At 37.9% G+C, this 60,948-nt stretch overlaps 1 protein-coding gene across 1 annotated transcript; it reads right to left on the bottom strand.

The window, feature by feature from the left end:
* Positions 1 to 52,267: 52,267 nt before the first annotated feature.
* Positions 52,268 to 60,263, bottom strand: LOC106666863. The gene is made up of 4 exons (XM_014394347.2): positions 59,933 to 60,263; positions 53,057 to 53,158; positions 52,806 to 52,984; positions 52,268 to 52,725 (listed from the first exon to the last, which is right to left on the bottom strand). Exons 1-4 carry the CDS (start codon positions 60,092 to 60,094, stop codon positions 52,377 to 52,379), a joined length of 792 nt encoding a protein of 263 aa, XP_014249833.1. The 5' UTR covers positions 60,095 to 60,263; the 3' UTR covers positions 52,268 to 52,376.
* Positions 60,264 to 60,948: the final 685 nt, after the last annotated feature.

Genomic DNA, 60,948 nt, shown 5'->3' on the forward strand with positions numbered 1-60,948 from the left:
AACTTTCCTCGACCAATTTATTATCGACCATATCGTTTCCAGTCCGAAGTGGTACTCATGGTACTCAAATAAGTGTAATTAATGGTCTTGTTTCCAATGTCCGACAGAAACTTAATGCAACCCTAAACGGCTCTGGACTTTACTACCGACGAGCCAGTTGTCTTTTGTACCAAGCTGTATGAGTGATTGGCTATTTATTTGCTGTTAACCGCCTACAGCCTCTTCAGCTTACACTAATCTTGGTTTTACCCTTCACAGTCAAGCTCTTTTATCAGGCCCTGGTTAGCCTATTTGGAAGGTTCCAGTTTTTCGTGCTTATGATATGAAGAGTCTTGAAAGAGTACAAGGCAAGTGAATGAAATACTAAATATTCAAGTCTGACTATCATCAAGAGCAGTGGCTCAGTGGTTAGGGTGACTGACTCATTCTTGCTAAGCGGTCCTGGGCTCTAATCCCGGCACAGCCCGTGGAATTTTAATTGAAAATAATATGAAAAACATCTAAATAAAACACATTTAACATTGTTTAAACGTTAATTATGACGTTTTTTAACAACTAGAAATTTAACAACACNAGCGGCGTATCTAGCCGAAGGTCGTGGGTTCGAATCCCTCTCGTGCCATTAGCTTTTTTTCATCTCAACTAAAAACCTTAATTAATTGTAATGTATTAATTGGTCAAGCGGACCACGAAATTAGGGAATTAAATTTAAATGTTTAAATTTTCCTGAGGATTTGTAGTGTTGAATCAAAATTATCGCTTTTTTGTAATTTTTATTACATTACGTGATTCCATGGAAATAATCTGGTGCCGACAAGGCCAGCGCAATATTGAGCATTTTGCCTGTTCTTGCACCTTCGATTGTTTTTTTGGCAAGACGACGTTCAGTGTGAATATGGTAATATAAAACAAAAAATTCATTGTAAAACCTTCTAAATGGAAATTTTTAACCAGCGCCTACTTGATGTTCCATGATAGAAGCAAAAAAAACCATGTAACGACCTCAAAAAGTTTAGAAATGAGTATTTGCACAATATTCGCTTTCACGGTGGTTCTGGATAGAGTAGATAGAGAGATGAGAAGCAATTCATTCGGCTACAATTGTTAGTTTTTTGTTGTTGTGCGGGTGTTTTGCGAGCGCGTATGATTCCCGTTGAAACGGATAGTTTCACGTTTATTAACTAAATTTTCAATTGTGACTTTCAATAATGAGATTTAGCCCAATGACTAAGCAACCTTCACTAATTGTGGTGGATATGCTTGGTTAGCTTTATAGTCTTTATTCGTTTAGTTGAGTAAATTAATGGAAGCCAGGCATCCTTTTCAATCTAACCATTCAACCTCCAACATCCAAGAACACCTTGTGTTTTATGAACAAAATTAAATCGAAAAACCTACCCATTGTACAGATACATTGTAAACAGTCTTGCCCTCCGTTGAACATCAACATAAAGGAACTACTGATCTCGGCTCGTCAGATACCTTGAAAGCGGACTACTGTGAATCCCTTCATTTAAAAGAAACTTACCATAAGACCTGGACAACTAGAAATTTTGATTAATTTAAATGCACCCTAGGGGGACCGCGGTAGCCGAGTGGTTAGCATGAGAGACTCTCACGCCGCGGTCGTGGGTTCGATTCCCACCGTCGCCTCTGGCCCTTTTTTCCCGATAACCCCCAATTTGAACAATATATTTAAGAATTCGTCATGGCTAGTATGCAAAGATCATAAGGCAAAAAAAAATGCACCCTACCCATCGTTTATTACTGTATCATTCAATCTTATTGAACTGGCCGCTGACACACAGTGAGATGCGGCAAGAAAAAGTTGAATATCAGACTAATACACTCCAGCGTCTCACAAGGGAGCATTCTTGGTCCCATCCTGATGACCATTTATACTGCACACTTTCCTACTCATCCCAACACCAGATGATAGCGAAATTCTGCCTTCCAACCTGAATCCTATCCAAGCAAGCTCAAAGCCAAAAAGTGGTTGTCTGTTTCCCTGGACACATAGGTTTCGGGGGAAAGGACGAGATGTTTTCGAAGTTAAAGTTCGATTCGCGTATGTGTGTAAAAATTGTGTTGACGGTCGAATGAAAAATACCGCTATTTAATTCAATACGAAGAATTAAACGAGGATGTAGGGGTGATTAAAGTAAATTCCTAGAAGTGGTTAAGAAACAAAGATATACAGATAAAGATATAGTGGCCTTTTTTCACTCCTCGATATGCCTGATAACCATCGATTAAATAATTTGACAGGCCGACTCATTTCAAACCTAAATGCCTCTCGGGACAATAATTGCTTTCTACTGTCGTTTTTTGTAACTTTTCCTTTGTTGCTCCGTCGGCTTATTCCATTAAGGTCTCTAGATTTAACTTTATCTGGCGATCAAAAAAATTTGTTTTATATTCCAAGAGTTTTATTCAAATAAGCAACCTTATAAATAATCGCAGCGCACGATTTAGTATTTCCAAATCGTTCTTTTGTACTTCACCCTTCATACAGCTGAAATTTTTTTCCTCTAGAATAAACAAAAACTACGATCATAAAATTTTAACAAAGGGAACCACAAAATAGTTCTTGACGTTGACTGTTTTCTACAGTGATAATGTCCAAAATTAAGTTAAGAAGGTTTATTCTGTTGAAGTTAGATTTAGTATTTTTTTTTTTTTTTATAATGGAGGACTTCATGCATCCGAATATCAAATAATGATAAAATCAGAGTGTGATAAAGGTAGTTTCCGATGTTTAGATGAGGTGATTTTTCTCCTTGAAGATAAACAGGGAGGAAGGCAGACAACGGCCAACATGAAAGCTTTAAAGCTCAATTCGACTTAACACAGACAAGTGTAGCTTTCCCTTTTACAAAACTTGATTATAAGAGATTGGAAAACCGCTCTTTTTAAGGATCGGGTCAAAACCGTTCGCCCAGTGAGCCTTTGGCAGGTTTTTCGAATTTACGTGTGCCAACCGTAAAGGTTGATTGCCTGAATTGCGGGGTTGTTATATGAAATAAATGACGACCTGTTTAACCGTTTATATTATTGCTAATAATACATTTCAATAAAAAATGAAGAATTAAACGAAAAAGTTGAAAAGTTCATCTTTTTCACATAACAATTGATAACCCAGTAATTTTATTACGTTTTTCTTATGAACGAGTGATTAAAACAAAAATCAAAAGTACAAATAATAACAAATAAACTTTGATTCTAAGCTTAGATGGCAACCGCATATTGACAGTTCGGTAGCGACAGCGCGGCCCCCGAAGCAGGACCTTAATGTAATGAAGTTCTTAAACAACTTCAAACTGGGGACATAGAGACTGCTGAGACTACTGTTTTAGGTGTTAAAGTTACGGATATATGGTATATTCCTCAACAAGAAAAACCAAACTAAGAATATTGGATAATGTATATGTCGCAGGAATGAGATAGACCACAGGAACCCACCGGACTAGCCCAATAAGTAATATATGCGCAGAATTCTTAAAGTAAAAGAAATTAAGGAATCAAAGAAGGAACTGTGATTGCTCTCCTTGTTTTCCATACAGGTCGATATGGCGGACTTGAAGAAATTCGACCCCCTCGCATATATACAATGTAAATTGTCCTTCAAAGAAGAATAAAATAATGCAACATTTATATATACAGATGGTCACCCATGTGAGAAGAGTATCTGAGAATGATCAGCTTTAATCCGAGGTGTGTGCCGGGCGGTCACACTTCCTCGGATTTGTCCCTCGAGATGAATGGTCGGGATGGCGGTCGATTCGTACGGCGCTTGAACGGCCATCTCATCTATTCTATCCATCCATAGGAGACATACCCTATTAAATGTGGGACTACGGTGACAATGGGTGGTACAGTGTGGCCAAGGCGGGGGGGGGGATTGCACCCTGAAAAGTTGAGCCTCGTTTCCTTGGTCACGACCCTTTCTCAATCCGGATTACTTCTCTCTTCCTTGCGACCTCTCCCAGCCCTTGGTTACAAGTGGGGTTTCCAGGCGCAAAATAATGCTGCAGCCTTGAGGGCGTGGCAACCTCTCTAAAGCACAAGCTGAACTCGTGTCGGTCTCTGGGTCGGCAGGGGGCGGCGGGTTCTTTATCGGAGGCATCGACGGGGGAGGGTGCATAACCATCTGTACTACGCGGTAGCAGAAATGTTCCAAAGTCCAGCCCCTGCTACATTGGGAATGGATTCGTAGTGGTTCGTGGCGCGCCTCTGGCGGGAACTTAGAGAAAGGGCAGTTCTTCTATCTGTGACCTTCGCTCGAGCATTTGCGTATGACCATCGTTATAAACACGGCCTCACGGGATACGAAGGATCGGACCATCGAAGCGTATAGCGTTGAGGACGCTCAGACTACGCTGACGGAGTTCCCCGAATACGTGAGAAGTGACGGATGGGAATGGATGGTGGTCGGTTGCGCCTATTCGAAGTATGTAATGTACACGAATCCTTTACGGAAGGCAGTGGGTTAGCAATTCCACTTTAAACAAAACCGCGGTCGGAGCGGATCCGGAAGTTCCTACGCTAGGAGAGCCCCAATACTCTGGGAGATAGAGTGGGCTTCTCTATCTAGGGAGTGCGCGGGAAACCAGTATTTCGGCCTAGGTAGCCCTTTGCGCGCGGCATACGGTTCGATGCTCAATGCGGACCCAACCAATCGGAATGGGCAAGCGGGGAGCGCAGTCCGTTTGGCCCCTCGGGGCTGGGACGACTTCTACACCAACTGGGGCTGTAACACCCGTCAGTCATATGCGGGAGTGCGCCAGCTCTCATATTGAGAATCAAAACGATAAGGCCTAATCGACCAGGTGCGGACGATAAAGATCCTCATTGTCCTTTTAAGAAGAAGACCGAAGAATTATGATGGAAAACTACAACATCAACCTTGAAAGACCAAACTTACAAGAACTTCCATTTATTACAGACAAACTGTTTGAAGAAATTGAAAAACTCAGCAACATAGTCCGACACCCTCGCCAAGTGTATCAATACATTGGAAAATACTATTCAACAAATACAGAACTCAGCTCTATAGAATAGCGTAACTCAAAACAAGCCAGATTTTTCCACAACCACCAAAACGATGACCAAAATTCCGTCTAATACAAACCCAAATCCTAGTAACACAACTCGAATAACAAACCAACGAAACAGACCGTCATCTCAATGTTCTAAATTGAGAGGACATCCTTCAACTCCTCAAGAAATACAACCAAAAACAATCCTTAGAACAAAACAAAAACACTAAAAACTAGAAACCTACAAATTCTTCAACAGAAACCAGATAATACCAAAAAAGTAATAATAACAAAAATTAATAAATAAATAAAAAGCCAAATAAATCAACACATAGTGACAAAATTCATTAACAAAACCTAAGCCAGAAACACACTTACCCGATACTACGCCATGCGACTCTACCCGACGCCTTGCCACGTTTTGGTGGGGTGTGCAGATCTATCCGACGCAAGCACACGTCGCGTACAGTCCACAGCGTTTATCACAATAATCACTATCACAATCGCAACGCATCTTTTGTTCTTAATGCACTATTTTGGGCAAAACCTTGTAATAAATTGTTAGTTAAATTTTATGAGCACAACCATCTAATAAATTGTTTGTTAAACTTAATTGTTTGTTAAACTTAATTGTTTTAAATGAAGTTACTCCTAACCATCTAAGTAAACAATGTTTATAAAAACTTATGCATTTTTTATCTCGTTTAATTTGGTTTACATTAAAATAACATGTTGTAATTAATATAACGACAAAATTACATGTACTTAGTTTGAAATAAACTACAAAAAAAATGAGTGTCCTTTTCTGATGCTACCCGACATTAGTACATGGTGTAATTTTGCGAGCAAAACTATGAAATAAATTGTTAATTAAATTTTATCAGCAAAACCGTGTAATAAATTGTTCCAATTTTAGTATATGTACCGCCGAAGCGAGTACAATAAATTGTTAGTTAAATTCATTATATCAAAAAATCGTATTCCGGTGTTTTGATTAATTTTCTACCAAACCTTTAAAATTAATTTTTTAAATAAAAACTAATTAATTTTTAATCACAGTTAATTAAATAAGTATGTTGTAATTAATATGACGACAATAATACACGTAGTTTGAATAAAAATATGAGTGTCCGGTTCTTTTGTCTTCGACTGTACTCGATGCGACCCGACGAAAATCTGGACAAAGCGCCGGGTAGGTTAGCGTGGCATAGCATCGGGTAGATGTGCGCGGGGTAATTCAACCTTATCGGTTATTTTATGCAACCCGGAAAATCGGAGTTTGGATTTGCGTCGGGTAGCATCGGGTAGCGTCGCATGGCGTAGCATCGGGTAAGTGTGTTTCTGGCTTAATGCATCCTTGCTAAAAATAATTTTTAAACTTTTTCACTTCAGGATATCGATTTTTACACAAGCGTTCAATGTATTAATTAATGTTACCTTTAAATTTAATTTAAACAAATAGCAAAAACGGGTAAAATTTTATTTTTAAAAAAGATAAATAATATGACTATGAAAATATTACAATGGAATATTAATAGAACTATTTTTCAGTGTACTGAAATAGAATAACTTTTGAAAGAATACATTGTGGCATTATCTATTTACAAGAAACTAATCTGAAACCAAATTGGGTTAACTTTATACTTTAATTTTAGACTGTTTAAAACTATTCGAAAAGATTACTTGGAAGGTCGCATTGCATGTGGAGGAGTATGCATTGTAAGCAAAGAAAACATTCCATGTAATAAAATCACAATAAACTCGAATATTACAGTCGTAACCGTTCAGTCCTCTCCGCCATAAAAATAACGCTGTCAACTCATCAACTACCCCAGTCAGTACTAATAATCGGGTATTTCAAAAACACAACCCAATCTGGGGATGGAGCAACATAAACCTCAGAAGAAAAACAATAGAAACCTTCATCAACGAATACGAACTGAATATGATGAATGACCACTCTCAAACTCATGTATGCATACGTTCAAACTATTCCTGCATAGATCTAAGCCTAATAAGTCCCGTATTTCACCCTCTTTCACATAGCACTGCTTCACTGTCCCACTCGGAAGCCAACACTTTCCATTCTTAATTGAATGCCCATTAACTTCATCAATGATCGAAAACATAGTCAATAGAAAACGAAAGAAGCTAATTGGCCAGCTTTTCAGATTAAAGTAGATGTATAAGGCTTTGATCTGACAGAGCGAAGAACCTGATGCAAACGAAACTTGATGCTATCTGGACAGGAGTCTTATGCACTTAAAATGATATGCCATAAGTAGTAAAAACTGTCTGTTGTACTAAGAATGGTTCCGTGTCAGAAAATATAAAATACCCAACACGTAACGAATAGGTGACACTTTATTTTCACAAAAAGCTGATAACGTAACTGTACAAAAAGTTCTTGCTCGAATGTTATAGTTTTTTTCTTTCTTCGCAGGAAGCTCTGTTCATATTAGTCCGACTTGTATGTGAAAAATTTGAAATTATTAAACATTTCGAATATTACAATTGAATTTAGAGCCGTGAATCGTTATTTTCTTCATAAGGAGAAGAATATACTACGTCCGTTGCAGTACACCGAATGGAAAATAACTTTTTTCCTTAGACGGTTCCTTGCTAATTGGGGGATAAGGTAGACTTGGAAGAAATCAAGTTTGGCTCAACTTTCCTTTAACTTCACAATAATTGAATCTAAAGCTGTCTTGGACATGATAACTTTTTCACCTAGGGGTTATTTGTTAAAGAGATCTCTGCCAAAAGTTTTCGCCTACATGTCATCCCTCTGTCGAATTGTTTTCTTGTATTTAAGAAGTGATCCACAATATAACAATTTAACGAAGTAACGAGGTACTTGGATTTTCTATTGACAAAACGAAAGTCGAAATACATAGGTTCAATCTCGTCACTGACTGAAAAAAATTATTTACCTAATTTGCGCATTTAAAAAAAATGTTTTAATCCCTTTCTTGAATCTAGGGTAAGAAAATTTAATGCAGAGCATATTAAATGAGTGTGTAGAGATTAGTGACCGTTAATCGATAATTATTCAGATATCGTGAGATGCAGTCTGGTGTGGTGTAGGTTTCAGAAAAACATTTTCTTTATCGTGCCAACGTTTCGATCTTTATTGAGATCATCGTCAGGACTCAAAGTGTTTGTCTTCCGTGTAATTGTGCCATTCTTGTGTGTCGTGTTGAGAGAAATGAGGTTACATTTATATAAAAAGTTACCAAAACAGAAAGACTGCTAGTAAAATCTAGATAGTATCTCGTAATAAGCACAAAGTATTTTTTTTAAATTAAAACTGGCCAAATGAGGCGATCGATTAATTTTACAACTGCTAATTCAGTAATAAATTCACTTTAGTCCAGCCATTAGTGTCACAGTTTATCTAGTTAAGGTAAGCTCGTAACTTTTTTGCAGTACTAACTCAAATGGCTTTGTCTTCTTCAATCGACATACAATGTGCACGGTGCTCGGATGGTTAAGAAGACCTTGCGTTCTCAGTGTTGAGGGTGGAATATTCATGCTATTGCGAACATATCAAGCAGCATCTCATGTGTTCAGTAGAACTTTATTACCTTTATTGTATTATGATTGTATTTCTTCTTTTGGCACACCCCCAAAGCTGTATACCATACATCCATGTGATTATAAATCTTTATTTTATTTTCTATTCCTTCCCAGCAACCAAGAAAGTTGGCGGGATTTGAAACCAAGTGCTTTTCATTGTGATATGTGCTTTCCAATTTAATTTTTTCGTCTCTTGCCGAGCGTGAATATTTAACTGAATTCTGGAATGAACAACTTTACCATTGAAGACGGTTTGTCTACTTTCTTTTTTTGTGAAATTTACATTTCTGGTCATTTATTTTGACCTTCAATGCATCTGTCCAGTCATGGATGCTGTTGACCGCCATTTGTAGTCGGTTCTTAGATGCATGGATATAGTTTTCGACTGAGTGGGCAGCTGTATCATCGGCAAATGTTGTGACGGTCATCAGTGGTTACTTGTACACTGCAAGTACAGCACGGGTCTTAGGATGCTACCTTGTGACATGCCAGCCTTGATTTCCCCCCAAGACCCTGATAATAGAGCTTATCGACCTTTCTCAGGCGTTTTTCGGGCCGAGGAATAAGCCATACATCCATAAAAGATCCTCGAACAAAGCAGCGAGTCAAAATTTTTTAACAGAATCTCCCTGTCCGCTCACCACCTAAAGTGACCAACAAATCTAACAGTGAGAGGGTTTTCTTGATCTGGACCTCGACGGCGTCGATGTGTGCCTGCCATCTCAGCTTCTCATCAAACAGAAGGCCGAGGAACCGCACCCTCTCCACATACCTCACAGGTGTGCCCCTCAGGCAGAGTTGAGGGGGCTATGGGCCCTCCCCAATCTGCAAAAGAGAACACACACCGTTTTCGAAGTGCAGAAGGTAAACCCGGTTTTCTCGGCTATGGCAGCCACATCATTTATCGCCGACTGCATCCTACCGCCGACCTCCGCCGGATCCTTACACGAATGGCTGAAGCAGAGATCGTCGACAAGAAGCATTTTCTTTATCTGCGGGGGGACGCCGTCAGCGATACCGTTCACCGACACCAAGAAAAGCGCAACGCTCATCACCGAACTCTGAGGGATACCGTTCTCCTGAACATGCTCCCTAGAGAGCACAGTTCCCAGCTTGACTCGGAGGAAACCCTGGAGGAACCGTGGCAATTTGCCTCTAAGACCAAAATCGTAACATTTCCGTAGTATCGCGTATCTCGATTCGAGGTCGAAAAACAAGGCCAGAGCGTGGTCTCTGTTCAAGAACGTGTCCTGAAGGTCGCTCTCGAGAGGACATGCATGATCCACCGCAGAGCGATTCCTACGGAATCCCGCCTGATACTGGCTGTAAAATCCTTTTGTCTCTAAGTGCCAGGTCAGGCGACCGTTCACCATAGACTCCAGGACTTTGCTCAAGCAGGTTGTCAACGAAATCGGTCTGTAATTCGTAGCCAGGCCTGGGTTCCTACCCTCCTTAAAGATAGGTATGATAAGCGCTTCTCCCCAAAGATCGGGGTAGGAGCCCGAATCCCATATGTTGAACAAGTCCAACAAGCGGCGCTTCGCACCCTGGGGAGGTGGCGAAGTATCTCATATGGGATACCGTCATACCCGGGGCTTGAATTCTGGGCGCGCCCCAACGCGGACTCGAGCTCTCCCTTCGTCAGCGTCTTGTTGTACGCTTCACTGGTGCCGCCGCAGAAATCGATCGCAGTACGTTCCGTCTCTGTTTCCTTTTGTCGGAAGATATCGGAATATGCCTCGGAGCTGGACACGGCGGCGAAATGCCGCGCCAGTTCTTCGTCAACTTCCGGGGCTTCCGTCACACTCCCGCGCTCGGTGGTCAATATCGGTACCGACGGAGGTTTGGATCGGCGAGAGAGTTCTCTGACTCTGTCTCATACTTCTCTGGCGGAGGTGTGGCAAGTCATTTCAGAGAAATACTTCGCTAGGCTATTCTTTTTGGCTTGGGACAGGGTACACCTCTCTCTAGCCCTTTGTACTTTAAAATTTGCAAGGTTGTCCTCCGTCGGATGTCTTCTGAAGAGCCGGAATGCTCGCTTCTTCTCCGCTTGTGCACGGCCGCAGGCATCGCTCCACCAAGGAACCGGTGGCTTACAAGTAGGCCTCACCGGTTCTGGGGATGGATCTGCCCGCAGCGCGGTTGATCTCCCGCTCAAAGAGGAGGAGATCAGTGTCGACATCCCGTGTTAACTGAGGTGCCGACACCGTCGCAGAGGAAAGCTCCCAATCCGCACGCTTCAAGCTCCACTTCGTGGGAGTGTGATACACTCCTCTGGAGACGGAACTTGTCAACACTATCGGAAAGTGGTTACTCAGGTGGGGGTCCCCCAATGGAGCCCATTCTAGCCGGGTGGCTTGGGATGGTGAGGCTAACGACAGGTCGATCGCGCTAAATCGGCCTGTACTAAAATCAATGTGTGTAGCAGTGCCGGTGTTTAGGAGGACCAGGTCGGACTCGCCTATTAGGTCCCCCATCTCTCTGCCTCTAGTGTCTGTTCGCTTCGACCCCCACCATGTGTTGTGTGAATTAAAGACACCCAACACCAGAACTGGCGGGGGGAGCTGCTCGACGAGGGCAGTGACCTCATTGCTGTGCCACGATCCATCTGAAGAGAGATAGACGGAACACAGAATGAGGTTCATCGGCACCGCTATCCTCGCTGCGATCGCCTGAATTTCAGTGTTTATACTCACCACATGTACCGGTACGTTTTCTCTTATTAAAATAGCCACTCCTCCATACGCCCTACCGCCCGGATCCGGCTGCACCACTCTAGAGAAGGTTCGGGTCTCTTGTACGAGTGTCGCCATCGGTACATGTTCCCTGGCAATTAACTGCAGCGTTTGTCTCTTATTATTTATACCCCTGCAGTTCCATTGTAGAAAGGACTCCATTAGTCGCTTTCTGTCGGTTTCTTTTTTCTCAAGTTCGGTCTTGGTCGACCTTTCTGCCACCCTTTTTCCTCCGGACAGGAGGATCAGGGTCAGCCGATGAGGTTTCCGACCCAGACGTCGCTTCTATGTCCGACACCCAATCAAGGCGTGACGGACCTTCTGAAATTGAAGCTACCGCCAAGGGGGGCGGCAGCTTTGGTGGGGCCATGTTCGCCCCCGGCTTGTCAGGTTGCCTCTCATGGGCAGCCGCGACTCCCCGTGTCGGGGACGTTTGGGAAGATGTTACCATCCTCTTCTGTGGAAGGGTGGCAACAGCAGGTGCAGGGTTCATGGACACTCAAGAAGATCGGGAGATCGCTACCTCCAGATGAGAATTGTGTGTTGTTGGTGTGGTGTGATGTGCACGGTGATTTGGGTTCGTTATCTTCGGGTTCCGAGGCCCTAGGCCACGTGCATCGGCCTGTGTCTTGGTGGTGGCATGCTGACGGATGACCGAACACCGTCCAAGTCTCCCGCCCTCACTCCACCTAGTGTTAGGTGTGGCGGAGTTATGTCCGTACTGGGTCGCCAATCCCAGGACGTGAGACTGAGTTCGTCTCAAGAACTTTCCTAGGGACGGTAGCTCTAGGGTGTTTATAGTGTTAATGTACTTGTGTCAGTGTAGGTGTATGGGTGTGTTATGTATGTGGACGCAGTTTACCCTCACGCCCGGGAGGTTTAACGTTATTATATACCAATCAGATCAGTTAGATATATAAAAAGTTACAAAAACGAAAAGATGCTTGCAATAAATAAAAGTAGGCCAAAAAATCGTTTTAAGCATAATTTAAAGCCCTCAAATACCAATTTTATAGCAAACAAAACATATATATTTTTATGCTGAATGTAACCAATTTTTTTAACCGATGACCATTAAAAAATGCTAACTCCTCTGGATTTTATAACAATTGAAGGTTATGACAACTGATACAAAGCTCGATTGATCTCTTTCACCCTATGAAGTTCTCCTAATTCTATAAGAATCACTCCAACAAATAAGAATTTTTATGGAAACAAAAAATAATCATTTTCAAGCTGGGTTCGCAGGGGGCAATTTTTCTTACTCTCCAGTGTACAGTGTTCCACATAAAAATTGATACCACCTCTAGATTTTATCAAAATTGATGGTTATGACAACTAGTGGCAAGCTGGGTTGTTCTACTTTCATCCTATATCATCAATTTTCAGATTTTATATCAGTGTGAGTTAGAAAAATAATAATTAAATCAAGAAAAACTCTCCTAACCTTTTATTGCATATCTCAGGTTCTGATTTATTTAAGGAGGCCAAGTTTATGCCATAACATGTAGTTTATAGGTATCTAAATTTCTGTAAAGACATTTAGAGTTTAGTAGAGTCATTTCAAGGTTATAACTCTGTTTGTTATTCCCAAAAATTTGTACTCAGTGTGGAAAATCAATATCACAAACCTAAAAACCCTTCCAGTAAAGTAAGTTTTGAGAAAAAACAATTCAGATTCGTTTTAAGCATCCTTTGATTAAAGTCCTCAAATACGGATTTTACAGCAAACAAAAAAAAAACTTTTTTGGCCTCGATGAAGGCAATGTTTTTTCTCGCCAATGTCCATGATTTCATTTAAAATTTCATAACTCCTTGGATTTCGTCCAAATTCTAAGTTATGACGAACAATGGAATGGTAGTTTTACTATCATCCTATGACATCAATGTCTAGATTTTATGTACAGATAAGATTTTTAAAATAAGAATAAAATGAAAAACTCTCCAAACGTTTTATTTTCTATTTTCCATTTTACTTGGTTAACGGTGATCATATTCATGTCATTACGTGCTGTTTATACTGTTCTAAACAGCTGTTAGGTGATCGGTTGAATTTGTATAAAAGTAATCACTATTTTTGAATCCAAAAAGTCTCTTCGTCGAGGCAAAAAGTTTGAGAGGATTTTATTCTCACAATCAATGGAATTCAGAGGTGTTTAACAGAACAGAAAACGAATAGCAACTTTGTTCCTTATTTAAAAAGTATTTCAGCGTCACTGATCTGTGTAAAAAGTATTTCGTGTTATTGCAAGGTAGATTAAAAAAATGTTTTTCAAAAAGGAGCAATGTTGATAATGTGTCGTGATTAGAAATGCTTTGATTGAATATATAAAAAATATATTTTGCATTGTATAAATTCACTTTTCCACATCCAAAATGTAATTGTTATATGTAAACAATGTTTGTAAATCCCAGGCCCTGAAGATGATCTCAATAAAGATCGAAACGTTGGCACGATAAAGGAAATGTTTTTCTGGAACCTACATCACACCAGACCGCATCTCACGATTTCTAAATAAATAAATGTTGATAATCGTTCTTCACACCCCAAAAATCAATTTAAAAAAATCACTTGTTTTTGTGTAAAATTCGAAAAATATAGAACTGTCGGATGTTGATCACCCTTACGTAGCCTCCAATTGTGATGAAAACTTTTGCTCCACTCTTTCAATAAATTTTAAATAACGCACCGATAAGCTTAAAAGATCACTATGCTGATCGCGCGGCAATAAACATATAATATTTCCAACAGTTGGGTCAAAATTGAACGATAAGGTTCGGACCAGGGCAGAAAAAGGCTGATGATGATTCCATTCGATTTTTCACAGACAATCCATCCATTTGTCTATTTGTCTAGAGGAAAACTATAAATTTGAAAACAGCTCTACGAGAACTCTTTCTTCTCTATGTAACATTTTTGACAATCACCGTTGACTATGTATGACATAAATAATTCTGGTTTCAAGTCTTCAATCGGATCGGCAGAATAGCAGCGACACGACTACAACCAGAATATAACAACGTTAACTAATTAACTGAAAAAACACAGCTTAGCTTGTGTTTATTTCGGCTTAGCGCTTTATTTTTATTTACATGAAAAAACGTCCCGTTGAATCTGTTGCATTTAAATAACGTTTAAAATTCCACTGTTTATTATATTTACTTTATCTCTGATTAATATTCGGCGTTTGGGAAGAGTACTGTTAATTTGCTGAATCGCTCGTTATGGCCACATCCGTCTAATTCCCCCGCCGAGAGGGGAAAATTGAGCCAGTTTAAATATTTCTCCCAGTCTTCTGACATTTTCCCTGGGCTCATTTATTGAGACCGAAATAAATATAATGCTCCACTAAGTGGTATTTGTTCTGCCTTAAAGTACCTTCCTTTGTCTTGCCCTTTGAATCACAGAGCAGTTTTCAAAATGTAAGCTCATTTACAATTTAAATCAACTCTATGTGTCGAGATTTTCTAAGAAAAGTACTCTCGGTTGTATAGATGGGAAAACCGCTCACTCAGTTTAATGAATCAGCTCTTCGTCGTGGCTTATTTGTTACAATCTATGTTACCCATAATTCCACAGATAAACTTTGGCGAGTTTCGAATTTCGGTGTGTTTTCTCGTTTCTTGTCATTGCCAATAATCGATTTCAATAAAAAAAAATGAAAAATTAAACGAAGAAGGTTGAACATGTCTTCATTTCGTTTACATAACAATTGATAGCCCAGTAATTTTATTACGTTTTTCTTGTAAACGAACATAAACCATTATATAAATTACAACAAATATTTTAGAATTGATGGTGGGTTTTGTTCTGCGAGTCGGGGTGAACTCATGTTGGAACCGGCACAGGGTCACTTACTGGGTCTGTCTATACTCGCAAGGTTTTTTTTTTTTTGAGTTATTCAAACGAGTTTAGGAATTGCGCCATCTTCAGTGAGGAAATGTCTGTCACTTTGTCTGAGTAGGGTTTATATATTGGATCCGTCGCTTGTCGCTGGGGGCGTTGCGGTAGTGGGCTTGGTCATATTGACGGTTCTTTCCGTTGTCAGTTATTATTTGTGAGTTGTTAGTGTTTTGTTTTTCTGGTGGTGGTTTCCATGGTTTATTCTTTTGAACGTTTTCGTTTTTTGTTATTGAGTGTTTTTAATGATGTGAAGGTAGTGTGTGAATGTGAGTTTGTTTGCGAGTTTATGAATTTTCCGTCTTTAGCGTTATTTGTTTGTATCTTTCAAAATCCTCCAGTATAATTAATTAAGGTTTTATGTTGAGATGAAAAAAAGTCAATGACACGAGCGGGATTCGAACCCACGATCTTCGGCTAGATACGCCGCTGCTCTACCACTTGATTACCACTTGACCAATTAAATCATTAAAATTAATAAAGTTTTTAGTTGAGATAGGAAGGAGGGAAAACTCATAAGGTGGGGTTGACATGGGAAGTTGATGTCTGAGTGGATCGAGGTCACGATAGCTCAAGTGGTAGAGCAGCGGCGTATCTAGCCGAAGATCGTGGGTTCGAATCCCGCTCGTGCCATTGACTTTTTTTCATCTCAACTAAAAATTTTAATTAATTGTAATGATTTAATTGGTCAAGCGGATCACGAAATTAGTGAATTTAAAGAATCCTCCAGTATGCTGAGTTTTCGTCTTTTTTGTGCGTTGTGAATTATTGTCATCTTTGTTTCTATTGTGTTTGGTTCGTGGTTGATATGTATTAAGTGTGTGGCGTAATTTGATTCCCCGTCATTTGAAGGATCTAAGATATTCTTTGAATCGATCTCTTAATTTCCTAATCCTTAATGTTCTATGTCTCCGCATTGACATGTGATAACACCGTTATTGTCTCGCGGGTCAGTTGTGTCTATATTTCTGTTTAGCAGTTTACCTGTGTTTTTGTGGTCCTTAGTTCTGTTTTCAGACCGGGTTTGTTGAACAAGTTGATTGGTCTGTAGGTTCCATTTCCTGCGTATGTGAATGTTGTTGATTTCTGTTTCATTTTTCTTTTCTTTTTTCTTTTACAAGTTTCTCGATGGTGTTTTTGTATCAGTTTTTTGTTGCAATGTTCGTTACTGTTCGTAATTCTTTGTTGTAGTTTTCATTTTAGTCTGTGTTTTATGTGTCGTAGTGCTGAAAGTTTGTGTCGGAGTGGGTGGTTGGATTGTGCGTTTATGATGTTGTCGGGTGCAGTGGGTTTGCTGTATATTTGGAAGTCGATTTTACGGTTCGTTCTGGTGAGTGTTAAGTTTAAGAAGGTGATGCTGTTGTTCTTTTCAGTTTCTATGGTGAATGTGATGTGAGTTTTGTGTATTGTGTTAAGGTCCCTAAGTATGTTTTCTGGGGAGGAGTTTTCTGTTATGGCAAGTATACATACGTCGACGACGTATTCCTCGTGGATACGTACTTTTTAAGGATCGCATCAAAACCGCTCAATCAGTAAAAATTCGTAACCCTATTTATTGTACCTATAACTCTATTGAACGCGCCCCCTTCTTTAGTCGGAAGGATTGAAAAGGTATGGAATTTCTATTTAAACCTGATGATTAAATATTATCAAGACCCTAAATAAATCAATTTATTATAATTTTCACAATGACTGGATTGTAAAGGTTTTCCGAAAGTCGATGATTTGCATGACGAGTCTGCTTCGTGCACGTCGTCTAGCCACAAACAATTTCGAGAAGCTTAGCTTGTCTGACAGCACTGGCTGTCAATTCGGATCATTGTTATACACCGCTTTGGAGAAAATATCTCTCCTCGAATACAGAACAAACTAGTGTAAACGACAAACACTTTGAAAAGGATTGAATCCCATGCTGTTATGCCAAGGCAACAGAAATGTATTCGTTTCTGTCTCAATATTGATTCAGACGTCAATGTTCGACATTTTAGGATTTTTAATTCAATAATAATAATATCTAAGATAAGTGCACTTAGTGGCAAATTCAAAATACCACACGGTGATTAAGGTGGTCCAAAGGAACCTTTTGCCCGAGACCAACATTGGTCTTTATTCGGCAAACTTCATCATTGGCTACAGCGCTTCGTTACACTTGAGACTTTTTACTAGATACCAGGAAATATATGCTCAGGCTTGTTCTTGCTCCTCTGTACATATGACTTTGGAGTCAGCAGTGTTTAGTTATTTCATAAGGTCCTGCCTTATAATACAGTGTCATTGAACCGAGGACTTACTTCGAACTTGTCTCATGGATCTACATGTTTGGCAATTGGGTTTGCCGCAAACCTGTTCAGGGAAAATAACCGTCCTCGTCGAACCTTCCTTGGCTATATCGGCTTCCCTGCCTCGATTTTGATCGCAGAGGGAAAAGTAATTCTGAAGGCCTTGAGCTACATTATGTGCCTAGTAACTATTACTACTAAGTCACTATCCGACGTATATACTGGTTGGTTTTTGGCAATTTTGTATGGCAAGAAAGGGTTCAGGGCAAAGAGGAATCCTCAATTTTCCTTGGCCAGTTTATCGCCTCCTCGTTGACCTATTTTATCTGGTACCTAAATTTAATTATGCAATCCCATACTACTGAGGTCATTAATACCGATGAATCAGTTGCCGCCTGGCCGCCGGGCGCCACAGTTTCCGCTTGAGAGACCGTGACATATTGCTTAAGGATTATATGAATTCTGGTCTATGGTTTATTTTCATAGACACGACCCCTTGGCCCATACTCGGTCATAAAGTCATCTGTATACTATATATAACTCTTTTTAGAAGTCTATAACCGACTGCTCTATCGGGTATTGTAATTTGTTGGAGTCTGTCTATACTTTAGCTTGCAAATTGTGGCACTAGACTCTTCCTATGAAGATTTGTAGAGGTCATAAATTCAGGACTTCATGACAGCATTGGGAGTTCTCATTTGTCATATAATACCCAAACAAGGTAGTCGCTGAACAGTACTGAGGGTCCTACCTCAGCTGTAATGTCTTCGTCCACCAAACCACCAATCCTTAGAGTATCAAAACTCTAACGACCGTTGTGTAAACCGACTGTGCAGGCCGTCCAATTATCGAATCTCACAACCAGGCGTTCACCGTCCGGAACGATGACATAAACCATTAAAATGGAGTCCTGGAAGCTATCTATCTTTCCCGGGTCCATTTTGGCCCCAGGGTGATTGGTAGCTTCAACGCATCCAGGACCTCGCTGAAGGGTTGCTTCCTCTGCGTGGATCTGGGCTTTTTTTGCTTGGCATGCTTCTTTCAGAGGCAGGATCCAATTTCTAGAAGACAGTACCATATTACCCAAGTTTTGTATAAATTCTAGTCCTTGAAACTACACGAATTCTGCTCTAGCGAGTATTTTCGTTTGTGATGCCGTCTTTGCTTTTAGCCTTGGAATCGTGGCTGTAGCATCTCCATAGATAAAAGTAGGGGTGATGGTTTCAGGACTTTCAGGCAACAGTGGGTGTTCCGGTGCTCACGTAATGTCCAACAGGCTAGCTTGTCATGACCGACCTCAGTCATAATGCCTTTGTCCACCCCAACGACCGTTATAGTATGATAGTCTTACGACCAATATTTATAACCACAGTATATGCCCCGACCTTGCAGTCATCCAATACTGGTGACGATCAGTGCATCCTCGTCAAATTGGCGAACATTACCAGGGGTTCATCGTCCCGGATGCAGTCACAAGCCATTCAAATAGAGTCCTAGAGGTTACAGAGACTATCCTGGTCCATTTTGTCATCAGAATGTCCGGCAGTAACAAAGTTTACCAGGGGCTTTGATGAATGTAGTGGTGGTATGGGCGTGGGGTCTAATGAGCGCTGCTTATAACCGACTGTGCAAGCTTTAAGCTACGCGATCCCTTGCCAATCCTGGAGTACATTGCTCGTCCAGAGTACCTGGTCTCAGAATGTCCGGCTGTAATACAGTCTAGCCTGTCCTGCATTAGCATGTTCCTGGAAATTATCTACAGGAGTACAGCACCCACCCAGGGAACTAGCTTCACAATACTAGCACTGGTTATGTCTGCAAAGCTATCATCTCGTTTACTTTGCAAACCTCACCTGTGGTCCATCGTCCTCAAGTAACATAGATCCAGGACTTCCAGGGAGTTCTAATTGGTAAAGTAAGTAACCAGTAAGATAGTTTCTGAGTGGTACTGAGGTCTGCCCTTAAATAGAAGGTCTTCGTCTATCAAACCATCTATCCTTACGTTACAAGTCTAATCGATTGGATTTAGTGTCCAGCTTTTCGCACAGAAGCGTTGGCATCGACAAACAGCAATTCTCGCTGTAACACTGATTACGGTTGTAACAATAAACACAAAAAGGAAAAAAAAATTATATCTACATTGTATCATTGTGTTAGACGATGAATGAAAAAAATGGTAGACACTACGTTTCAACTGGTGGTCGACAAGGGATGAGAACACAAATTGAAAGAAAACCCCCCGCCTGTTCAAAATCATTGGAAAACACTCAGATATTAGATAGTAGCAGTAGTACTGAGATATTAGTAGTAGTATATTAGAGTAATATATACCCGAGAATATCAAAACAACCACACAATGATTGGAAGATAATATCTCGCTATATGTTCCACACAACTTCCTTTCGGAGACACTAATAAATCCTCTGGCCTTCTTCCAAGCTGCAATTTAGAAGTCCAGAGATCGTTGAGAAAACAAAGGTCAATCATAATGCAATTATACATTCGTGTTCAACGGAAAACCAAGTGTTTTCACCTCTATTGAAATCACGTCACCAAGGAAAAATTATTATTATTAAAAAATGAAATGGGTGTTCGTTATGGCTAAATAACTTCGCGACGTTTCGTGACATGTGGGAACAAAGCCAATTTGAATCATGCACATGGTAGAATGTATTACATTACACATGAAAACGCTCATTAAAATAAAAAGACATCGAAGGCCAAAAACTACAAATATCGAAACGTTACCATTTCGAAAGCTAAATTGCTGAACGTGAAATCGCAAAAATCCAAAATTGAACTGTGTTTTAACACGGCGTTCCTCTAAATTACGCAAAAAAAGGTGGCAGATTTCAATGATATTTGTTGTGATACTAGGTCAAAAAATATAGTTTATAAACTCCCAAACTCGATAGACACTTTCTAGCGTCCTCTTGGGAGTTCCAGCTCAAAATGTTTGGGGGATCTTTCCAAGATTTTGTAGGGTCCGTCATACGTAGGTCGTAATGGAGGTTTAATTGCATCTCTTCGCACAAAAGCGTGTAAAGCTTTACTTAAATCCGAGTGAATGTAAGGAACCTTCCTGCAATGTCGTTCAGTCGGCACAGGCTTTATTTGGTTCATATGATTTTTTATTTTTGTACAAGAAAGAAGGTACGTCTGGATCAGCTTTGTCCTCGTCAAAAAATTCGGAGGGCAATCTAATTGAAGCTCCGTATGTTAGTTCTGCCGGAGAAGCTCCTGCGCTGACTATAATAGAGGAACGTAGATCTAACAGAACCACTGGAAGCTTAGACACCCATTGATTTTCTAATGTCAGGTAGCATCAGAACAGGACACTCATATTTTTTGTAGTTATGCATGTAATTTTGTCGTTATATTAATTACAACATGTTATTTTAATGTAAACCAAATTAAACGAGATCAAAAATGCATAAGTTTTTATAAACATTGTTTAATTAGATGGTTAGGAGTAACTTTATTTAAAAAAATTAAGTTTAACAAACAGTTTATTAGATGGTTGTGCTCATAAAATTTAACTAACAATTTATTACAAGGTTTTGCCCAAAATAGTGCATTAAGAACAAAAGATGCGTTGCGATTGGGATAGTGATTATTGTGATAAACGCTGTGGACTGTACGCGACGTGTGCTTGCGTCGGATAGATCTGCACACCCCACCAAAACGTGCCAAGGCGTCTGGTAGCATCGGGTAGCGTCACATGGCGTAGCATCGGGTAAGCGTGTTCCTGGCTTAAGACTTTCAAATTTGTTTCGCCAAACTAAATCTACCTACATCCAATTGGCCTACAAGAACTCCATTAATGAGTACAAAAGTATTTGTGCAGCTAAAAAGAAGGATTTCCTTACTTCTACGGCAAGAATATTAGAGCAAATAAACGAGTCGAAAGAATTTTGGAAACAAGTGAACCACTTTAAAAGAAAAAAAATGGTCTGCGGATCCATTATTTTAATGGATCGGTGGGTGTACCTCTTTACTAGTCTGCTCAACCCTGAAATTAATGTAGTATCAACTTTGTATGCAGAACCATTTATTCAGGATCAATATTTAGATGCACCTTTTACTCAGGATGAGTTGACGGCAGTAATTTCCGGTTTAAAGAATGGCAAATCTCCTGGTTACGACAGGGTATGTTATGAGTTCTATAAATTTACACTCGCTATTTTTTAAGAAAAATTATTGCAATTTTTTAATTTCGATTATAACACAGGTGTTACCCCCGCTTCTTTCAGCCGGTCAGTTATTTTTCTTCTCTTGAAGCACGGTGATATCAACGAGGATGCCAACTATATGGGTATCTCTTGTATAGATACAATCGCTAAGATATTTTCTGGTCTATCACTGCTGCGTCTTGAAACTTACATATCTAATAATCATTTATTGTCTGAATTTTAAACAGGTTTTAGACGAACCTATTGTACTGTTGAAAATCTCTTTGTGTTGATAAATATTATTAAACTCCGTTTCCTTGAAAGAGGTAAAAAGATATTTTGTTTCTTTGTAGATTTTCGGGCAGCGTTTGACCGAATGAACAGAAAAGCGCTTGTTTTAAAACGTTTTAATATTGGTGTTTCAACCAAATTCATAAATGTTATAAGGTCTCTCTATATTCAGGTTCTCGGTCTGCAGTACGTAGAAAAGAAGGTATTTCGGAGTGGTTTCATGTTAACTCATGGGTAAGGCAAGGCTGTGTGCTGACTCCACTTCTGTTCTCATTATTTTTAGATGACTTGACAGCTATTTTAGATTCAAGTGTCAGAATCGGCCATACATTGATTAAAGTTCTAATGTACGCTGAGATTCATTGATCTCATCACCGACCACGCAGCCAGTTGCGAAGGAATATAAAACTTTTGGAATCCTACTGTCTTCAATGGAATTTATTAGTTAATCTAAGTAAATCGAAGATCACGGTATTTAGGAGGGGTGGAAGGCTGACTGCTAAAGATCGATGGTTTTTCGACAACAAAAAAATTGAAATTGTTAAGGAATATAAATATCTCGGTGTAACGCTATCCCCTCGTCTGTCTTTCAATTATCATATCAGTAATAAAGTAATCTACAACGAAACGGGCTCTGAACTGTATATGGCACGACTTAATTTCTCAAAATTTTATTTCTCTTTTAGTAAAATTCAAACTGTTCCACTCAGTTTGCCGCTCAATACTTTGTTACGCCTCACAAGTCTGGGTCTATGAAAAATTTGAACAGCTTGAAAAAATTCAACGTTTTTTTCATTGGAAAGTTTTTTGCCCTTCCCAAAACCACCCCGAATATAATGATTTATTTAGAGACTAAAATTGAGTTCGTTATTTTTATATCCTTCAAACTTCATTTTAACTACATCTTTAAACTCTTGAAACATCCTGATTACCGTCTTTCCAAAATGGTAGCCCTGGATGTCGATAGTCGTGGTGCATTGTGGTTTGAACGTTGGAGGAATAGTTTGTGTAGAGATCTTTCATGTGACTCCTCATTTTCTATAATAACGTGAATGAGTGGCCTTTGCTGTTTAAGGAAATTATAACAAAAATGTATGTGTCAATTTCAGTGAAGAATTTCGTGAACAAGTCAGATCAACTCGCGTTTTTTATTCTATAAGGAACTTTACCAATATGATTTTAAGATGTTTAACCTATCTAAGGACACGTCTAAAGGTTTGTCATTGGTCAGGTTAAGGTGGTTATTCAAAATCAGAGGAGATCTACTTTATCTCCACGGTGCNTTTACTTTAAATTATATGTTATGTAATGTTTATAACTTTTCTTTTTTGCGATAAAAGTATATTATTATTATTATTATAAAAAGGGCTATTATTAAAAAAAAAGTAATCGTCACAAAGGTATTCTATCAATAATTCATCCTTTCTAAAGAACTTAAGAACTGAAAAGAAGTAAACAAATAAATATGAGAGGGACAGGAAAAAGTTGGTGTTTGTCAGTTATATAAAGAATCTAAATTTAAAAAGAAAAATCTCTCGAGCTTGTATAAATAAAATAACAGACGTTTTCCGAGGGTGAACTTGTTAAAAACAGCTTTCCTTATAAGGGAAACCTAGAAACGTGAGATTACCGATTTTAATTCAGCTTTCTTCGGTGATATTAGGTCGTAAAATATTATACACGTGTCCGAGCGGGGCCAATGGGGCCTAAAAGTCGAAAAAATGGTTTCCTTTGTGGTTCATTAATTTCAAGGCTAGGTTAAATATATCTGTCCATTTGTTTGTTATTATTATCATGTTACAGGGAGCGCTACATTGCTGTCATAATGCTTAACTTTGCTCACAAAAGGAGGAGGAAATCGCAAGGCCATTGGCGCTTTAGGCGTTTTAGAGGGTTGTCAGAAAGGGTAAGGAGTGAAGGTGTTGGACTAGGGAGTTAGAATGAGGGCTTAGGGTTTTATGAAGGCCGGCTTCTTGCGGTGTCGAGGACAAATGGGATTTCAAACGCTAAGGTTGAATACGACGTAGGGAGCTTGAGCAATGGTTCGAAGGAAGGAAAATAGATTCTTTGGATGTTGGAACGTGTGGTTGAACTGCAAAATTCAATTCCAGTGCAGATTAGATGTAATAATGATGTTGAGTTGACTGTTAGGTTTCCAGGTAAGTCGTTTGTAGATATAAAGCCCCAAATAGAGGACGACTTTGGTAGAAGGATCTGGAACAGAGTTGTAAAGAGTGGGAGAGGTCTCGTTAGTCGTATCCTTCATTTCTTCAACCATTCTTCCAAACCTTAGAAATGGACCTGGAGGTTTCTGAAGGGCACAGCAAAACGGGCTCATTGGTAGAGACGGGCATGTTCAGACTCAGAGTGACGGCTATACACCGGTCGTTGTGTCTGGGAAAACACCTCCAAATCATGTGAATATTGTGTGACAACCTACAAATCTGGTCATCACAGAATGTACAAAAGTGGCTACGCAATGAGGAGGAAGAAACTGCCGCACATACTATCTTCAAATGCGAAGGAACTGCTCAATGAAGACATGACCTTGGGGAGTTCCTAGAAGCCGAAAAGTATTGCAGATATGATCCGCAGCTACTATAACATCGAGTCAATCGCGAAGAACTAACAGACTAGGAATTGAACTGAACCATATATAAATATTTTTCCCAAAATGAGTATGCAACGATAATATTGAACGTTGCATTAATTAGGCTACGTGGAATAATTGGGCTCGGATGTATATAAATAATATATACGACTGCGACGTAAATTAAAAGCAATTACCAACGATCTTCCTTAAGGGTACTCTGCTATGTTGATATTAAATTATTTATATGTGAAGTTTTTTTGAAAGAATTTCTACAACAAAAAATTAACATTGTTTAATTCTCATACTTGTACAAGAGTTATATTGGCTTTCATCGCTTAAGAAATTAACTTTAATATTAATTATTAATATTAATTAATCAACTCCATTAGGAGATAAGCTCATTCCTCATTAATGTAATATATGATAATCTAAACAACTCCCCGAGTTATGAAATCCCGTTCTTTGATTCGACTTTGATGAAAATTTGGATAAGAGTCAACCAGACCATCTAAATAATTTCTTCATTTTTCCCCCCACCAGTAAAGCCAACATTAATATACGGCTAATGCTTTAAAAACAGATTGTCGAGTAAGATAATTGAAATAATGCGTCAAACGGATTGAATAGTTTAATTCTAAAACGATGAGCCGAGATTAAATCTTGGGTGCCAAGGTTTGTTCTTGTATTCAAATCATCTTCGAGCTAATATCAAATTGTAAATCCCTATTATATATATTATTTATATATAATTTACNTATAAACGATGATGAAATATTTTAATGCATTTATTTTCTACTTGTTTTAAAGGTTATTAAATCACTTGGTAAAAAGGCCATATTGGTTTGGGTTTGCAGAATCAGCAGCGAAGTTAGCCAGGACGAAACCACACTGCTCTCCCTACGCTACACATCAGCTGAAACAAAAGAGTCAGTTGCCAATGGATCGAAATACATCGAAATTATTTAAAGTTAATTTAAAGTTTCCTTCGTTAGCTGGGTATAGATTAGAGATGGAAATAATCTTCTTTTTAAGGATCGGATCAAAACCGCTCCCTCAATGAAATGAATCCGCTCTTTTACATGGGTCAAAACAGATCAAAATCGCTCGCGCACACCAAATTTATCTTACCCATAATTTTGCAATTATAAAGGCAGACTCCGCCTGTAGCGAAGAGTGGCAAACGGGGTGAAGTCACTCGTCAAGTACTTTTTATGGATCGGATCAAAATGAATGAATGAAATGAATCAGCTCTTTTTCGTGGCCAAATTTATGTTACCCATAATTCCATAGGTAAACTTTACTTTTAAAAAGAGTAATGGATGATCAAAGAATACTTGATATCCCCATATTCTTTATTCGCTCTGTCCCGAGTACTAAATTTTCTTTCACAAAGACTCCTAGGAATATCTAGTATGAATGAAGCCTGCTGGTTGAATGTAATTTATTAGCGTGAATGGAGTGGCCTTTGTCCCAATCGCCTCTTGGAATATAAAATAAGCTGAGACGGTTTGAATGAAGTCTGGTGCGTTATTGCAATTGATTAGAGTGAATGGAGGTGTGACTTCTCCAATCAGCCACTGTGGCAGTTTGAATGATGTCTGGGGTCTCAATGTAATTTATTAGCGTGAATGAAGGGTCTTCTACTCCAATCAACCAAAAAAATATAGATTACCTACTCTGAGAGAGTGAAATTGAAATCAGATGGGTGAATGTAATTTATTAGCCTCAATGAAGGAAAGAACTTCTCGAACTATCGAATACTCTTGGGGCAGTTTGAATGAAGGCTGATGTGTCGCTGTTATTTATTTGAGTGAATTAAGGGTCTTCTCTCTTAATGATTCCAATGAATATCTAGTAAGCTGGGACAGTGTCGTGTGTAGCTTCTTCCCCTATCAACCCTAAAAACGTTAAGCTCTCTAGAATAGAGTGAATCAAGTTTGGTCTGTCAATGCATTTCTTATCATGAATGGAGGGTTTTCAATCCCAAATACCCTGAGGGGTGCTCTAGGATAGTGTCAATGAAGTCTGGTCCGTGAAAATAATCTTTACCGGCTTTTCCTCTCCTAGTTGCAACAATTTATACTTACGTAGACCCTAACAAAAATATAGAATTTGTTCTGCGGGCTCCGTTTCTTCCTGGCAGTATCTGCACAAGTGTTTTTTCTGTCTGTACTCCTATCCGTACCATAACCGTGGATTTGTTAATAATATGGCTTCTGGATTTATAACCCGTTCGCTTTAAAGGTCTTATTTCAATCCTTAGTTCGTTTACATTTGGAATATGCAAGGATTGTAACAAACGCGACATCAGATGTCTGGAAAGGATTCAGAACCGAGCTTTCAAATTTATTTCCTCCAAGAGTACTGGTTATGAATCGGATTTTTCTTCCCTCCGCATAAGCTTGTTAGTTCAACTTCAAGTTCGAAGGAAGTCGAGATTCGAAGGAAAATTAGCTTCCTATTGGTTGAAAGGTGCTCAACAACTATATCATCGGATATCCTCTCGATGTTCCGATGAAACTTCACCCAACGCAGCCTGAGGAATGGCCCACTTGTCCGAATTGAACCTTAAGTGTAGGTACGTGTAGTGGCCATTTGTAGCTACCACAAGTTACCGCTAGATGCCACTACGACTTATGGAATGTTCTCGCCCTTCACTCTGCAGCCAATAGGAGGAGAGCTCTTTCCTATATAAGCATGGGCTCTGCCTCTCTGGACCAGACTCGTCAACCCGACGAGATCTCATACATCACTAATGTAACCAGCATCGGCAACAACGACAAGAGACTCGTCAACCTGACGAGATCTCACCAAAGGAACACCGTCGACGACAGCAAGTACTCTCTGCATCGGCCTGATCTCCCCTTCTAACAGCCGACTTGGCTATAAACGCCAAACGCTGCTCTCGGCTAATCGTTGCATCCCAAAACCTTCGGCCTCTGGAGTCAGCAGACCACCAACCAACGGCGCCACGCACACGGTCACGGCCTCGATTCATCGGCACGCCGACTCTACACAACACCTCCCAGTCACTAAAGTATGAATGAACATCATGACCACCCCCTGTGGTCAACAGAGACAGTTCCTCACTGAAGATGGCGCAATGCCGAAACGCTTTTGAGTAATTGAATTCCGGGAAGGTGAAGAAGGAGCCAATAAGTGACCCTTTGCCAGTCAGCATGAGTTCACCGATTCGCAAACCAACACCCTACATTAACTGTAACCAATAAAATAAAATTAAACAATAAATAAATACAGATGACCGGTTTTTTGTCTTTGAATGTAATTCGAAAAAATAACCTCGCTTATTAATTATTTTTCAATTAATGAAGGTTTTTAGTTGAGATAAAAAGTCAAGTGTCACGAGTGGGATTCGAACCCACGACCTGCGGCTAGATACGCCGCTACTCCACCTCTTCGACTTCTCGGACACTAATTTCCCCACCTTTCGAATTTTCCAAGTTTTTGCCATTTTTTCAATGGCATATCTTAATTAATTGAAAGATATTAATTGGTCAAGCGGACCACGAAAACTAGTGAATGTATTAAGTTATTTTAACATTGAGCAGTCTGAAAACGGAAAGTGAATTTCGATTTCTTTCCTTTGAACTTCTCGAATGCTCAAGGTGACAAATTTCAGTAATAAATAGAATTGCCTTAGTTTGACAACATCTCTGAATTGCTAATAGTAGAGATTGAATTAGGGTCCTGGAATTTCTAACGGATGGAGCTTCAATAGAGTTGATAGGTATTCCATTCTAATTTCTCAGACATTATTCCAACAATTTAAAACAATTGATTCAACAAGAAAGCTTTGTACAAAATGTCTATTTAATGACATATAGTTATAATCGTATATAATTACGATATGTCCTTATATAATGACATATATAATTATTGTTATATATATAAGTTATATACGATTATAACTATTTTGTTAAATAAATAATGTGATGACAATGCTAGGATGTTGCTCCTAGAATTACCATTAGCACTCTCTCCCACTCCAGAGATTTTATAAGGATTTTCATTTAACAAACGCGTAGTCTTGTTAGATTTCCTGAAAGCATATCGAAGAGATTTGATTTAAATTCGTAAATTAAAAGTTCTGAATGTATATCAGTACTTATTTGTAATTTCTTGAATAAAAGTTTTTAAAAACGCAGTTGACAAAAGAAATTATTTTTATTATATATATATGGCTGAATTTCCAGATGGCCGGGCCGAATTTCCCTTAACCAATGACGCTATAAAAAAAAATTAGTTTAGTTTTAAATTTTTATCTTTTTTGCAGAAAAATTCTACAAGATAACTCAGGCCCAGTTCAACTTCAAAATTTCAAATAAGACCCTATAGATCCTGACACATCATTTTAAGGGATTTCTGACGCTGAAAACAATGGTGCACAAAGTTATGGCAAAAAGTTTGAAAGAAAAACTAGCCATTTGGTTTGCTATTTATTAATCACATTTCATGTTTGAACTGCCTGGGTTGCCTACAGATGCAAAGATTTGTACTTTTTAACCACTCTTCACCGGTGCTCTGAGCGATAGAGTCAAAGAAGATGGATTGACAACTATTTTCTATCCTTTGCCGAAGTTCTTCGGGTCTTTGACGGCCACTCGCTGTGTGGATGAAATTTGGGAACATGATGCGTTGGCTATCCTCGATGAAATCAGCGACAATCCTATTCTAATGCACGATAATGCCCGTCCACATGTAGCTCGCATAACACCTTCAACAGCATAACATCAGGCTCTAAGCATGGCCAGCCCGTTATTCACACTTGAACCCAATCGAACATTTATGGGATATCCTCAAAATACGAATAAGAGCACGTCCATCACTTCCTGATACACGCCATGATTTTGAAAGGACTCTTCGTGAAGAATGGGCTAACCTCCAGCAAAGAGACATTTCCAGACTGGTAGAAAGTATGCCGAGGCGTCTTCGAGATGTAATTAAGGCAAGAGGAGGATATATGCAATATTGAAATGTTAATTAAAAATATAATTAAAATAAATATTATCTGTCCGATTTTGTTGTTCTTTACATGTTTCATTTTCCTTAGCAATTTACATTTTTGTTTTATTGTTTTAGACAAAGACTCAATTATTAAACGTTAAAAAACGTGAAACCTTGGTTAATATATAAAAATATATACAAATCAATTTATATTACAAGGGGGTGGCATTTTTTGTCTCTCAGTGAGTGAGTGAGTGAGTGAGTGAGTGAGTGAGTGAGTGAGTGAGTGAGTGAGTGTGTGTGTGTGTGTGTGTGTGTGTGTGTGTGTAAATTTGTATAGCTTAATTGTGTTAGGATTATTCTATTAACTAAATTGAACCATTAGAATGAATGAGGATGTATAAAGGTCAAAGTAACACATTTCGTGTCTTTCTTCTTTGACGCTCCGCAGGTCGTAGGTTCGAGTCCCGGTCGTGAATGTAATTTTTCAATTCAACCACGCTTTGCATAAAAAAATAATAATTGATTAACTCAATCAATTCTTATTTCATAATCATTCAGCATCTTTTTTTTTATCAATTTGTAATTGGATAAAAGGGTTAATTCTATCATAAACAATCATACGTGTCGGCACAACGAGAAAGTTGCGTGAGACGTTTGCGGCAAGCACCAATACAGCCAGGTGATAAAAACCGATTGGCACGTACTTCGTAAAATGTTTATAATGGCATAAAGCCCCGCTGGAGGACACCCTAATCCGCTACTAACCGGACAGTTATGAATATTAAGTAGATCGATTTAATTTTTTTCGACGTTTTAATTTGTATTCAAAACTTAATAGAAATAGACGTTCGAGATAGTTTCTCCCAAAGGGTAAAATGATTGGATAAATTTTACAAATGTTAAAAGTAAGAAAAATGCAGGGATGTCATAGCACGTCCTGTAGCGAAACTTCCAATGTACACATAATTGGTCCCTGTTTGAAAATCCGTTTTCATCTTGAATAGAAAAATATTGGAAAAAAACCATCATCCCTAAGAATATAGGCTAATATAGTTAAATATACTGGGTGAGTCGTTACTCATGCGACAAAGTCGTTTCAACGTAACTTGGTTGTACACTACGTTTATTGTCTCTTTTTTTTGTAGAATTTTTCTTTTTTTGTGCTATTTTTATAAGTTTAAGTTGTGTTTTACAACTTCTGTATTGTTGACCTGTTTTCATGTCTGTGTTTAGTTTATTTCGACCAATTTTTTACTTTGCTTGTTTGCTATTTAATGTGTTTCGTTTAATTTTTTACATATAATTTTTCTTTTTATGCTTGTTATTAAGTTAAAGTTGGGGACGAATTTATTCACAAAAAGGTATTTTGAGGTCGTTGTGGAGGGTGATATTGGAGACATTGTTGATTATGGTTCTCAGGACTTTGGATTGGAAGAACTGAATTTGTTGGATATTGGTACATTTACCCCATAGTTCTCGTACATAAGTCAAAATCGGATTCAGTAGTGTTTTGACGGCATATTAGACTTCTGTTTAAGTATAGAAGTCCGTAGCGTCTTTTCAGTTTCTGTCTTTTTATTGTCGGTTCCAGGTTAATGGGTCAAGATAGAACGCAAGGTATGGATGGTGTCGTCTGCAAAGGATGCAAGGAGGGTAGAGGGTGTATTTGGGACGTCTGAGATGTAGATGGGGTTCAAGAAAACCGCTACGCGTTTAAATATTTTGTATTTATTAATTTAATTCATATTTGCTTAGAGGTCACAATTGACCATATTAATTACTCCAATTAATTATTCTTTTTATCTAAGGTTGAAATGAAAAAGTAAGTGTCACGAGCGCGATTCGAACCCACGACCTTCGGCTCAATACGCCGATGCTCTAACCACTTGAGCTATCGTGACTATAATCTATACATTCACTATACGATCAAAGTCACGATAGCTCAAGTGGTTAGAGCATCGGCGTATTGAGCCGAAGGTCGTGGGTTCGAATCGCGCTCGTGACACTTACTTTAAATAAAAAGAATAATTAATTGGAATATTTATTAATACTTACAATGTTATTTATAATTAATACTTACAATTATAAATAACATTCTTAAAACAAACAATAAAACCAAATATAAAAATCGAATATTATTATCATCACCTGATATATAAGAGAATCAATACAAAATAACCAAAGAAGAAATAATTAAAACAAAAGATATAAATATTAAAGACATTCAATCTACATTAAAGGTTCATCGATTTTGTTATTACAGACATAATTTAACCTTCAAACGGACAAAATTGAATAATAAATAATATATTTTTACAATTACTTATAAATAACAATAATGACAAAACCTTTCTAAACATATTTCATCGTCCCGCATATTTATTAGATTTATTTCATCTGTGTAAATTATATTTTTACTTATCCCACATCAATAATCCCGTTTACTGTTACAATTTGAGCATCAAACACGTTTATTTTATCAAAATACTAAATGAAAACTGTTTCATGATGTTTAATGATGTTAATTAACAATGTTTACCAAGAAAACACGTTGGATTTATCAATTGTATTGTTTGGTCACTTTGCACGGGACTAATTAGTTTAGAATTAACATAATTGCACTTCATTTCATAAAAAGTATAAAAGAGAACGTTATTCATATATAATTGCTTACTTTTTCAATGTAGACTTGGAAATATATAGTTCAGTTCAATAACAACAAATGTAATATATATTTATATACAATATATATTTTATATGTTATATATAGTACTGTATAATACTTAGTTCAGTAACAAAAATCTAATACAATTGAATTTTATTACCCATTTTTCTCTAAGTCAGTTTAAGTTCTGCTTAATTCACTCCATTGTGCAGCACTTTATGGACACTATTGGTTTTCTTGGTCGAAAGCAGTATTGTCGTTCTCGTCCAAAGCTTTCGGCAGAGTATGACACCCGATTTTTACTGTGAAAATTGAAGAAGATACTATCCCTTATCCTGCAATCCTCTTGTATTCCAATGAAATCTGGAGTCCCCCGAGGAAGTATCCTTGGCACGATCCTGTTTACGATATACTGACATTCCTACTTACCCAGAGTTGGTATACATTTCAGTTGTTTAAGTCCAGTACATTAGGCAAAACGAACATATACCCAAATAGAGTCACCTCCATGTTTACAGATGACACGGCTATATTCTCTCTTTTGTAACCCCAAGCATATCCATTGTAAACTCTATGTTCAAAGCCACCTCAAACTATTAGATGGTAATGGAGAATCAAGGCGAAAGAAAGAAACGTTCAAGTCACTTTAGCACTAAAAAATCATTGTGCATTACGGCTGAATGACATACTGATATCGACTAATGATTGTACCTGGGGCTGTATAATGTAAAGTCTGACTTACAATAAATTAAGGTTTTTAGTTGAGATGAAAAAAAGTTAATGGCACGAGAGGGATTCGAACCCACGATCTTCGGCTAGATACGCCGCTGCTCTACCACCTGAGCTATCCGCGACCTCGATCCGCTCGGACATCAACTCCCCATCGCAACCCCACCTTATGAGTTTTCACTCCTTTTGCCATTTTTCAAATTCAAAAGGTCGTGGGTTCGAATCCATCTCGTGCCATTAACTTTTTTTCATCTCAACTAAAAACCTTAATTTATTGTAATGATTTAATTGGTCAAGCGGACCACGAAATTAGTGAATGTAAAGGCTGACGTTGAAACCATACACTCATCGCTAGACAGTGCTATTTTCTTGGATGAAAACAAAGTTGATTGGGTGACTTTCTGAACGTAGCCAGTCTTTCGACCAGGTTTGGCACCCCAGTTTACTGCGAAAAATCATTTAGTTACTTCCCAGTACTTTTTAACTTATTATTCAATGCTACTAGGGGCATCCCTCTTATATTCCTTCAAAATTTGGAAGTATTTGGATGAAGTCCCCAAGGAAGTATCCTTGACCCGATACTTTTTACAATATACGCTGTCAAACAGTCATCTCCATCTTTACCGACGATACGGTTATCCTCTCGCACTCCAATACATCTACAAACCACCTAGCCCTATTAGAAGAATGTTATCGCAAATGGAGAATCGAAGCGAACCAAAGAAGTCACGATGCGCTCCATTACAACTGAATGACAAGCCGTTACCGATACTGACATAGTACGACATCTATGATTGTATATTGATAAAAGACACAAACTCATCTGAAACGAGGTACACCATGTGGTTGTACCGCCTCTTCTCTTGACGAAGACAAAACTGATCAGGTGTCTTTCCGAACTAGCCCAGTAGTTGGACCGGTTATGACACCCCAGTTTACGTCTAAACTTACTGGAACTGCCGCAATTAGGTATTTTCTTGATGTGCTTGATATGTTTAATCATAATCGAAGGATCCAAATCCAGAAGAATGAAACACAAAATGATTTGCGATCAACGGCTCAGTGTTAACAGATTCATGTCCAAGCTCTTTCCTTTGCGATTTCAGCTTATACTCGTCTGTTTAAATATTATAAACCGTAAAAAAATTCGATATAAACTTAAGGAGTGGAAGTTGTCGAAGGTGAAATTTCCTAAAATACTAATTCTCTTGCCTGTATGGCAAGACCAATAAAACCAAAACTGACTTACATATTCCAATCGTTTTTCAACCCGTTATATAATAATTCCACCCCTTTATCCAACAACTTTCCTCACTAAACCTACTAATCCTCAATTTCGGCTGAAGACACTAGTGATTTTCGCGTCAAATCAAATTTACATTATTATTTGGAGATCGTGAGATGCGGTCTGGTGTGGCGTAGGTTTGGAAAAACATTTTCTTTTTCGTGCCAACGTTTCGATCTTTATTGAGATCATCTTCAGGACCTGGGATTTATAAAGATTGTTTAAATTATACAATGTATTATGTATAATTTAAACAATTGTTATAAATCCCAGGCCCTGAAGATGATCTCAATAAAGATCGAAACGTTGGCACGATAAAGAAAATGTTTTTCCAAACCTACGTCACACCAGGCCGCATCTCACGATCTCCAAATAATCATTAATTAACGGTCACTAAACAACGCACAAAAAAATTTACATTATTTAAATTATCAAAATTTTATTTTTTGCGACTAGGGTTGTTTCGCAAAACTTTTCTCCGTTAAACTTTCTTTCATTTTGTTTTCATCATTTTCTTCTTCTTCTTCAATTTATATTTAAAACTGTTATAAATCACTTGGGAAAAATCATGGACCAATTAGCCATGTCGATCAAAATAAATTCATATCCTTGGGAAGTCTTTTAGAAGTCAGACTGGGTATAATTTTTTTTAATTATAAGTCATAATCAGTGTGAAAACATAATTTGCAAGAATTTATCCAAGTTCCTTTTTATGCTGTATTGTTCGTTTAACATGTTTTTCAGATACTTAAAACTTGACGATAAAAAGAACAAACGTCTTCAACTTGCAAATTATAATTTAAATCAAGAAGAATTTTCTATTTTTTAACTAAATACAGATATAAATATCAACGCGAAAAATATAAATTTTCTTTGTTTGAAATGATACTTTAAGTTCTCTTGGAAGGAAAGAAATGTCAGAGAAATTTGTAAAAAAATCGCCACTTTTATCTGTAATATTTCTTATTCAATGGTATACTATAGTTACAGAGGTTTATTTTATATCTGATATTAATCATATTTTTGTGTATGTTTGTCCACTCTGTTGTTAGATATTTCTCGATCTGACAGAAAATTTCAAGCTTTTTGTCTCCAATATTTACTCAAATTTAACTCAATTTGTAAGGTGGCCCAATAGATAAGACTTTCACCTCAATTTTTTTTATAATTTCCCACAAATGCTTCAACAATATTACTGTAGGAAAAACTGAACGATTTATTTATTTTTTTAATGTAAAAATAATCAAAATAATAGGACTGACCAGTATATAAGGTTGATCCGCTCCAGGCAATTTTCAGAAACACGAGACACTGCACAAAGTAATAAGGAATTTGGGAAAAAATTCCGGGGTCGTTTTGAATACGCAAGAACCGTCAAAGGACGAGACAAAACGTCGAACTGTACGTTCACCAGCCGGCTTCTAAAGCCAAACTGGGCCGGAAAGAGCGGCCGTTGTCGAAGGCAGGAGTGGGGTGGAGCTGCTGCCATCTAACAACCCTCTTGCGCCCTCTAAACAGCAAGGAGTACGTTTCACCCATTCCAATTTACCCCCGGATGAAATGATGGGTAACGATGGGAAATTGAGACCGCCGTGTGACGCTCTTGATAAAGCTAGAGGTAGAAACACCTCGGTGAAGGGTGGTTTGCTAATCTTGTGGCTTAGAATTGTCGACCTCACACCTTTTAAAATGAAAATCCCTTTCAAGGGTTTTAAGGAGCATAAATCAGAAAACAAACATACACCCTATGCTCATCATTTTGGTGGCCTTTTAAAGAATATTCAACGCTAAGGATAGAATCTGTTCACAACAGTAGACTCTTATGCTCCTGGAGATGTAGAATAAGTCCTGGTCACTTTCTCATAGGTTAACATCTCTCTTCCTAATCTAAATACACTGTTTGCCCTTTGGTTCGATGGATATGGGGAAATGCAGACGGTTCAGGCCTTTTAGTTCAAACTCTAGATGGTCCAACACCAAAACCTTGGCAACATCCTTCGCGCACTCGTCCTCTCTTAAGACTAGCGCCATTGTCATTCGGCGACAATCGTATATAGCCGAAAAAATAAAAGTACCCTTTTTGCCAATGTTCTCCAGCTTCTTATGTGCCCTCGCTTTCTACGTTTTCTGGCTTCCTTGTATACACGCTTCCCACATTTTCTGGCTTCTTTTATACTAACGCTTTCAGTTTTTACTTTTTTTCCAATTTTTCCAGATTCCTATGTACCCCAGCTTCAAGGTTTTCCTCCTATATAATACTCCTTCCAACGTTCTTCAACTTCTTATGTAACATATCTTCTAATGTTTTCCGGTTTTCTATGTACCCTCTTTTGTAATGTTTTCTGTCTTATTAAGTACCCCGGCACCGATTTTTTCCAGCTTCTTATGTTCACTGTCTTCCAGTGTTTTTGCTACTTATTAATTTTTTATTACCTTCATATGCTTACTTGCATTTTTTAATGTGATTCTTCCCATTTTCCAAGTCTCATAGTTTTCCGCCCTATCGTGTGTCCTTTTACCTCCAATTTCCATCGCTTCCCGATTGTGATATTCCTTGCCAGGTGTAGAAAATTACTTTAAATTTTGTTGGGCGGTATATTCCCCGCTGATCCACTCTACTGCATCCAGATAATCTTCACCGATCATCTCTTTTCTCCCACACTGTTTTTCGTTGTCCAGTCCTTTTCGCACCCTTTTTATTGCCTCCGAAAAGTTTCTTTTATTATTAATCCACTTCCTGAGATTTCTTCTTTCAAGTTTCAATTGTTTTAATAAAAGAATCCATTTATTTGTTAATGATCGAAATTAAAATCGTGTTTACAATTTCGGCGTGAGCTCTGAATGTATTTAGTAGTCAAAATTTTTTAATGTACCTTTGATAAAAGTCACTGCCGATTTTAGCTTTACCTAGGAGCTTTTTTTTTTGTGGGCTTTTTTTTGTGGGCACTCTCGACACGACACGCAAGAATGACACAATTACACAGAAGACAAACACTTTGAGCCCTGAAGATGATCTCAATAAAGATCGAAACGTTGGCACGATAAAGAAAATGTTTTTCTGAAACCTACATCACACCAGACCGCATCTCACGATTTCTAAATAAATATCGATTAACGGTCACTAACCACCACATAAATTTTCTTTTACATTTGTATTGGGACCAATTAGCGCGGCTACATAAATATATGGTAGTATGGAATGGGTCTCTCCAAGCTAAACTAGTAAATTCATTCAGATTAAATCCATTAGAAATATTTCGTTTCAAGATGACGGTTGTACATTCGTCGAAATGTGACGGGAAAAAAATCTGTAATATTTAAAAATCTATCTAAACTATTAAATAATTAAGAAGGATTATTTAAACAAAACCGCTTATTTTTAAATAAACGTTGTGGGATAAAATTAACTTGCCGACCTCAGGCTTATTTTGTCCAAAGGAAGTGATGAAGAGAGGTTTCCAATGCCAGATTGACTTGATCAGACGTGGGCTTAGGCCCTTTTCTACGTGGTAGGATACAATTTGTAGGTTTCGGCCCGGCTTCAAAGGGTGCCAATTCAAAGATCCCTGCAACCTGAAAAGGGCCCTTCCGGCCGCGGAACATACACCCACTCGGGCGTAGTCAATTGATGAATTTTAATTACCTTTTCCGGCAATGCGGAGGCGCGATAAATTCAACGAATAGCTGGAGCAGCGCCATGCACGTGGAGTCGATAATCAAATTGAGAAACTTTGTGGTCGCTTCCAGCGGAAAGAGTTAATAAATGTTTATAAAAGTTAAACTTTGATCACTTCTTCAGCAAAAGCAGTTTCAACGGTTCACAAACCTTATTCAATCGCATCAAACGCTTAGCAAGATCTTCTTTGGGTGAATTCTAACGTACACTAATTGTGAAACTTGAAACTACACTTGACTGTGGTAAGGCAGAGCATCTTCCATCCAAATTGTTATCGGTTTTACGGAGAGGATTTAATTAAATTTTGAGAATAACAAACGAATGAGTCAATCTATATTTTCCCCAGTTTAAAGGAGGCCTAAATGACTCATGCAATTATAGAGGAATTTGCTTCTTGAATTTGCAAGATATAGACGTGCACTTGCCACAAAGTCTTGGGCTGACAATGTGAATATTTGGAAAAAACTAGTGTATGAAGAAAAAGCTAGTATATGAACTATTTGTAGTAGAAAACTGAAACATGTATTTAGTGGGATGGGGGTGAATTCGAACTTTTTCCAACTGTGACAGGAGTCAGACAAGGTTGCTTATTGATTGCTCTTTTATTCGCCACCCACTAAAGTCATTGGTGACCCACTCACAAATTCCAAGACCATTGCCTCTTCGGCAGATGTGGAGGACTAACATTAAAATAATGGAAACTTGAACAAGAAAAATTTGGAAGAGGATTAATAATAAAAGAAACGATTCGGAGGCAAAAGGACGCGAACAGGACTGAACAACAAAAAAGAAAGTGGGAGGAGGGAAATGATCGGAGAATGTTATCTGGATGCAGTAGTGTGGGACAGGGGATTTTTAAGAAAAAATTATACAAATTATACTTCACGACGTTGGTGCGAATTTCCACCGCCTTCCAAAATAAATATAACTTTCTACACTTTTATAGGATTATATCACAATATAAAGCGAGGGAAAATTTGAGAGTCAAAAGGACACAAAATTGGAAAGAAAAAAGGAGGTGTGGAGTAATGACAAAGCATTACATTCGAAAAAGGAAGCAAAATGAGAAAGTAAAACAATTAAAAAGCTGGAAAACATTGTAAATGTCGGTACATAGGAAGCCGAAAAACATTGGTAGCGTGTCTAAATAGGAAACTGGAAAACATTAAAAGCGATCTTTGTGTCTTCTCATATGTATGATATGTTATATATCGGAAATAATGTATTTATTTGCTTATCCCCATACACGCGTACACTGGGGTAGTTGTGAATGATTTGTGCCGTGTATATTTAATTTATATTAGAGTGATTAGAAGGATTTATTTCCAATTACCCCGAGGAATATTGAGTACTCTTGGGTAGTACTAGAGAAAAATAAGAGAAGAAATATAAAGCTAAAGAAGAGTGGGCTGACGATGACCAATGTAGTTTGCCGGCACCAAAACTAAAAAACAGAAAATAAAAAGAAGCGCTAGTTTTTTGACGGCAGACGAATTGACGTTGTGGGCAAGTATAAGTATCTCGGGGTTCTCTTCACCCCCAAACTCTCTCTAAAGCTTTACCTCAAAAAGAAAATTTATGCAGCAAAATATGCAGTCAATTCGGTCTGGTCCAGCCTTCTGTCATACCCTTCAGATTCCACCTAAGGCTAAGTTCAAGGTTTTTAAGGAAGTGTGTCGCTCGTTGGTTTGCTATGCTTCCAAGGTTTGGGGGTACCAGCGATTCGAACTACTCGAATCTGATTATTTGGAGATCGTAAGATGCGGTCTGGTGTAACGTAGGTTTTAGAAAAACATTTTCTTTATCGGCCAACGTTTCGATCTCAATAAAGATCGAAACGTTGGCCGATTAAGAAAATGTTTTTCTAAAACCTACGTTACACCAGACCGCAACTAACGATTTCCAAATAATCATTAACTAACGGTCACTAAACACCACACACTACTAGAACCTTTTCAGCGTTTTTTTCGTAAATAGTTTCACCTCCCGAATGTCGCAGCGTACTACATGTTATACTTAAAAACACCAGCTGACCTATTGTTTGTTTACACCTTCAAACTCCACTTTTCATAGCTAAGCAGGACACTATCACTGCATGACTACAGGCCCCAAAACTTTCGGCAGTTGAAATAATTAAATTTATCGTGGTTTAAGGCACTCATTTCTGTAGCCCAAGATCTTAATATTAACTATTTGTTTTACTTTAACAATCATGAAGAATGGTTCTCTAAATTTTCGGATTTTTAATCATCTATTCATTCTAGATATTTTGAACGTTTTACCGAACTGGCTCTTAGATAGATTTCTGCTCTATAAAGTCATTTTTCAACTTGTCGAATAATAATCTAAAGTTTTCCACTATCAATTTAAGCTGGTTCTTCAAACTCAGGTGCGAACTTGTCAACCTTAATTACTCCCCCCCTGAGCGATGGTTCTCTTGAGCGCTGCTCATTGTGTAACTTCTGCTCGAGGGAAGACCTCTTCTATTTTTTAGCTGAGTGTCCCATTCTCTCAAAGTTTCGAGTTCTCTTTTTGGAAACTACTGAAGTTTTGAGATCGCGTTTGATAGCAAAACGTAATTTCCCAGATTGCTCATACCTGGTTGGGTTTGCAAAGAGTGCACTGGAGTATCGCAGAGAGTTCGTGGACCAGTTTAATTTTTAATATTGAGAAGCTCTAACAATTTTAATCTAATTTAATTTTGTTTACTTAATTTTTATATTGAACCGGCACACGGGCACTACTGGGTCTGTCTTCACTCGCGGGTTTTTTGTTTGAGTTATTCAAACGCGTTTCTGTATTGCGCCGTCTTGAGTGAAAACCTGTCTGTCATTCAGTCTGAGTGGGGTTTATATATTGTTGCGTCCGTCGCTTGTCGCTGGGGGCGTTGCGTTAGGGGGCGTGGTCTCCGTGCTCGTTGGTCGGTCTTGGTGGCGNAAAATATAAGATATAGCTAAATAAAATAATTAAACTGAGTAAAATAATTTTACCAAAAATGTCGCTTTGGAAACGATGAAAAAAATATTCAATTAAGTAAGGAGTATTTCTTCTTCCTCTTGCATTGATCACCGCTTACATTCCATGTGTAATCGATTTTATGAGGCTGTGAATGTAGTGCTTTGGAATATTTTCATACTCATCCCACGGCGCCATTTTTAATTCTTGCATTCCGTCATCATTGGGCGACTTTTTACCGTCTTTGATAACTGGTCCCGAAGATCTTCGTTAGGTTTAAAGTTGGGACTACATGCTAGCCACTATAAACACTGAATTGAAGCCCGCTCGAAGTAGTACCAACAATCCTGGATGTTTTGGGCCTTGTATTGCCATGCATAAAAACAAAACCGTCGTCAATTAGTGGTATATAAGGAACAACCTCTTCTGATAACACATCTTCAATGTATCGCGCAGCTGTTAGGGAACCCTCGATGATGATCAAGTTTGTGCGACCTTCCATAGAAATGCCTGCCCAAGCCATAACACCACTACGTCCCTAGCTTCGCCGGAGTGAACATGGGAGCATTTATCGCTCTGTTCTTCTATAAACCTTCTCTCCTCAACGAGAAAACCTCAAACAAAATCTTGACTCATCCGAAAACAAGATTTTAGACCAATCTTGCTCAGACCAATTGTTGTGATTTCTTGCGAAACTTTACCGGCCTGTTCTGTACCTTGTCTTTAGTTGTACCAGTGACAGGCCTTCTGGCACGTAATCCAGCTTCTGAAAGTCTCTGCCTTACGTTGCGTAAACTGACATTTCTAACTTGTTGATGTCGTTTCTTGATCTTCGGTATAATGTCGATTATGGAGTACATTCGAAACAATAAAACGATCATCACTCTGAGATATGACACGATGGGGACCTGATCCATGGGTAACCCCCAGTATCTTGGTAGTGATGATGACCATGACCCTTCGAACTGGAAATGTAAGCACCCTAGCCACACTTCTTCCATCTTCCAACAATGTTATGATTCTAGCCGAACCTATATCACTTAAAATCATCACTCAAAAAATTTGAAACTTAAAAATGGTACAACTGAAAAAATCAAACCACCAGAACATTAGGAAGGAGCTTTACCGGAAAACCAACAAAGAAGAGGTTGACTATTCAAAGATTTATTTACAAAATCCAATTGTAAACTCAACTGGGAGATTTTATCTGTTTTATTTCCTCTAATCCTTTAAAACGGACCAAATATTGTTGTAAGATAATCAATAGCGGAATGTCTAAGATATAATTAAAAATGTTAAGGGTGGCCACTTTTTTGCCTCTGTTTATTTGTCCAAGATAATTGCCATCCAGTTGCTTTCTTCTAATGAAGTATGAATAATCAATGTACCTAAATTGGTATGGCGATAAATGATGTTTATTGACAGACGATACATCGGAGATTGTTTACTGCAAGTTTTCCTTGCTGTGTTGAATAATAAGTAAAATACGAAAACCTACACTTCTTTGTAACTCTTAGTTTGAACGATAAAAATAACTATTCAGAAATCGTGAGATGCGGTCTGGTGTGATGTAGGTTTCAGAAAAAATTTTCTTTATCGTGCCAACGTTTCGATCTTTATTGAGATCATCTTCAGGGCCTGGGATTTACAAACATTGTTTACATTTAACGAATACATGTAGGATGTGGAAAAAAGTGAATTTATACAATGCAAAATATATTTTTTTATATTCAATCAAAGTATTTCTACTCACTCAAAGTGTTTGTCTTCTGTGTAATTGTGCCATTCTTGCATGTCGTGTTGAGAGTGCCAGTGAGATTGCTGTTTTCTGTTTATATACGTTGGATTTTGAAGGGGTGGGGAAGGAAGATAAAAATAATGTATTTCTATGCTATCATCGTTGTTGGAATAGGGCTTAAGCTCAATAGCTCCTGTCCAGCTGAAAAAGGGCTTAACTTGAATTTAAAAAACTCCCGGACTACTATGTTTGGATCCAGTTCTCTCTTTCAATCCTTGATCGGATCAATCCTCTCTTATGTAAGTTATTCTGTCATCACTCTCATTACTAGCTCAACCTCCCAACTACATAAACTCCTATCCATAACAGTCATGCCTCAAGTGTACATCAACAACAAGGACTTGCAAGTAAGAAACATATGACTATACCTCACAGACGTTGAATCCTCTCAGAAGACTTTTTTTACCTTAGCTTTCGCAATTAGTCAATTACTCTTTTGTATCCTCCATACCCTTCCTGACCCCAATCCCAGGTCCGGCGTCATGAGGCTGCTCTCGTTGTTACTATATTTATACTTTAATTGTAAACAATTTTTACCGATCTCAAAGTGGGAATGTGCGTGTGTGGGCTCCACCTACATCCCACATCAGGGGCTCAACATCGCCCAGAGAGCGCTCTCAGGCCCACCAACCTCCCCTGGAGGTAGAGAAGGATGGAAGATATGGAAAAGGCGCTTAGTACAAGAAATTATTATACTGTGAGGATGTATTTACGTTTTTCCCAGTTAAATTAATATATTACATTTATAAATAAAGGTTAAAATTGCTCTACAAATTTCAATATTTTTTTAATATAATAACATTTTATAAGGGGACCGCGGTAGCCGAATGGTTAGCGTGTGAGACTCTCTGCTCACAGACGCAGCGGTCGTGGGTTCGATTCCCACCGTCGCCTCTGGCCCTTTTTTCACGATAACCCCCCCCCCAAATATGCCAAATATGAACACACATAACAAGAATTCGTCACCATGGGCTTTCTAATAAATAAATCCCCTCATTCTTTTGCGAAACTAGAACAGATCATGACGTGTTCCAGGTCATGAACCACATTAAACGTTTCGCAGAGGACAGTCTTTGGACGATTATATATATATATATATAATATATATACCACACAAGCCGTGATTAGTTCTGATCCGAATGATATTAGAGAAATCTCTTTAGGTAAAATTAACGCCTTTATACCATGGATTTATTATCACTTATTTCAAACCGGGGTTGATAGTTTGGTAGAATTTGCTTGCCGGGATATCCTTACAGTGTAGCCATTCAAAAATGATTTTCGATTGAAAATATTTCTTGACGTCGGTGATCGGTACTAAAGAATTTTCGAGGATTTCTCTTTGTGGTACGTCTTTGCCAATTTATCGACAGTTTCATAATGCAGAATTCCAGAGTGCCCTTTAACCCAGAAAAATTAAACTGAAACGTATCTTGATTTTTCCTATTGGCTTAGACGTTCAATTATGTGAATCAGGAGATGACTTGAGATTTTCGAGAAGCGGAAATTTTGTATCGATTCTAATGCACTTCTGGAATGTGAGAGAATTGCAACATTGGTTATTTCGTGTTCACTATTGAGAATATATTATAGTGCTTTAACTACACCCCTAAAGTTCAGCTGAAAATATATTGCACATTGAATGTAGTTTGAAAGTTACTCCATGAGAAAGTTGTGGGTTGTACAATGCACACCCAGTTTCATTATTAATATCTGAACCGTCTGTGAATATTTTATACAATTTTGGACAAATTGAAAATACACTCTTCTCTCTTTAGTAAAAACGTCCACATCTAATGAGAGAATAGGCTGTATGAAGTAGTTAAAAATATTGTTATTTTCTTACAAAATTCTTGTGTACGCAATAATTAATGCGGGGTGTTTTTTTTCCAAAAACTTGTTTGTAAGAAATTTAATATAGAGAAAGCATATATCATTGTAAATGAAGCTCTGAGTGGAAAAAAGGTTTAATAAAAAGTTTAATAATAGTCTGTTTATTCTCAATTGTAGAGATGGTACCAAAGCATCACCCTGCAGGGTCTTAATAGGTGTGGAAGGCAGACATCCTAGACACCGTTTTAAGCGTATATTTCTAAAAACATCTAGACGACGAAGATGGCACTCATTTGCGTCACCGTGAAATATAGATCCATACTCTATTGTGCTGCGGATACATGCCCTATAAAATAACAGAGATGTTTCAGATCGGCACCACATTTTGTGGCGGAGAAACAACGAAGTACATAAACAGTTTTTCGGCTCTAGCGATTGTGCATTGTATGTGGGGTCAGAAGACTTAAGAGAAACATCTCACAGGGAGACTTAAAACACTAAGAAGAATTTTAGGACTCTAGCTTCATAACTTAATTATCACTACAGAAGACATTACTGAGACTGCTTTGTACATACAGTCATGTAATATCCAGGGTATCTCGTCCTTTCAATCAAGACCCCTCAGACGAAATACAAGCTAGCTCCTTTCTACATTCACAACGACCTCAACATTACATTACATCGCTCTTCCGAAAATTCAACATCAACCTCTCGATCCATCCGCCACATCGCCTAAACGACAATGGCCGAGAGTTATTCGATGTAGGTGGGATATTGTGGGCCTCAGCTTTAATGCTCTGTTTAGGAGGTTGATGATGTCAAGCCACAATAAAATTGCGTTCTTTCCAAAGATACTTATCCACTTCAATGTCAAGTAGTGTATTTTTGCATCTACTCTACTGTATGTTAAAGACGCTCCGGTACATATGAAAATTGTGTAAAATAGAGAAATGTAGCTCTTGTTAAGTTTGTGGTCGTTTGTTTTTATGATGGACTAGTAACTTCGTCCCAATCCTTCGATTTCTGGCTGTGTAACAGTCACAACATTTACTTTTTCAATTAACCACTACTTTTTATTTTCCGATTTTTTCACATCATCCTTTCCTCATATGAGCACTTTCTAATTAAAACGATCAAAGTTTAGTGTACAGTTCGGTCAGCGGTCCGATATTCCTTCTTGAAAGGAATTGAGAGGCGAATGAGGTGGGCACTTGCTCTCAATCTGTCCATCCGACCATATAGGTCGTTTGCTTAAAAGGGTTCATCAAGTCTTTGTTTGACTTGAAACCGGGAATCATTCCAACCGTATCCTGATGGTGCCTTTAATACAAGAAAAGTACATCCAAATGAAACACAAAACTTCTCAACACTTAGAGCTAAAACTCCCAATTTATGTTAGGGCATAATTTAAAAAAAACGCAGTAAAACAAAAACCTGTGATAACGAGTCTGTGATAACCTAATATGTTTAACCATGTTTGTCGTAATCATTATTTTTAAAAACTGTATCAATGCAACAAACTGTGATAATATGAATTGATAACGAGATATTTTATATTAATGAGGCACACCCAGTGAAATATTTGATTTAATTTTGGGAATAAAAGACAATAACAGTAGAAACGATGAACTTAAATAGAAGAATACTAAAACATATAGCAGATGTTATTTTCCTTAAATGAAAGTACAAGCGCTCCTTCCCTGATGGTCTTAAAATGGCAATAGTCGTACTTAGTTTGGCTAAAAGTTTACTTTATGATTTTACGATTTTCTGACTGGAATATGTAAGTTTCTAGTCAGCAGTCCTACTATCTTTAGAGATGTGAGATAGTAGAGAGAGAGCTTGAACGGAAGGGTTAGTATGAAACGTACTAAAGACCTTGGAGAGTTCTTCTGACGACTTATGATTGGAATGCTTGGATGGGTAGGATATTGGATGGTTCGTGGTATCCCACTGTCCAGGTCGAATTATTGCTTTTTAGTGTGTTAGTTTTTCAAGCCTAGGGAAGGTTAAGGGTAGGGCTAGAAGAGTATCTTTAAGACCTAGAGCACCGTGTCCATTTGGTCTATTGTTTATTTATCAATCACCTCAGGTTGTTCTTAAAAGAGGGTGAGAACTTTGAGGTGGCTGACCTTGATTCTTGTAAAGGGGGAAAGCTCTCACTCAATTGTCATATTAGAAAAGAAAAAAGTAGTCAAAATGGACTTTTAACCTTAACTTTGATCTTATATAAGGCTAATGGCTATAAACCAAACTTACGGTAACGTTGCAAGATCGCTTTTTGTCTTCAACGTTCTTTCTGCAAACCTTTTATAATCGCTGATGTGAGCAGCCTTTTTTATATCATTCGACGTGGTACTGGATTTAAAGTGCAACTAATCCTTATTAAAATTCTAATTTTCAATGTTTTAATGATTCATCGGTCATCATTAATCTCTAAGAACTCTAGCGCAATAATACTCTAAGTAAAATAACTTTGTCATTAACATGCAAAACTGATCTGAGATCGATCTTGAGACTGTGTTGAACAGTTCATCAAAACTTGTCACCTCAGAATCCGGCTATTCACGCGGATTGTTCTTACTAAGACGTTTTAGGCTCTACGACACCATCATTGGATTGTTTGTCCTGGTTGGCCAGTCATTTTACGCGGACCCTTTACACCTTCGTTTTGCTGCACAAAGCCACAAATGGTTGCAAGTCTATTCAGGCGATTACACTCGTGGTAGAGCATAACCAAATCGATTACACGCTTATAATCTCACTAATAACTTTGTTCGACTCTGTGCTTTCAAACGTTGAAATTTTAATGAAAATCACAAATAATAGGGTATTTGACATGTAGCAATGGTTGCACATCACCACTGACCCGGTATCTTATGTATGAGTTACATCCGTGTTGTTTTAGCTGAGATTATCCTCTACCTAGCTCGACTTTATTAAGCTATATTAAGAAAATACGTACAATGTGTTTGCCTTTTTCTTTATATTCTTCCTGTCGTTTATTCACTTTTGCCTATTCCTTTACTTCCCATCTTCAATCGCTCTTATTAGCGGACTCTTTTCTGTCTATTGTGCCTGATCTCTGATAATTGTTTTCCTGAAAGATTTTCGTTTCATTAATGAAGTACAGAATTCTCCTCATGGGTATTGAGTAGAATTTCCTCTCCCATTGGATTGTTTTTGCGAGTAGTCTTTTTGTTTGCCTCATGCCGGACTTTTTTTTCACTATTTGTTGAGTAGCCCAAGATTTCAGTTCTTTAATGTGACTACAGTTCATGCCTGTTTTTGGACCTATTTTTAGCTTAGAATGTCTGCTGCCTCGTTACCTAAAACCCTGATGACTGATCAACCTTACCTTTAGAACATTTATAAATCCTAATTTGTTTAGGGTAATCAGGCAGTTCCAGACTACTTTTGATGAAGGCTTGGAGAGATTATTCTGTTATCGACTAGCTTTGGGATTGTCGATTACGGACCTATGTATGCCTTTCTACAACGACATAGGTCAAGAATTTGCGCCCTGAATAAGGCCAAATATAGGGCTAACAACTTGGTTGATTAATTGAAAGACCCCATAACGATAACATGATAATCCCCTATCAGCAAGGTCAGCACTGGACATCCCTTTCTACACCGCCATAGGGCTAGATTTGAAAATCAAATTTATTGTCCTTATTATATAAATTTTAATCGATAAGGTAAAATTTAATTCCCTATTTTTCGTGGTCCGATTGGCCAATTAATAACATTCAATTAAGGTTTTAAGTTGAGATAAAAAAAGTCAGTGTAACGAGCGGGATTCGAACCCACGACCTACGGCTTGATACGCCGCTACTCTACCAGTTGAGCCATCGTGAATTCGATCCCCTCGAGCACTAACTTCCCATCTCAACCGCACCTTTTGAATTTTCCCCCCTTTTTGCCATTTTTCATGGCAAAATTTAATATGTTCACACAAATCCAACTGCAGTGTGAGGTTGGCTTTTATATCTGAAAGACCACATTAATTAAATAAGCCTATCAACTATTCGAGTTAACGTGTTCACCTCTTGTTAATTAAAAGTTAATATAGCACTAGTTAATATGATGAGTTAAAACGTTACAATTTAATTTCATGGTTAAGAAGAGAGCAAGCATTTTCTGTAAAACGCTGCATGTAGAGCTTGCATCTAGCCACATATTGAATTAAACATTATATCATATATCACATCCTGTAATGGCTGAAGGGTAGAAATGTTGGTTTTTTGTCTGTAATGAAAAAAATTCACTCGCGTTCAACAAATAAACGTCAGTTCCCCTGGTTCAGTGTACTAACGTTTGATTAAATTATAATATTTCTCCTGGTAAATGATTACTACGCTTTAATGTATTTTTCATGCAGAGGATCTAAAAATATTCAAATGTCTATAAGCACTCTTCAGTCGTCACTTAAACTATCTGAAGAGTGTAATAGTAACAGCATGTACCTTAACTTGAATAAGTGTTTTGTCATGACCTGAGGCGAAACTGTTCTCGATCTTCTGTTTCACTTCACGGATAAGGTAGGAACCTGTTCTGTCTTCACGTCTAACACGAGCATCGTTAGATGCTTAGCATCTTAGCATCGTTGTCGTGACCTTCATTTCTGCAACCATTAGGTCTATACTGAATCACACGTTTAACTAGTCGGGTTCAAGTTTCAGATGTCAGCACTGTAGCCATCACTTTTTATATGCTGGTTTTCATTTCGAACTTTTTTCCTGGTTGAACTTCCTGGCAACTTGGTGAATGTTGCCACACATTCTTTGGAACCGTATTTGTGGCCACGACATTGTTCCGCTCAGGTCGCGGCCAAGGAAGGTACAGTGCGACACCGTCTCTATTATTTTAGTGACCGGGGTTTTGGTGACCCTGAGAAGGACCTGCGTTATGGATGAGCCGTTGGTTGAAGTCCTTGGACTGATGTCGATGAGCGGATGTGGTTGAATTGGATATGTGATTATACCCCATATTTTACTACAAAATCTTTGGCCTCGCTTTTTGGATTGTTTTCTATACTTACTTCCTGATGAACACTCGATCTAATGTTAGCCGGAAAAAGTTGTTTTAATTTTTGAAGGGTGCTTTTAGATTAAGCTCCCCCTTCTCTTTGTGAACGGTTGGAGGTTAGGGTAGGTTAGTGTTAGGGTTGGAGGTGGATTAATTTAGGTTAGGAATGGTTAGATTAGGTAGGGTTAGGGAGCAGTTAGTTTAGGCTAAGTAGAATGAGGGACAGGTTAGGTTTGGTTAAGTAGGGTTAGATATAGATGGTTAATCATCATGCATTTTATACTGTGCCCTTTAGGAACTATTATATCCCCCATTCTGTTCTTAAAGCACACCGATGAGTCCTAGTTCATCAAAGAATTTGATTCGCAGGAATGTCTTCTACGGTAACATTGTACATCCGAAAGCACCTCCTCCTGCGGGCAAATGTATGCCACAGTGTGTTAATAGGTGTGTTGATGTCTCCTCTACTTCTTTGCAGAATCTGCACGTACCCTGTTGTGTTATGCCAATCTTTTTTTTAAATATCCATTTAGTTTGCAGTGTACTGTTAAGAATCCTGTTTCCCTTGATACATCCTGTTACCTCTTTCCTTCCAAAATTTGTTAGGAGATTCTTGGATTGTTTTTGTCCAATGAGTGAGTTCCATTGTTCCTTCATTTTCTTTTTATCGTTCTGTCTGAGGTACTCATTGATAATGTGGCCATAACCTATGGTACAAAAAGGTTGGGGTCATATCAGCGGTAAAGCAGCCCCTTTTCTTGCAAGGGTGTCCACTTTATCGTTGCCTTCTACTCCCACATGTCCTGGGAGCCAGCAGAGGCTGACTTTTGGACATTACCATTTGTAGCTATGCCCTACACAACGTAATAAGGAATTGGAAGGTTTCTGGTGAAGAATCAATGTCAGATCATAGAATAATAAAGTTTGACATTGAATCAGATATAATAGACCCTACTACCATATAGGAACTCTCGAAACACTGACTGGGCAAGGTTTACTGAGATGGTACAACACAGTTTAGAACATGCAACAGTGAAGAGAACACCAAAAACATGCATTGAATTAGACTTTCAGTCACAGAACTCACTCATAGATATATGCACAGAGAAAAAGATCCTCTGGGTGATCAACTCTTTCAGCCATATAAACCGCCAGGAACGCCATTTTTCCCATTCTGCTACAAAAAGGAGTCCAGCATTCCAACCCTGGTGCATATATATATAGAAGTAGCCTAGCATTAGGCTATATACCACAGACAGGGCAAAAGTGGTGTTCATACCAAAAATAGGGAAAAAATCCTACAGACCAATCAGCCTAACATCCTTTCTACTAAAAGCACACAAAAACTGACACAACCATATAAGAAAGACAGTGCTAATAGACAAACCACACCATCACTGTCAACATGAATGCAGAGCAGGAAGATCAACAGAAACTGCTCTTTACCAGTTAACTAGTAAACTGAAGAAAACAATAGAAGTAAAGGAAATAGCAATCTGCATGTTCCTCGATTTTGAAGGATAATTCATTGCAATGCTCTTGGATATACAATGTTTTTGGTGATTCCATTTGGCATATGTACAAATAACAAATCCCTTGGCTTCCTGGGGTATGCAATATATAATTGTCCATGAGAAAACCATGGATTCTCTAGATTCACTCCACATAATAGCAATCCTTGTGATTTGTTTATCATTGCTGCAAAAGCCAGTTTGGCGAGTGCTTAGTAATGCATCACTTGAGCTTTTGGTATGTACTTTCTTTAAAGAAGGTTACAGCTTAATTTTTTTGAGTGGATGGTTTCAGGTTTAGCTTCCTACTTCTTCAACTATGGATCACTTGTAACCCTTACATCCAAAAAACTAACTCCTCAAAACTTTTGTCAACACTACCTATTACGTTTCCAACATCCTTCACTTCCTTCCCTTCATTTAAAACATAATTCACAAAAACATATCCTCACATCCTAAACCATTAGCCTAATCCATGTCGAGTACACCCGATGGAAGCGGAGATGGCCCCGGTACCTAATAAATAATATTTAACAATTGAAAAAAAACTGAGAAAGACAACAGCTGCTGCCTCCCCTTCATGATAATATCAAATGAGAAAAATATTGTAGCTCCTTACACAATGTACTTAGTTCATACAGATAGTATTTTTTTTAGTATTGTAATAACAATAGATATCTTACAATATATACAATGTGATAATTTCTTACCATGTTAATAGTTTATGTAATGTTTTTGGGCTAGTTACATAATTTCCTTTTTACGTTACCATTTTCAGAACATCAATTTTCCATTACCAGGAAGTGTACATGGGTTGGGTTGGGTTTGGTTAGGTTAGGTTAGATTAGATCATTGTTAGGGTTAGGATCGGGTTTAGTCTAAGTAGGGTTAGGGTTTTTTAAATTCCTTTTTCACCTCTCATAAGAACAATGTTCTAATGCATAGTTTAAGGTTTTTCCTTTGAATAGTTCAATAAAGGTGAGATTTTTGGGTAAATTTAAAATAAATATGCAATAATTGTTTTTATAATTATACTATTAACAATGTTCAATAAGTATGTCGTAACACTTAAATTGTCAAAAAAAATGCAACACGATTGCATTTCCTCTTGTTGTTTTTTTTAATTCATATTACATTAACTTAATAATTTAAATAATTTATATATTATTTTTTAAATCAAACGAAATTTGTTAAATAAAACTAAAACTTTTACACACATTTCATATTTGTATATATCATTTTTTATATATTTGTTTTAATTTATATCTAATGATGACAAAAGTTGAGTAAAAATAACTTAATTCACACTAACAGAATATACAATTGAAACTAAAATTTATTTACTTAACTTTCCTATCATACTAAATACAGACACTCCTTCTATATTGAAGTCTTTGAATCCTTTTATCGTCTCTTTCGCTTGATACCAAGTTGGCGAATTTTCAACTACTTGTGCTTCGTTAACAACTTCCTCTTTGACAACACTCGTTTCACAGGTGTAACACTCAAAAGGTGTAGGTGTATTAAATGAAAAAACAATGGAAGTAATTCTCCCGGAAATATTAAAATTATGCTTCGGCACAAACCAGTCACTCGAAGGCTTTCCTTCCATGCGGAGAAAAATAAAAGTGTTAGTTGGACCAATCGATTTTGAAAACATTTTATCATAATCCTTTAATAAGTGTCTGAAACAAAATAATAAATATTAATATTAACCACATCATCATCAATTAAATTAATGCAGATGATTTAAATAAAATATTACCTATATAAACTGCACAGGGATTTCCTCGTTGAAATATCACAATGTTTCGCTTGTTGGCTAAGAGGAGGAATTTGTATTCTAAATATAAGTTTAGGACAAAGTAATGTTGTACCTAATACAAGTATAATTTCTTTGAGTCCGTGATTTTCGTGATTTTTTAATAGCTCCTCCTCGATTGACTGAAAAACAGAAGGCGGGCATTAAATTTAAACAGTTTCTTAAGTCAATTATTTTTATATCCTTAAACTTACTTTAAAGGTACTTTCAAAATTATTAAATTGATTCTTTATCTCGTTATATAGTCTATTAGCTTTCATAATTTTCATTGATTGTTGAGCTGTTTCCAAATAATCCTATTAAAAAAAAAAATAATAATTAAAATAGAAAAGATTAATGTTTATCACATAAAATATTAAATAAAATTATTGTCAGACCTATACAAGTTGCATATGGTGGCCAAAAATAAAGCAGAGGAACTACAAATAGCATGCCTTAGGATCACAGGTGCTCTTAAAACAACACCCAAAGCAACAATGGTACATGTACACCCTGTTAAAAGGATGGATTTTGTTGATAATACATTGGACAGTGGAAAGAAAGCAGCAAAGAAATGCTGGCCATACCAAACTTTTCGACCAGCATCTTCAGTGAGGAAACCTTGGATCTACAAATAGAGCCTAACACTAATATGAATCCCAGGCCATGATGGAATTTCAGGCAACAAGGCAGCTGACTAGCTTTAAGACTGCACCTTAGCCTCAAAATGCCAAGCCTTTTTGACATTAATAGTATAGGACCTCCGCTAACAGATAAGCTTCGACCCCACACCTGAACAATCGAAATTGATGTGAGCGCCTGCTGGGACGGAAGCCAGGATCACCCCAAGATAAGATTTGATTGATAAAGAAGTTTTGAGAGTTGTGGGTAGATCCTAGGGATAAGAACCACTATGACCACTATGGAAACCTTTCCCATCATGAAAGTCAACAGGCTTGAAGCAGGGAAAGTGTTGCTGTGACTTTCACTCTGCTTTAAAGATGGCTGGTTCCCCAGTATCTCATTGGAAACTCCAGGTACTCTTAACCATCAATACTGACATTTCGCAGATGGCAGCATGCGAGTCCTTTAGGGGAGAATAGAGAAGCAAGTTCCAGGCCCGTAACTTGCTATTGGGTATGGATTCATAGTGGTCCGTGGTTAGACTCCCGAAGAGTAATCTAGAGAGTTTACTCTCTAGGTGGTGGTTAGTATTCCAATTAATTAAAAAACAAGAGCCAACGCACCTGTTGGAAGTACCTATGGTAGCGGGTGCACCTCCACTTAGGGTTTTGATAGAGCTGCCATTTCTATCAAATGGGAGCAGATTCTGCTGCGACACTGGTCGGGTGGTATGCCAACCCAGCCCTGCAGAAGGGCCAAGCGGGGAAGAGCCTATTTAAAGGCTCTACTCTGATGATGATGATGGTGTTGATGAATGGAGGATACTTGGAAGTGGGGTTTGTCTCCCCAGGCACGGAAGCCTTCTAGCTTACTGTACCTTCCTAGTTCCCTAGTTCAGTGCAATTGACTCAATCCTTCTTCTCAGGAGTATTAGGTCATTGATTATCATTGCTACAATTTCATTCCTAGGTTGTTTTTCCCCCTTTTTGTAATATTTTTATTTATTTATTTTATTTTTTCTTCGTTTATTTTTGTATGCTAGGTTAGGTCTCCATTGTTGCTTCGCATCCTAAGATGATATGGGTGGGGCTGTTTCTTCCTCCTCATTACATGATCTGCAAATGAGATCATCGTTATGCCCATGTTATGTAGATTCTTTCTCAAATGCCCTACCAGGTTAATAGTCCTATCACTCCACTGAGTCTGACCTCCAACTGCAGCAGTGACTTTGTTAGTCTTGGTGAGGGTTGTTTTAGCATAAATTTACTGTGTATCGCCCTTACAGTTTATCCACTTCTCCTTTTGTTTTGTTTGGAACCTGTGATGGAGGATTCTGTATGTGTTTTTGTTATCCCCAGTTCAAGGCCTATGTATGGTCTTGCAGATCCTCCTCTGGCCAGACTGTCTGCTTTCTCATTATCCAAAATTCCCCTGTGTCCTGGCACCCAAGATATCACTATGTTGTTGTTTCCCCAGGTTTTGGAGATTTTGGATGCATTCACTGACTAATTAAGATGTGATTTTTTACACACTAATGCTTTAATAGATGCTTGACTATCTGAAATTATGAGGTTTTTTTTGTCAGTGTAACATCTTTTTAAGGTTTTCTAAGGCACAAGCATTGATGGGATGTATTTCTGCTTGAAAGACCAAAGTGCACTTCCCTAATGAGTTTTACAGCTCATATTTTGGACCCGTACAAAAAACACCCAATCCGGTTCCTTTGTTTGTTTTGGAGCCATCTGTATACCAAATCATTATTTGATGCTCTCCTGAGTTCTTCCTCTCCTTTATAGTCTGTTGAGACTTTATAGGATGTGTAAAGAATGTTTCCTGACTCATGTAGTCAGTCCCCATTTCTAAAAATGGGTGTCTGATTTAATTAATTATGGTTGTGGGCCCAAATTGTTTAGTTCCCATTCAATTTTATTGTTTTTGGAGCCTAAATGTTTTTCTTAGCTTCTCTTTGTATGATTGTTTCCAGTGAAGATAGGTTTAGCAGAGTTTATAGTGTGTTTGTAGGTGTTGTTCTCATTACCCCTGTGATACATGTTTACTAATCTTTGTATCCTGCCTTGTGTTTAAGTAGCTAGTTTTTGTTGAGCTTTGGTCCACCAAATCAGTAATCCAAAGGTTATTTTGGGTCTTATTACTGCCATGTGTAACCAATGGGCCATTTTCGGTTTTAGCCCCCAAGATTTGCCTAAGGTTCTTCTTGTGGTTATCAGCAATATTTTACCTTTTGTTATGGTATGCTGCAGGTGAGGGTTCCAAGTCATCTGCATAGCCTTGGGTATAGATTTGGCTTTCATTTAGTTTCCATATGAGGTCATCCACTCCACATTCCACAGCAGAGGCAAGAGTATTCCTCCTTGTGGACATCTTCTCACCACCTACCACTGCTTCTACTTTTTCATGGAATATGGAAGCCTGCACTTTTCTGCTTTTTACCAGTGATTCTATCCATCTGCAGCAAGTTTTATCAGTTTCTCGCTGTTTGAGCGATGTAACTATTACTTCGAAAGGAGTATTATCAAATGCTCCTTCAATATCCAAGAAGGTTCCTTATGCTATTTCTTGGTTGTTCAGTGAATCTTCTATTTTTATCTTTATTTGGTGTAGTGCTGATTCACAGGATTTTCCTTTCTGGTAGGCATGTTGATATTTATGAAGGGATTTTTATTTTAAACAGCTGCCCCTTACATGCTTTTCAACTAGCCTTTCGAGTGTTTTGAGTAGAAAGGATTTTAGACAAGGCTCTACGTGAAAACCTACGGTATTGCAAAACACACCATAGGAACTGAGTCGTCTCCCTTCTTGCAAAACGATCCCATGCTTGCAAGGGGAAACGATATGGCCTTCGGGCAAGGCACAGTCTCAAAAGATCCTTCCAGGGCATCGAGTAAGACAGAACATGTCTATACCGACAAACACAACCCGCTTTTTATTAGTTATACCATTAACCAGCATTCAACCCAACAATCATCATTCCCTCCTAAAATGCATTATTCACAACCTTAACAAGATGTTCCAAATTATATCCGTTCCCTCTTAAAGGCCAAACATCAAACCAGAAGTCATTGGCAATGATCCCCCTATCCTTCCAATAGGGCAATTTTCATCCAGTTAACTACTCTCCTACGATCCTTTCCACCTACCACTCTTTGAAGTACAGCAGATTCCTTGAACCCCTTTCCACACATGATAACTCTTTCTGATTTGCTAACAAAAGGGTATTAAAATACCACACAGTCGATTCCCCCATCAAAATACCTAATGGGTCCTGGGTCAGGAGCAATGGAGACAAGGCCAATGTTTTCGCACTCCGTCTTGAACACACCTTTACTCCTCATGCTGATATGAACAGCAAGTAAGACAGAAACCTTGATATCCCAATTCCTCCTTATCCTCCTATTAAACCTTTCCATCAGAAGTAAAGTTCTTCTAATATATTCACAATTCTCCAAGTAAAAATTCCCCCAGACACAATCTTATAACTTCCATAATACTTTGAAACTGCACACAGAAGGCCACAGTCTTTTTGACTATCATTTACAATTCAATCATACGAACATTCCTTTTAAAGTGCCTAATACCCAGCCTAGATTTACATAATGTCATTCTTTCAGATCAATTTGGTTTCCATCCTAGTCATTCCACAAATCAGCAAGGGTTCAGGGTTGTTGATACTAAATCCTCTCCTTTAGAGAAAAGAAATACAGAATACTTCTTGGGCGCATACTTAGCCTCTGCACAAAATTGGCAACATTACCTAAACAATCAATGGTGAGGTTCTATCGCAAAGAAATACAGGCATTAAAAGAAATATCCATGCGCTGTTCACCTGTGCAATGTTTGGAAAAGGAATGAAGTGAAATTCTCAGTGACGACCGGGGGCATTTGGCCTCCTTAAAAGAATGAGTTTGGTGTCAAATGATGAAGAGCTCAGGTTTGAGAACTTTTTTTCATCAACACACTTTGACAAACTGTAATTACAAATCTTACCCTTCTAATTAATTATTTTTTATTGATTTATACACCCTTAGTTTGCATTAATAAAATGTAAAGATGTTAAAGTTTTGTTAAAAATATGAACAAGAAATTGCATATTTCAATTTATTTATGAAACTTAAAGTGTGGAAACATTCATTTACAATTAAGTAGTTTTTTATTTGTACTATTTTGCATACAAAATGCATGTAATATTTGTAAGGAGCATGCTTAATAAACAAATATAAAGGAAAAAATGTTTTAAACCATCATTTATTGCTAATGTACTCGCTTAAGTATTAAATTGAAGACAGGGTTTGGCCCAGGCTTTCTGTGGAGGCTGAAGGGTATCCTACCCAGTACCTACTACTTTATCCTAAAATTATACCTGTCTGACAGTTACTTCAGAGTTAGTCAGGATACAGCGATATCCTCTATCTACCCTATCCATGCTGGCATCCCACAAGGGAGCATCCTTGAACCTCTACTTTATAAGATATTTACTGCTGACATTCCTATCTTTCCAAAAACAATCTTTATAAAAAGATAGTTCCTACTCACAGGTAGGAGTCCTAACTTGACCTAACCTAAGATTGAACAACATACTCACTCCAACATTTTTCACTTCTATTCCAAAAACAATTCTCCCCACTTTTGATGACGATACAGCAATCCTTTCCCTGCATAAAGATCTAATCATTGCATACAGAAACCTTCAAAACCATTTTCAATGTGTCGACGTTTGGTCCAAAAAGTGGAGAATTCAAATAAATGCAATGAAGAGCCAATACGTTAACTTCACACTCAGACTTATAACACAACCACCTGATTACATTATGGGATTTCACTACCCCCCCCCCATCAAACACGTTACTTAGGACTCCACCTAGACAAACTTACTTGGAATCCGCACACAAGACTAAAACAAAATGAACTTAACATATGTTACAAACCGTTATTACCATTGCTCAACATATAATTAAAACTTCCACTTAAATATAAAAGAATATATGCGGACTTACGGTATTGAACTCTGGGGTCAGCCAAGCATTTCCAATGCCTCCAAAAATTCCAATCAAAAGCCAAAGAAAAATTGTTAACCCTTCTTATTGTGTACCAAACCTCACCCTACACAGAGACCCTAATATTCCCTTTGTTCCAGAAGAAGCGAAAACCTATTATTATATTCCATCAATCCATTTCCACACATACCAATGCTTTGATCATGGCCACCAGTCTTACGTAGTGACAAAGAAAACTGAAAAGTGGTAATTATTTATTTCTTTTGGTGATTTCTCCTCACATATTTTTTATGTCGATATTGTTCTTACAGCATTTTACCAATGTAATTGTTTTAATAAAAAGAAAAACCTTTCAAGCAGCGTAGCCTGACTGGATAAGTTCGTGTTCATATAAATAATCATAATTAATTCAATCATGAGGTATGACTAAATCATATAATGATTAATTTACTCATGATTAATTCAATCATGATTAAACTTCAATCATAATTCTTAATCATGATTGAATTAGTTTGATTTTGCCCAACACTGGCTACAATGACCAACTTATCAAAATCCAACCGACTCCGGATAAAAATTTTGAGATGAGAGTCGTGCTCAAGGTCAACCTTCAAAAATTCTTATCATAAGCGAAAACCAAAGTTACATAATTACTGTACATGTCTATTTTATTACAATCAAGACCCCTAGATGGTGTATTTTCCAAATAATGTGGAAATCTCTCCTTTTAAGTGGAATAAATTTTAATTCAAAGAAATATTTTTTCCATTGATCGGTTACGTAAACATATTTACTTTCCAAGGCGTAGCTTGTTCTAGGATTTGTTTATTTTATTTTATTATTGTTATTATCATTATCATTATTTTTTGGCTTTTCATAACGACGGATTTTACTTATAATTGGAAGATTGATTTTTGTTAAATAAGGTGTTGAAGGATTTTCGTTTTGATGAAATAAATTTCTGTTAGAAAATTTTTTAAAAGTGATGAAGTGTATTTTTCATTTTTTGAGCACCCATTTGGACATGATTAATCGAAATTTAGTCTGACTAACTATATTGTGACTAAATTAGTCATGCCTCGTATTTAATTACTAGTCATGACTAATTTGGCCATCAATCACATATGGCGATTAATGACTAAATTAGTCACTTACTACCAATCATGACTAACGGTCTGAGTGATCAATCATTAATCATTAGACATGACTAATTTTTGCCCAACACTGGTGTTAATGTCGGGTGTTGGCCTGCGAGTTAGTGAACTCATGAACGTAGACGAACACCCAGCATCAACTCTATTTTACATTAGTTGTAACTTCAATAAAAGCTAATGTTTAATAATGGGAAATGTTTAATCACTAAGATTGTACACTTGTGAGACAACCACCTGTTACTAGCATTCAAACTCTAATACAAAAACAAATTATTTCTTTCTAAAATTGTTTAAAACTTACACTAGATGTCTTCATGCAGTTGATTTGTTTGGCGATCCCATCATAAGTATAAGGGATTTGTTGAGTGTTGTAAGCGATGTATTTAATTAACTGTTTGACAACGAGGGAACACGATTTGGGTGTTAAAAACTCGTTCAGATCCACTTTTAAAAGGACGTCCATCGTCAGGTACTTGGGATGTAATATCGGTCAGTTTTTGTCCAAAATCGGACTTGTTATTATTTGATTACCGTCGTACTTCGTCGAAATCAATAAAACATTTAACAGAGACAAAAATATAAAAAAATTGGGCGGGAATCCGCCTTGGACTCGGGAGTCAAAAAGGGAAGGTTGCGACTTGGAGGGGTCTTTACTGTAACAACGTCCACATGACATCACTGATGGAAACATCCAATATTATATTATAAAATAATTTGTCATTTCTTAGCTAAAGTACCAAATAATCCAATAATAATAAACATGTTTATTGACAAAATTATTTATAATGATTATTTGAAGATCGTGAGATGCGGTCTGGTGTGACGTAGGTTTTAGAGAAACATTTTCTTTATCGTGCCAACGTTTCGACCTTTATTGAGATCATCTTCAGGACTCAAAGAGTATGTTTTCTGTTTAGATGTGTCATTCTTGTGTATCGTGTTGAGAGGGCATATGTATCTCCATGAATATCTCACTGGCGCTCTCAACACGACACACAAGGATGACACATCTACACAGAAAACAAACACTTTGAGCCCTGAAGATGATCTCAATAAAGATCGAAACGTTGGCACGATAAAGAAAATGTTTTTCTAATCTAGTGTTAATAATAACACGATACTCTTAGCTAATTCCTGGCCAACTCCTCATCAACTCTCGACCTACCTCTGGCCAACTTCTGGCTGACTACTTGTTAACTCCTGGCCAACTCCTACTGCCCATGACGGCCACCCTGAGCGCAACAGCTCTACACTGATGGACTACTCTACTTTGACTCTTTCGTCTTTACACTGGCTTCTTGGCCGCCCCTTGTTCTT

This window comes from Cimex lectularius, unplaced genomic scaffold (assembly GCF_000648675.2).
Source record: "Cimex lectularius strain Harlan isolate CLEC.00 unplaced genomic scaffold, Clec_2.1 scaffold21, whole genome shotgun sequence".
Taxonomy (NCBI): domain Eukaryota; kingdom Metazoa; phylum Arthropoda; class Insecta; order Hemiptera; family Cimicidae; genus Cimex; species Cimex lectularius.

Excerpts from the sequence above, each read along its gene's own strand:
- LOC106666863 (XM_014394347.2), bottom strand. The coding sequence starts at position 60,094 with ATGGACGTCCTTTTAAAAGTGGATCTGAACGAGTTTTTAACACCCAAA. Across the intron at positions 52,985-53,056 it reads ATTTTGAAAGTACCTTTAAA|TCAATCGAGGAGGAGCTATT; the intron begins GTAAGTTTAAGG and ends TCTGTTTTTCAG. Across the intron at positions 52,726-52,805 it reads TCCCTGTGCAGTTTATATAG|ACACTTATTAAAGGATTATG; the intron begins GTAATATTTTAT and ends ATTTTGTTTCAG.